Raw genomic sequence first — 72,089 nt, forward strand, 5'->3', positions numbered from 1 at the left:
TTGGATATATTGCAGAAAATAAAATATAATATGAAGCTTTATTTTCTATGCCTTTTTATTTTTTTAATGTGACTACTAGAAAATTTAAAATATGTGACTTGCATTATATCTCTGTTGGAGGGCTCTATAATAAATAATAAAAAGAAATGTCTCCAAGGCATCAGTAGATTCTAATTACTATCTGTGGAAGTCAAAAAATAAAAGGAAAAATGTCCTTAAATGACTCTGAAAAACCATCCTTCCAACTAAGGCAAAATGAATGGGGCATAAGTGCATGGCCCACCCCACCACTCCTCCACTCCTCCCCACTCCCCGCCTCTCCCCCTCCTCCCACTCCCCAACCCCAGGTTCAAAGGAAGGAACCTGGAATGTGGGGCAAATGCAAACATCGCAGAAATTAGCCCAGAGGCCTTGGGGACCACAGCTTACCACTTAATGCCTCTGCAGAGCTGGCCACAAAAGGGAATAAGAGATATAGGACTTCCAGGGGAATGGTCTCTATACTTTAAAAAATATATGTAAAGTGATGAAAAACTCAGAATTCATGAAAGTAAGGCATCAATGGAAGAATGCAATGCCCTGAGAAGCCAGTTAAGAAATGAAGATTCGTCAGCCTGTTGGATCAGAAAGCCTTCCTAGTCCTTCCCACTGCCTCCCAGTTTCCAGTTGCATCCGAGAGCACCCACTCCCCACTTCCCATTTGGGGTGAGTCACCGACTTCCCCCTAAGGTCTATGGGGAGTCACCTGATAACTTTGTTGAAGGGTTCGGGGGTGTCATTTTTCTCCGGTTCTTTGGCATCTCTTATCTCTTTCAGTGTCTGAAATTCCCTCTCAGCTCAACCGTAGGGACTGGCCTGGGGCACCCTCCCCACTCCTACCGTTTTCCAGCCTTTCATGACGTTCACCTCTGCTTTCAGACCCCTTTCTTCACCACAAAGATCATATTCTAAGTGGTTTAATCAACTCAAAAGAAAAAAAGAATTGAGAAATTTATCTAGTCATTTGATTACGTAAGAAGACAGAGTTGCAGGCAGATTTATTACCATACTTTATCAAGGGACAGAACTGCCTCTCTCCACACTCAAGGAAATTAAATATTATAGCAAGAAAATTATTTTTAAACGACATCCATTATTTAATAGTAATTAACAATACAAAACTAGTCCAACAAATAGGAATGATTAAATAAGTTGTGATAAATTCATATAGAGGAATTACTCTATAACTATCAAAAATCATGCTTTTGAAGACTAATGACAAAGGAAATGCACACACTGAAAATTAATAAAGACACAACTATTTACAGCATGATCTGATTCTAACTATGTAATATAAAACACATACACTATGTTAACAGTGGTTACCTCAAGATCAAATTACAGGTAATTATTTTTTCTTTACATACAATGTCTCTGTTTTTAAATTTTTTACAATGAACATATATTAATATTATAACCAGAAAAATATATACATAAAATAAACTATTATTCTCTCATTTGTGATTTTAACAAGTCCAATTTTTAAGAGTATCACCAAAAGCTTATCTTTCATGAAAAAAAATCATACTGCTTCTGAAGATGATATATGATACAGTACAGTTTTTTTTGTTTTTTTGTTTTTTATTCACTAGAACCCAGTGTCAGCAAGATTCGTTATGCCAGATAGGATATTGGTTCATCTCGCCCGATACGATTTGGCTTATCTATAAAACAAACATGGGGACCATCCCCAGCTCCAGTGCAATAGATTTCCCTGTCTGAAAATCAGCAGGATTCACTGAAGGGGCATTAAAGGATAAGACCTAATTAGCCCTTTCTAAAACTCAGTAGCATGTTTCAGTATAAAAGTTCAAAGCAAAACTCAGTCAAAGCTGGCTCCACAGAAGTAGCAGCAAAAATATAAAATGGACTTCAGCAACTACAGAAACAAATCTTCCAGTGTTATTAGACCAAATGCTTTTGAACCTATTAAGTATTTTTAAAACTCAATTCAAAGAAATTATGGCACATTCTAAAGAACAGAAAGTGGAGTCACTCCTCATAAAATGAGTTATTATTTCGTTATTCTCTCAGAAAAGGTCACCTCATTCATTCCAAGGTCTGTTCTAAATAAAAGAGTTTATAATCAAATTAATCACAATGTTTCTCATAACAAGGCCTGTTTCTCCTTTCTACCCCCTCCAGACACTGCAATATAATACATTTCACAGTCGGTTTATGCTTCCTTAAGGGCCCAATATTGCATAATTCATGCTTATTTTTCTGCACACACTTAGTGGAAGTCCACTATGTGCAGATCCTTAACAGTGACACAAAGCCCTCAAGGACTTGGGGTTTAGAGAGTGCCTTGAAACGTAAAGAAATAAATTTTATACTGATATAAAATATAGAGTTTTGTAATTTGTCCTGCTAAGCATATAATTAACCAGACAGGTAAATTAATATTAACAGTATTTGATAGAAACACTGCTTTTAAAAGGAATGTTCCAGCATAGAGCTCTTTGCCATCTGTTCTGTATTCTGCCATCTTCTTTTTCAATGGAAACTTGGTTCAACACAGACCATTGGGCATATTGTGGCAGTTGAGAGACGGTTTCTTAGGACTTAACTTTTGATTCCAATGCTTGCAATTATGACTTCAAGATAAACATCACATATAGGAATGGGCAGAGATAAAAATATTCTTAATCTTGTCATTCAATTTCTGTAAAAATGTTACAGAATGGTTCTCATTTTTCATGCTTTTATTGTAGACTGTATTGCAGAAATGATGGCCCTGCCAGTTTGTTTTAACACTACTCCCCTACCACCAAAAAGAACAAATCCAGGCACTATTCACATTATTCAGTATTTTACAATCACTTATGCTCATTTCAAAACCTCTGTCATATGCCACAAAAAGGTTTTCTAGAAGTCAGATATGTAAAATCTAGTTTCACAACACTGAGAAGTGCAAATGGTTAACAGCGATGTGCGTGTATAATTATTTCAAATATAATGAATAAGAAAAATATCAAGACTATTTGTAACTTCTTCTGCCTTTCTTGGAGTAGTAAAAAATAAGAGAAAGAGAAATAATAAAAGCAAAAAATAGAAAAGCTATGAAAGCCAGTAAAGACTTCCGAGTATGAAAAAAGCTGCACTCTGTACACAGGGTGAATTCTTCTGGACAAAATCTTCCCAGGGTTTCAGGAGCTGGGAAGCCATTGTCGTCAATAATTTTCCTGTAATGTTTCATGGACGGTTTGGGCTCATACTGATTTGCAGCATAACGATAGAGGCCAAACTTCGGAGCTGTGCGATCATTAAATGAATAGGCAAAGTATCCACAAAGATTGATACCATCCAATATATAGGCTAGAAAAACAAAAGGACAAGAGAAAAGTTATTAAAATATTTTACACACAACCCTGGTTTGGTGCATCAGAGAAATTGTCAATACCATTTCATAGAACTTCCGATTAAGTTAGATTTAAGCGGAAAAGCCTTCCGAAGACAAAGAGGTAAATACCAAGACAAATATGAGCTGCTTTTAACATAGTAGATTTTACATAATTTAAACCTACTATGATGTACTTGGGTTAAGTCTTTAAGTAGATGAATCAGGCAAGACTGCTGTGAAGCCATCTGATACATAGGACTAGATAGTCCAGGCTTTTATCCACCCAGAGCAGGTGCAAGGGATTTTCTGTCTTTCACTTTTAGCCAAACTCCTTTATCCCTGGGGAAAATACTAGCTAGCACTTGGACTTTTTCAGTGTGTCAAGGAATGGATAGCACTTGCCTTGCGGGTGACAGTGTGTGTATCTGTTTGAGAGTTTCTATCAAGTATCAGGCTCTCTCTCAGGTGACATCGCCTTCAAGAGACAAGTCTGGGGGCCTCCTTACCTTTCAGGGCTTCGTTTATATAATTCTGCATGTAATACACCCTCAGGTTGTCTTGGGCTGCCTGTGGATCATCATCGATACCATTGGATATTATATACATGGGGAGGTCTCCGTACTTGGATTTCAGCCAGTTCAGTACCTTGCGTAATCCCCAGGGCACCACGGCCACCTGACTGGGGGAGTTGAGCCAGGTGATGTCAGTCATTTCTTGCACTGCCAGGTAATCGTTATATTTCACTGGATCTTCTTTCTCCCAGTCTACAAGGATGGTGGTGTAATGGCTTAAAGCCAAAAAGTCAAAGGAACCCCGGATTAGCTTTTTTTCCTCGTCAGTGAAATAAGGGAGGAGGAAATTGTTTCTCTGGTTCAGCCAGTCCCTCATCACGCGTGGGTAATCCCCGGAGCCAAAAATGGGCTCGGCCAGCCAGCCGATGTCAAATTCCAAAACTCGCTCGGCCACTTCTTGGTCCTTTGGGGAGAAAGGGCAGGCTGGTTCTATCCAATCCGCCTGCAGGGCGATGGATATCTTACCTTTCTGAGCGCGCCTGAACTTCTCATGGTACGCACGCCAGGCCAGCGCGTGCGCCTTCAGGAGGTTGTGCGCCGCGCTGTACGTCATGTTCCGCGTGGATGGCTCGCTCATCGTGATCCAGAACTTGACATGGTGGCCGAGGTCCCGAAAGCACAGGCTGGCGTACTCTGCGAAAGCCAGGGCGGTGTGGGGGTTCTCCCAGGCGCCGTGCCGGGCCAGGGCTGGCGGCAGCCCCCGGTGCGGGGCGGCGGGGCGCCACAGGGCCACCACCGGCGTGATGTTGGCGCGCACGAGCTCGCTGGCCATGCAGCGGTAATAGTGCAGGACCGTGCGGTTGACCTGGGACTGGTTCCCGAGCGGCAGGATCAGCGCCCAGTCCAGGGAGAAGTGGAAATGCGACACATGCATTTCCCGGAGTAAGGAGATCTGGGGCTGGATGGCAGCGAAGTCCACGCAATAGGATTTCCTCATCTTGGTCACAACCCCATCCACCTTAATAAGCCTCTTACTGTGGTGGACATCCCACAGGTAAACGTTGGGGTCGGTAAACTGAGACAGAGTGGTGTCCACCTGGCAGGAGGAGAGGAACCGTTAGCTTCACCTGGACAGTCCTGGAAAGTCATTCAGTGCACTTCTTTCAACAAAACCAGCCAGCAAGATGGGCAAAAATAGAAGCCTTCCTAGCTGAATTTGTAAACTATTTTTCATAAATAGGAAGTTCCTGAGGAAGAAAATATTCCACTTTGTTCGAAGCACATTTGTTTTACCCATAGTTCTCTATAGCTCTGGAACTGTTACTTTAATGTTAAAAAAAAAAAATCTAAATTTTGGAGGTCACTTCAGAGGACAAACATTAATAATCCTCACACACCTCTGGTCTGTGTTAAGCAAGTGGAGTATTTTGAACACTTTTCTTTTAGTATTTATAAGAAATCACTAATGATATGAGACTTTCAAATAAAAAAAAAACTAGACAAAAAACGATAAAGCTGAAAACCTGAGTGAGAGTCAGAAAATGAAATGATATTTAAAATTAAACTGTGCTTCTTAAAATCACGTTCTAAGTGGAGGTTTGCTCTAGGTCAAGGAGATGGGAAATAAGCATACCAGTTGCCTTTTATTGGCATTAGTGTCCATAAGAGAATTTAGCAAATTCAGTCTGACTGATGGTAGAAAGTGATAGAGAATGTGGAGACAATACTGTCATCCACCCATAATGGGATATGTTAACATAGCTTTTTTAAAATTTCTAAATTATTTTTCTGTGACAACATGGTGATAATGGTTCTCAATCACTGCTCTATAAGCCTCCAAAATGAAAACAAGTATTTAGGAAAGTGGACAAATTGCAAAGTCAAAATCACAAAACCCTCCCTCCACATGCAAACCACAGCAGGAATGGAAATTGAAAGTTTATCCCAAAGATCCGCCACCTAAGCCAGTTTTCTCCTCAGAAATAATCCTGTTAGAATTGGTTCCTGGGTCTGACCCTCTATAGAAAAGCTGGGGTCAAACTCTGGTTTTGAATCTCTAGCAGAGGTTTCCTTGCATTTTTCAAGCCTGTTGCAAATGAGCTTCTGTTCCTCTAGAGGGGTCAGTGCTATGTTTATAAAGGAAAGTAATAAAATACAGCATGTCAGAGGGAAATTGCTTTTTCTGGAGAATTGTCCCTTGTAGATTACCCACGCATGCATTTCCTCTAATGCTGTGGGAATGCTGTCAGGAGTATTTTTCCACTGTGATGCACCCACAAATCATGTTTCCTCAGCTTTGCTAGAGAAAATATTTGCATGCTCTTTTGAAGTGAAAGCGTTCATAGCTTGAAGGAATTTTTTGGATTATTTTTATAGAGCTCTGAGTTGACAAAATTCATAACTTTTCTAACATAATTGTTCCAAAACAACAGCTTTTATTCAGTCCATCTGAAAACAAACATGAGAGACTAGGGTGTAATTTCTGAGAAAAAAAAATCTATTTCTTAAAAATACAGGACATTTATAAACAGGTGTTTAGGCAAAATTCTATATAATTTCCATTAATGTGTTGATTTATTTCTTAATTTAAAAAAAGAAATAATAAAGTTGAACCTTTCTGAAGGGTGTAATGTATGTATTCAGTATATTATGGAAGAAATGGCTCTAACAGTGGCCAATGTTAAAAAAGCTCTACGTCCCTAGTACGTAGCAGGCTCTGTATTTACTATGAGCATTAGTGGTTATGGGAAAACAAACCTCTCAGCTGGAAAATTAGGTCCAAAGACAATAGCAATCCGTGTGAATAAGCCAAAGGGCAGACTTTAGACAGGTGGTTAATGAGAATGAAAAACTTTATAAGGTTTTTCAGGTGAAATGCATGCCTCATTCACATTGGGAGTTTGAAATACTAGCCAGGACTGAAAAGATAAATTTCAGAGATTTAAAATTCACTTTTCAGGACTCAAATATAATGCATTAAAAGTATAAAGACCTGCTTGTAAATTAAAACTTACCCATACATTCATCAGAACTGCCCTAACAAAAAATTTGTTTTTACTTTGTCAACTAAGAAGTTAGCTTGGGAAGAGCACTGCTAAAATAGTACAAAGCTCAAGGTGAAAAGCAGAAAGAATAAAATAGCAATTGCAGCCTTTTCCCACTAGAGAGCTTCTGGAGGAGTTCATGTCCATGGTGGGTCTGTGTCTGGCTGGGTCAACATAGGAGAGGACTGGGTGGCCCTGCTAAGTGGAGGTAGCCGTGACTCTGAGCTGTGCAACCTGAGAGAAAAGCTCCAGGGCTGATGAATGGCTGGCACTAGATCAAAGTCTGAACAACTGCTTCTAGGGAGCAGGAAAAAGAATTCTCTCCCCATCTCCCTTCCTCTTTGCTGCCATACATGCTGCATCTGAATAGAGTTTTTCTTTTCTCTGGAGGAAATAGAATGTACTCTTAAAACGTTCTCACCACTGACCACTTCCCAAGGCAAACTCAGTCCCTGGATGGGAACAAAGCAGGAGTGAAAAGCCTGCCCACAAATGTCCTCACTGCTCCCTGAGTTCATACCATCTGCACAGAGATGCTGGTGGAGCCTCCTCTTCTCAAAGGATGAAGCTGGGAGTTACCAGCCTTGGCTGGGCTGCTGTCAGAGATCGGACAGAGCATGAGCCCTCAGTGACTAGGGGCCCAGGGCCCAGCGGGAAGCAGGGCTCAGCAGAAGGTCAAGAGAGAGAACAAGGACCAGAGACCAACCAGGATGGACTACAGGATGGCCATCCTCCCTTCCTCCTTCCTCCCTCCCTCTTCCATCACTAGCACCACTTCTACCCCCTTCAGATCCTACTTGAACCCCACTGTGCATTCCACTTGCAGGAGAGAAATTAGGATGGGAAAGTTCCAAATAGCAGTGGGCTGAGGGAGAAGGGGAGGAAAACCCCAAACTGAACAGGGTGGAGCTAGGAAGACAAGCTGCTGGGCTCAGATATCCTTGCTAACACAGCATTCCTCGGTTGCCTTTCAAATGTAAGGAAGGGATTTAAGTCAAGACTGTCCCTAAAACTAACTGAAGCTCTAAATAAGACGTAAGAGTAATACAACTCAGCAAAAAAGTATTAAGGATGATGTTGATTTATTTCCTCGTAAATCAAAGATTTCTATTTGATATTTACCAAAAAACAGCAACCCATTTCAACTAGACCTTTCCCCAGATCCAAGCATTCTTCCAAATACCTCTTTTGAACTGAAAGGTAACAGAATATGCCACCCCAAAATATGACTGTAGAAGTTAGGACGTGCCACCCCAGAAATACCCCTTCAGTATAGTGATTATTTTGAGCTGCAGGTACTTGAAAAATAGCAAATGCAAGGGAAAGGCTTTCTCAGAACTCCCTTATCGGCCTAGAGATAGATCCTCCAAAAGGAACTCAAAAAGATTGTCATAAATACCTTCGTGAGAGTTCCACCAAGCAGGGTAGATTGACTCATCACAAGAGAGGATATTCAAAGCCAACATCATATTCAGGCAAACTTGGTCGCAAATGATCATAGCTGCCATCTCTTCTTTTAAGGACCCATTCATCTTTCCTAAAATTCATTTACTTTTCCCTCCCCTTTGCCTATTAAGGCAGTATTTAAGCCTGAATTCTAAGCCATCTTGGGGAATTCCTCATTTTTCTCAGAGTATGTCCCATGTATACATGAGGTATACATATTTATAAACTTCTGTTTGTTTTTCTCATGTTAATCTATCTTTTATTACAGGGGCCTCAGTTAAGAACTCAGAAGGATAGAGGGAAAGTTATTTTTCCTCCACTGCAAAACCAACGAATTGGCTAGAAGCACCCAACATGCTAAATCTCATTGCTTGTCTGCAGATACCGAATTTTATCTCCATCTCCATCTCTATTTTCACACACGGATTCTGTTCAGCAAGACCTCCCTTCCTCCACCACCCTGCTCACTTACCACCATTCTCTGTTCACACTGTTATACTATTTGTGTATCCATCATTTTCCCTCAAAAGACTCCTTTGAAAGCAGGGGTCCTCTCTCATTCATCTCAGTGTGTACTCCCCTCAACCGAGCCCCCTCCCCCCAGCCATTACCACACGACTTTGTTACACGCTAAAGCATCCAATACGTGCTCACTAAAGTATTCAATCAAACTCTAGAAGATTCCTTTAAACCTGGAAAAATTAAAAGTAATAATGAGGGATAACTACATAGCATATGCTCAATAAGTATTGGTTGAGCATTTTGAAGAACTTCCTTACCATTTCAATTCAAAAACTGTTGCTAGAAATGGCATTCCAATCAGTGAATCATTGAGCAAGGGTTTTCATTCTGGAGGTATTTCCGCAAGCTTGGGGGTTCCACAGTTATGCCTCAGGAGGGCTCTCCCTAATGTTCCTGCTTCAATCTCAGCAGCTCCACTGAGATCTCAGATAATGTGGAGTTCTGTGTTATATCTTATTTATGGAAGAACTCAACAACTGCTTTAAAAGGGATTGAAAACCACGGTATTAAAAGAGAGTGTTTTATCTTTTACTATCTTAGATCTTAAAGATGGATATATTTTTAAGCTGTTCCCCTTTGGAGCTGATTTAAAGTGCAAGATGAAGCTAGGAAGATTTTTGGAGAGAAGAGTGCAGCATTCCAAGTGGTGCCTTTAATGTGCTCACCAAGGAACCATGTTTGGCCTGAGGAATGGACAACGTGCCATGACAGCCTAATAAGGAAGCACTACTTACTAGCGATGGGGCTTGGTGAGACTGCGGATTGGTTTTGTCAGCTGACTTACTTGAATGTAGTTGTCAACAATTCCCCAAGCAAAGTCACAGGGAAATGTCCCTTCTAGGGGTTGATTTTCAGGTAAAGGAGGGAAGCCATTTTTCTCTATCAGCTTTTGGTAGAACAAGGCTGAAGACTTTGGCAACAGCTTCTTATCCTGGCTTAGAAAGTCGACGTAGAAGAGTCCACGTCTGATGCTGTAGCCTCTGTGCCACTCGAAACCATCCATGAGGGACCACGCCGTGTACCCGATGACATCCACCCCATCCAGCCTGATGGCTGCAAAGGAAAGAGGACAAGAGCAGCATGACCCTGTGATGGGCACTTGCCTTATGATTCAAGAGCGTTTGAGGATTTTACTACTTCAGGAAATAAATTATGTATAATGCTCATTGTTTGGTAAACTGATGACCTTTCTCACTGATGAAAGGCTCTAATAGAACCTAGATAAGTCTACAAATATTAATAAATGTCTTCACAAATAGGCTTATCTCCAGTATGTTTTTATTTGGATTTTCCTTATTTCTAGTGGGTGCTTTCGGCCAAGATGTCTTGTTCTGCTTTCTATCCTAAGCACCTATCCTTGTGCCTGATGCAATAAATGAATTAAGTCTTTAAAGGCATGGACTACTTACTCTTTTCTCCAGAAAATATTGATATTCCCTTTTTTTAAAATAATGAAGTGCTTTATTCTGTACGAGCAATCTGAACCAAAAAATATGTACAGGGATCTAGATATCTTGGGATTTACTTCATCTGTAATATAATCTAAAAATCTAGAGTAGTAACTCTGAAAGTCAAGTAATTTTAAATATCATAACCCAGTTTCTCATTTATGAAACAAGTTTTAAAAATTAATTTAAGTTCCTCAAGGCCCCAAGTGAGAAAGGTGTTACATAAATGCATTCCTACTATTGCCAAAATGAATTTCTACATTCTGATTAAAAACTATAAATTCATGCAGTTTATTAAGATCATCTTAAAGATTGTTTTTCCAGTGGATTTTGGCAGGAAATTAGGATTTTATCTGCAATCCTACCTTTTAAGGTTTCCATTATGAATTTTTTGAGGTAGTACATATATTTGGCATCGTCTCTCTTGGTGGTCCCTGAAACAAACCAGCCATTTTCCACAATAAATATTTGAGGGTGGTTATACTCAAGGTCAATCCAGGAAAGGAGTTGCCGCAGGCTGGGAGATTCCAATTGGTGGAACTTCATCTGAGGATCCAACAGTTGAAAGCTCAAGGTTGGTCCAAAGGAAAGAGCGAAAAAGTCAGCTGTTCCCTTGATGAACTTTTTCTCTGATTCAGTAAAATCAGGCAGAAGAGATGTAAGGTTATTCTTCATGCTCTCCGGATAGTCCCCATCAATAAATATGGGTTTGGCAAACCAGCCTAGGACAAAGTCAAGAGATTTTTGACATTCTTTGATGCTATGGTCGGTCATTCTTCGAGGACTGATCCAGTGGGAGCTTAGGGCGATGGACACCTGGCCTCCCTGAGTGGGGCGGAAAGAAGTATTGTAGAGATGCCAGATTTTGGCATGAGCCTATAAAGAGAAAAACCACGGTGAATTTATCTCTGATTGTCAGCAGAAATACAACCCATATTTGAACCCCCAGTTCTAGTTGTATCTGTTTCTCATCAAGTCTAACCTAATGACTAACCCCACAATGTAAAATCACCTGGAACGGATAAATAATTCCAGAAGTAAGTCAGCCCGCAGTGAGCTGCTACCATATCTGGACTCATTTCCATTGCTTTTCAACAGCCTGTGGGAAAATGTGAATTTCTTGTGTTGAATGTGTAGTTATTATTCATACTTTGAAAAGTTAATGAAATAAGAATTTGTTATAATATCTTACTACTTAACTGACTTGTGGATTATGTACTTTTTAATTAATAGGATTCGTGAAAAGAGGCAATCCCACATCTGTGATTACACCAGGAATTTCTAAATAGGATTATATATATATATTTTTATACTAAGAGACCAGGAGTTTTCAAGTTGACTCAAGTTGTTGGAGTCAATTTAATATTTCGCATTCATCTCTTATAACTAAAATTCTAACACATGTTCTCACAATCTTTGTTCTTCTCTAAGAAGAATCAGCACAATAAATTAAAGAACCAACTCCAATATCTAACCCTGGCCCACCCTCCAGAACTCTAGGACACGGCTGGCTTCTTGCCGACAGGGTGCAAGATACAAGCCAAGAGCAAAATCTCCTAAACGCAGCTTCGAGAAGATCAGATGTCCACAGTTAGCACTCAGCTGGGAGTTTCCCAGAGCAATGAAATGGGCTTTGCTTCCATAAAATCAGCTTTAGACTCCTACAAAATCTTGCTGACTTCTGATATCTTATTTTCATTTGTTTCCTTTCTATTTACAAAGAATAGTGGTTTTTTCCCTCCCTTAACATGAATTAAGTTTCTCTTTATTTTTGAATTCCTGTTTTTCTCCAAATACAAGGGCTGTTTATCAGCCTTTTGCTCTCCTAATATATTCTCTTGGAAACCTCCATTCTAACTCTCTGTTTGACTCACATTCTCCCAATGATCACGCCAGTTTTCATTCCACTCCCTGGGCCTGAAGAAGCTCTTGCACTCATATGCCAAACATCCTCATCCTTGTTCCTTAATACTCTGCTTGTTTCATTTCAGTGCAAGTGTCCAAGAATGGCCTCATCACCATTCTTATGAGTTCAGCCAAACATTTCAATGGAATCAAATAATGCATGTCTTCCATTTTTAGTTTTTCAGTAAATATCTACTATGTTTCATTTCACTAAATGTATTTTTTTCATGACCTGAGGCAGTTATCTATATACTAAGAAGGAAATGGAGAATAAAATATTGATCAGAAGAATAGTGGCATTTGCCCATGTGATTCAAGAAACTGGGGCTTGATTGCGCTATGCTGCAGGTTTTGTGATGTGTCCAACCCTTCTCTATCTTCCTCACCTCCACCAGCCTATCTCTCCCTTCCCTGTTGGTAAGAAATCTCGTCAGTTAACACTTCAACAGAAAAGAAAGCAGGAAATCCAGGCTATAGTACTCAGGATGTTAGACTAGAGGACTTTCCTAATTTGGCTGATTTGAAGCCTACGGATAGTCATGACCTAAACCTAACAGACACACCTCTACAGAACAAGTGCTGTGATGGGGAGAGTCAGGGGGCTAGGGAGAAGTGGGAGTAACCAAGAACTTCCTGATCTGGGTCAGTTTTGCAGGCAGCTGAAATCAGAGCCATACACTAGAACCGTCTACAATCACAGACCACTCTTCTAACCTTAAGTACTTTGACATGGCTCGGAGGAGGTCCAGCAAGGAGACGAGTGACCTTGGCTATAGGGAAGTGCACACGTGGTATTTGATGTCAGATAAAATTCCTGCTCCATCACTTTTTGTGTGTGCCTTTGACCACATAACTTAACCAGAGCAGGTTAAGTCTCTCACAGGGCTGTAATGAGGATTAAATGAAATGCTTTGTATAAAACACCTAACAGAGTTTCCATATGGTAGGGTCTCCATGAATGTTTATTCTTTCTCTCCCTAAAGGATCAATAAAACAAAAAGAAAAACACAGCAGATAAGGAAATGCCACCTGCTAAGAAATTCAGCCAATAGCAGCAATTTGATGTAGTGATACGACCTGGAGCTTGGATTAGAAGAATCTTAAGTTTGGATCCCAAATCCTCTATCAATTACCAGTGTGAGATTTGGGTACTTCTTCTTTTTTTTTTTTAAATAAATTTATTTATTTAGCTATTTATGTATCTATTTTTATTGGCTGTTGGGTCTTCATTGCTGCAGCGGGCTTTCTCTAGTTGTGACAAGCATGCTACTCTTCATTGTGGTGTGTGGGCTCCTCATTGCGGTGGCTTCTCTTGTTGCGGAGCATGGGCTCTAGGCACATGGGCTTCAGTAGTTGCGGCACATGGGCTCAATAGTTGTGGCTCACGGGCTCTAGAGCGCAGGCTCAGTAGTTGTGGTGCATGGGCTTAGTTGCTCTATGGCCTGTGGGATCTTCCTGGGGCAGGGATTGAACCCATGTCTGCTGCATTGGCAGGTGGATTCTTAACCACTGTGCCACCTAGGAAGTCCTTGGGTACTTCTTTGTACAAATAGGAAAAGCATCTAGTCTCCTTCAGGGACATTACAAGGATTAAGTTGGTATAAGTGAAAGTGTTTTTCAAGTGGTCAATTATTTTAGAGAAGCACAGTATCAATTTGTACCATTGGAAATTGTGATGATTAGTTTTGTGTGTTGACTGACTGGGCTAAGGGACCCCACCCCAAAGATGGCTGGTAAATCGTTTGTCAAGAGTTACTTCGTGGTATTCTGCCTCAGCATCCATTTCGTTTAACTATGTGTCCTGCAGGGACCTTAAACTGACACTAGCCCCTCGCGCAAGCACATGCCCTACCTAGATAGCAGGCCATAGTCGCAAACAAATATAAGCTCCTGATATGACTTCCCCAACACCCCTGTGACCAACAGGTCTTCCCTGCCTCCCAGCGTCTACATGCTTTAGGCACCTTAAGACCCCCATGGATCTTATCAAAACCCCTCTTTGGGCTTGAATTGACCAATCCGGCCCAGAAACCCTAAAGCACTCACACATGGACCCTAATAAAGGCATATGTCTGGGGTTCTGTCTCTCTCTGTCTGTGCTCTACCTTGACCACCCCATGTGGTCCCTCAAGGCAGGCCATGTATTGATACATCCTCCAGGACCTGTGAGTGACAGGCTTCTCTATTTCAATTTCTCTTGTGATCTGTTATTGAACCAAGGCTCACTGTGGGCACCCTGTGCTCCACTTAACAAGTGTTAAGGGTATTTGTGGAAGAGATTAGCGTTTGAATTAGTCAACTGAGTAAAGAAGATTGCTCTCACCAATATGGGTAGGCATCACCCAAACCAGTGAGGGTCTAAATAGAATGAAAGGGGAAGGAAGGGTGAACTTGCTCTCTAACTGAGCTGGGACATCTATCTTCTCCTGTCTTCAGATGTTGGCGCTCCTAGTTCTCAGACCTTTGGATTCAGACCAGAACTTACATACCATTGCCTTCCCTGGTCTGTAGGCCTTCAGGTTTGTACTGGAACTACAATACTGGGCTTCCTGAGCCTCCAACTTGCACACAACAGATTGTGGGACTTCTCCATCTTCATAACCACATAAGACAATCCCTCACAATAAATCTCTGTATAACTCTATATATCCTGTTGGATTATGGGAATCACGTCAGATAGATCTGGGGAATGATAATTCCTCTTGCTTTTTGACTTTTGTTGTTGTTGTTGTTGTTGTTGTTGTTGTTTTGCCATGCTGCGAGGCACGGGGAATCTTAGCTCCCCGACCAGGGATCGAACCCGCACCCCCTGCAGTGGAAGTGCAGAGTCTTAAACACTGGACCACCAGGGAAGTCCCTTATATATCCTGTTGGTTCTGTTTCTCTGGAGAACTTTGACTAATATAGAAAGCATCCTAGATATCATTTGGCTTAACCACACACCCCACTCCAAAACCTCTCACGGGATCTGAGTTTGACTGCTCTCCATAGAAGCTTAACTTGGTGGTCATCCCACGTGTGGCATCTTCTCCAGGAAGTTCCTCCACCCCCACCTGCCACACTGAGCTGTCTTACATCACTCACTTCTCTTACATCAGTAACTGCAGGTGATGACACCTCCCTCCCCAACTACGCTCCCTGAGAAGCCCCTCAGCCCCTCCCTGGAAGACGGTGGCCCCACTGAACTGAACTTGGCTGCATCACCTCCTCATGGGTTCATTCCATTCTCTGATGGCAGATGTGAGTAATTGAATACTAGAGGCCGGGTTTACAAAAGTCACCACTTAGGATGTTGCAACAACTTAGGATGATTAATAGGGAGATGGTTATGTATGGTTTTGCATTGCCTTCTAATTATTCCAGATATGTTTGTCTTATAGGCTTGATATCTTAAGATCGAGATTTTTAAAAGCTATTGACAGGGACTTTGGGAAACAATTAAGGATATGAGCAAGAATATTCATCTAAATACTATTTATAATAGCAAAATATTGAAAACAACTGAAATGTCCAATATTCAAATACATTTACACCCATATGTGCATGTTTTAATACATTATGTTATGACTAAAGACATATTACTATTCAAACACTATAAATAACACAGAAGAATGTCTATTAACATGTGAAAAATATTTCTAAAATACTAATTGAACAAAAAAGCAGGTTACAAAGCAATAGGTAGAGTTTAGTAGCATTTTCATTAAACAAAAACATGTACATTAAGATCTGGAAGGATTTATAACTGGAAGGTTTTGTGGGTGGCATAACTGTCCCCATCTCGCTTATCTGTATTTTTTCATTTCCTATCATACACATGTATTGAGGGAAGAATAAAAACTTAAAATCAAAAAAGGAAATTAACTCAAGGAAGTTGGATGGCAGGCCCTGCTTGAACAGTTCAGGATGGTTATTTGAAAGCCTTGATCTAATTAACCCCTGCCCAGTTATTCTCTAATCTGCCCTATGGTCTCTGCCTCAAATTCCCCGTCCTAGACACATTGAGTCCTATGGGAAATGCTGAAATCCCCTAGGCTTCCCTGCTTTAATAGGTGCAGGTCTCTAATGTTTTACCTACTCCTGGCCCCTCCAGCCTCACTTCCTTTCAAAACTCAGCCCAGACATCACCACCTCCAGGAAGTCTTCCCTGACACCTTGCCTCTCCCCACCCTTAAATGTCCATTTCATATGTCTCCACAGCTGGCATCTATCAAATACCTGAACCATTTTATATTGAATTTATTTAAGTGTCTAGATCGTAGGTCTTCTGAAGGCATTGAGTAGGTCTCTTTTTTCTCTATTGTCAGATTCTAGCAAAGTGTCTGATGCAGAGTAAGTATTCAATAAACAGATATGGAGGAATGAAGGCTGGCAGTGAGAATCAGATTAAAGAGTCTGTGACAGAAGCAAACATATTTCTGAGCCAGAGCAGAAAAACTCTCTCATAACATACCCTGGTTGTATTTTACTTCTGAGACCTTGAGAGACACAGTACTTACAGCCCACACCATCAAAAAAATAAATTAGAAGGAATTTGGCATGGTAGGCCTCTAAGAATACTACTGCATTGTTTCAAAATGCACTAATTATCCAATTTGGAGCATAAGACATTCGCCTCACTTCCTTCTGGCATGTGATATCTTCCTTCCTTCCTTCCCAGCCTTCATATATATTTTGAAATCTAGTGTCTGAAAAATCTAGAAAAGATGGATCTCATATTTCTCAAATGAGCTAGTATCACCAAAATTTGGAAGTCAACTAAAATACTCTGAATTTCACAGCATATCTAAACATTTTCTCTCTGGCTAAATTGTAAGTTCCTTATCATTTACCTGTTTGTACCCTTCACAGAGTCCAACAAATATTTTCCCACAAGTGAAGTAAGAAATCACAAGGAATGTTAGAAAATATTAGAGATGAATAAAAACAAAAACACAACATACCAAAACTTATGAGTGCAGCAAAAGCAGTATTCAGAGGAAATTTTATAGCTATAAATAACTATATTAAAGAAGAAACCTCTCAAACCAATAACCTAACCTTCCACCTTAAGGAAATAGAACCAGAAGAGCAAACTAAACCCACATCTTGCAGGATATAGGAATTAACAAAGATTAGAGTAGATATAAATAAAATAGAGAACAGAAAAATAATAGAATCAACCAAATCTAAAGTTGATTCTTTGAAAAGATCAACAAAATTGACAAACCTTTAGCTAGACTGACTAAGAAACAAAGAGAGAAGACTCAAATTACTAAAATCAGAAATGAAAGTGGGGATATTACTACTAATCTGTTCTATTTCTGTAATAAAAGAATTATAAGCAAATACTATGAAAAAGTATATGCCAACAAATTAGATAACCTAGATGAAATGGACAAATTCCTAGAAATAAACAAATTACCAAAAAGTGGCTCAAGAAAAAAATAGAAAATCTGAACAGATGTATAAATAAGAGATTGAATCAGTAATCAAAAACTACTCAGCTAATAAAAACCCGGGGCCAGTGTTTGCAATGATAAATTGTGCCAAACATTTAAAGAAGAATTAACACCAATCCTTCTCAAGTTCTTCAAAAAATAGAAGAGAAAAGGAATACTTCCTAACTCACTCTATGAAGCCAGCATTGTATTACCCTAATACCAAAGCCAGATAAGGACATCATGAGAAAACAAACAAACAAACAAAAAAGCTATAGACCAATAACCTTTATGGATATAGATACCAAAAAAAAAAAAAACCTCAGCAAAATACTGACAAAACAAATACAGCAGTATACTAAAAGGAATATATATCAAGATCAAGTAGGATTTATCCCAGAAATGCAAGGATGTTTCAACACATAAAAATCAATCAATGTAATAATACATCACATTAATGGAATGAAGAAGGGGAAACCCCATATGATTATCTCAGTGAATGCAGAAAAGGAACTTGACAAAATTCAAATGTCTTTCATGACAAAAACACTAAAAAAATAGGAATAGAAGGGACATTTCTTGATATGATAAAGGCATTTTTGAAAAACCCACAGTTAACATCGTACTCAATTGGTGAAAGTCTTTCCTAAGATCAGGATCAAGACAGGAACAATGGATTGAAAGTTTTAACCAGAGTAATTAGACAAGTGGGGAAAGAAAGGAAAGATGTTGGAAGGAAGTAAAACTATCTCTATTCACAGAAGACATGATTCTACATAAGGAAAATGCTAAAGAATTCACATACAAAAAAATTATTAGAGCTAATAAGTGAATTCAGCAAAATTGGAGGATATGATACTAACATTCAAAAATCAGTTGTGTGTCTACATAATGTCAATGAATAAACCAAAGAAGAAATTAAGAAACTAGTTCCATTTATAATAAATCCAAAAAGAATAAAATACTGAGAAATAAATTTAACCACTCTCACAACTTTTATTTACACTGTACTGGAGGTCCTAGCCAGTGTAGTAAGGCAAATCAAAGAAATGAAGGCATGTTGACTGGAAAGAAAAAAAAACCTATTATTTATATAAAAAGTGATTATCTATGTAGAAACCCTAAGGAATCTGAAAAAAAAAATTAGAACTAAAAAGTGAATTTACCAAGTTACCGGAATACACTGTCAAGATACAAAACTAAACTGTATTTTAATATATGAGTAACAGCATTTGGAAAATAAATTTTAAATATAATACCACTTCCAATAGCACTGAAACCATAAAATACTTAGGAATATTTTAACAAAAGATGTGCAAACCTGCTACACAAAATGGTACTAAAAGAAATTAAAGAAGACCTAAATAAATGGAGAGAGATGCCATTGTTACGGACTGTAAGCCTCAGAGTTGCTAAGTTACCCATTCTCTCTGAGTTCATCTCTAGATTCAACACCACCCCACCCAAAGTTCCAACACCATTTTTGTGGAAATTGTTAAGCTGATTCTAAAATGTATGTGATAATTCAAAGGACCTAGAACAGTTAAAATACTTTGCAAAAGGAAGAACAAAGTTGAAGCATAACAGTCAATATAGTGTGATATTGGCATAAGGACAGACAAATATATCAAAGGAGAAGAAAAGAGAATTTTTCAAGCCCATGGCCAACAGATTTCCAACAAATGTACCAAGGCACTTATATGGCAAAAGGAAAGCCTTTCCAACAAATTCTCCTGCAACAATTGTGAAAATATATGGAGAAAAATGAACAACCTTACACTGTGCATAAAAATTCATATGAAACAACTCATAGATCGCAATGTAAAAGCTAAAACTATAAAGCTTGTAGAACAAAACATAGCCTCTTGATTCTGGAATAAGAAAAGACTTCTTGGAACACAGAAAGCACTAATCATAAAAGAAAAAAACTGATAAATTGGACATCATCAAGATTAAAGCCTGCTCATCAAAAGATAACAAAAAGAAAATAACTTTTTAACAAAAATAAAACACTAAGGGGAAATATTAAAAACATGTATATGACAAAAGTTATATCAACATAAATATAATAATCTTACCAATCAATAACAAAAAAGATACCACCCCCTCCACACCATGAACAAAAAATTTGAACAGACATTTCACTGGAGCATCCACACCAGTGCTCAATAAGCACGTGGAAAGGAGCTCAACACTAACATCGACAGGGAAACACAAACTAAACCACAACAGTCAGTCAGACTGTTCTAAATCTGTACCCTTATTAGCTGTGTGACTTTGGACACATAATCTAACTGTGCCTCTGTTTCCTCATCTGGAAAATATTGATAACAATAGCGCCTTATGTTCACATCTTTACGAGGATTGAATGTCAGTATACGGAAAGCACTTAGAATTGTGACTGGCCATTTATGTTTATTTTTCAAGTGTGGTAGTAATGTCATTTGATTTATGATTTTTAAAAGATGACTGGCCGTTGCGTGCTGAATAGACTCTAGGAGGGCAAGATAAGAGCAAGAAGACCAGTTAGGGAGCTGTTGCAATGGTCCAGGAGAAAGATGATGTGGGTTTGGACCAGAGATAGTGAGAAGGGGCCAGATTTAGGCTATCCTTGAAGGTGGAATCAGTAGAACTTGCTGATGAACTGGAGGTTATACATGAATTGGGAGGGGCAGGAAAAATCAAGGACAACAGAGAAAGCAAAAAATAAGGGACTGGGGAAGGGAAGCGGTCAAGTTCTGTTTAGGTCATGGGTTTGACATCTCAGTGAAGATGCCTGGTTGGCAGCTGGGTAACTGAGTCTGAAACTGGAAAAACATGGGTGGTATTAATCATTCAAATGTATTTCAGAGGTGATACTAAACAGGTCACTTTTTTTTTAAATCATTCTTTAGATTTTTTTAAAAATTGAAATGGAATAATTCTTAAAGGATTAATTTAATCCTACAAATAATCTTAATTAAATGGACTGAGACCAATGGTAAAATAACTGAAATGCAGCCTGTAAACAGAAAATCATTCAAATGGCTAATTTGTGTCTACTCCTTACTCAAGAAGAACCCTCAAGATGTTCTTTTAATTCTAAAATAAAGGTGCACTCTTTTGAGAAAAGTCAAAGGACTAGACAAATTTCAGAGAGCACTGGAGACGTTTTTCCCTTTGGCATCCTCTTACCACAAGTTCAAGAACAGTATCACAATTACACATCTCAGGACTTTCTTAAAAGTCACTGCTATTCTGGGCTGTTAAACAAATACACCAACTAGCCTAATGTTCATGATTGTAGACCTAACTATTCCCATTATTTCTAGCAGCACAGCCCCGTGGATTGTAAACTGAAGTTTCTTCAGATAGAATTTCAAGCAGCCTCCCCCAAAACAACCATCTAATAGAGCACATAATTTCCAAAAAATAGCCATCTATAACTTTTATCCACAAAACTAACCAGTAGTCTCTGTGTACAGTGCCTCAAAAGTTGCCAGGGACCTGCCTCTATCACCCATGCCCTAACCTGTGCCTCACAGTTCACCCTCCCTGACACCCAGTCAGAAAAATCATGGACATAGGCAGCAGCTAGGCTTACTTGACGTAATTTGTTCTTCTTAGCCAATTAAATAAGCAGAACTTCTAGCTCCATCACCAAGCCTTACAGCCTCCCACAAAGTAACAATTTCATATCAAATATATCTCCTCTCGCCGCAACCCCGCTTTTCTGCTACAGTCAGGTTGATTTCTCATTACCCCTCACCCAAGCCTGTACCTATCTTGCATGACAGCCTATCAACCCTGAAACAACATTCTACTTCTCCTCCATCATCTGTATCCCTCTCTGCCTTCTGTTTAGACTTGCCTCTGCCAAGAAGCTGTCCCCAATTAATCCTGCTTACCCTTATTGCTATCTTCCCCAGTTATTCTCTGAAACATTCTCACTTCTACCAAATTCACCTCAATTCTCATCACCCCTGTGAAGACACAGTAGACATTCCTTTCCCATCGCCCTCTGCACAAACACAGTTGAGTAGATATCATGCTTCTTCATAAATTGGCAGCTTGTCATCAAGACTGTACACTCTCCATCAACAACAGAGTTGACCTGAAACAATCTGAACATCCAACAAGACGAGATTATTCATTTACTTATTCTTTTAGTCAAACATGTATTGAGTTGCATCTATGTGCCAGTCACGGTTCTTAGACTTGAAACAAATCTAAGAGGCCAACAATAGGGATTTGTTGAAATAACTCATGGATGAGGGGTTAAATGGAAAAAAATTGCTAGCTACAAATGATTATCAATCACTTTAATAAATTATAATTAGCTGCACACAAATTATGGAATCGTATGTACATATATAAAGTATATATACATAGGACAGGATTTTGAAGAATTTGTACCAAGAGGATAATAGTTTTTGTCTCTGTTGAGTGGGACTCTGGGTATTTTTTATGTTGTTCTGCTTCTCTGATTTTCTAACTTTTATGTAATAAGCATGCATTGCTTTTCTAATAAGAAAAATAAAATAAATAATAAAAATAACTGAAATTTTCAACTTTAGGGAATTTTCTGCTTCAAATGATTTACTATGCTATTTTTCTAAACTGATGATGTCTGTCCTGCTTGTTTACCTATGTTTTCATGTTTTGCACAAGGATGGATGACATGGATTGTTCCAACTGATTCAATCCCTCACCGCTTGACAATTACTTATTGATTTACTAATCTCCTATTGTCATACATTTCAGCTGCTCCAAAATTTCACAGACATGGAAGAACAGTTTCTTACATTTTGGCCTCACAATTTCTGACGAAAAAAGTTAGGAATGCTTAAAACATTCGTAGAAAAACAAAATTATTAATACAGAAAGTCTAGTAACTGAGATTTATTTTTGACCAGATGATCTAGTTGATTACATTATTCTCCATCAAAATGTCTTTGACCAAGTTGCAGTTCATCAAATCATCTGGAATTCACCCCAAAACTCTAAGACCCATGTATTAAGCCAAACAATTGGGATTCCTTTTCTAGCCTGTGCCATATTTGGGGTAAGTGGTGTAAGGGGCAAAGAGCATTTAAAATATCCTCACAGTGGAATCTGGCCGGTGCTTGGGGAGAGCAATGAAGTATCTAAGCATGGAAATTATGATTAAAGGCACAGACATAAGAATGCATTCAATGTTGTGAAAATAATGATATTAGCCTAATTAGAGAAAAGGTTAATACTTTGCGCCTTTAGGAATATAAGTTTACAATAGAAAGTGTGTGACCAGAATACGAAAAATTTTGAATGCAAAATTATTTGGATTTGATAGAATAGATCATAACAGATAAGAAAAAATTTCTGAGACAATGTGGATCAAAGTCATACAATCAAAATCATCCATTACAGAATCAATTAAAATATGAACAGCTGGGTGCTGAAAGTTGGAACGCTACTGCCAAAATGTAGACATGATTAAGGTCCTGGACAAAGGTGACGATTACCAGAAAGTGCTCTCACATGCGCATGTGTGTAGTGAGGGAGGAAGACTGCCCTCCTTGATGGTAATGGTGATGTGCAAGTCCGATTCCCAAAGTCATTGGAGCTCTTCCCCACTTCTGTGACTCACCCGTGTCCTTCTAATACAGTCCCTTTTCCTCTTTAACCTAGTTTTAGTTGGGCTTAGTCATTTGCAAGTATAGAATTCCTTAATATACATATAACCAAATTTGAGATTCTGTAAGAACTCACTCAAAGGCATGCATTCACAACTAGGAAAGATACAGATCAAGGTAGATTTTTTAAAATCGTGGTGTAGTTTTCGAGTTTTGTTACTTATGATCGTTTTGTCTGGATTTTTCCAAAGCCGGTTACATAAAAGGCATTATTCATTTGTTTTTAAATAAAAAGTTCCTTCAAATGAAGTAAAAATTATTTCATAACTCACTGTGGGTAAATATATCAATAAATCGGAGATTAGGTTTCTTGCCTCATTAATTTATCTATAATCAACATCAGTTAAATCACTCTATTTAATACTAAATCACGCTGCTACAAAAATCCTTCCAAATCATTCCAAATCATTGATGCTATGTTTTTAACAAAATATCCAGCTTGTGACCAGAATCTGTCTGGTCCATTAATCACAACGTTATTGGAGACACAGAGGAGTTCCAATTTCTGGTTTTTTGCATCTGGTTTTCTAATAGCAACAAAACGAGAGCCGAGAGGGGAACAGGTAGGGAGACATCAGGCTAGATGAGAAAAAGCGACAAGAAGATAAAGGACTCATATAAGGGATGTATTCACAAGATCAGCTAAAGCATCCTAAGTTTCATCAGTCAACCAGGCTCTTTTCAGTAAACATCTATCACTATAATCACCAAAGCAATTCTATAATACCCTCATGAAACGGCTATTCTCTGAGTTCAACAAAATTGAGAAAAGTGTTTTTCTTCCATAACAGTTGCTTTACTTTCTAAATGTTTACCTATCCCTCCTCCCCTAATGCTTCTGCTTTGACTTATCATCAGCAGATGCCAACCGACTGACTCTCTGAGACTTTAAGATCATTTCTCAGTTCCCAGGCTCCTTTATAGCTCTTTGCTTTAGAAATAACTCAGTTCCCCTTGTAGGAGAGAACACTTTTCACGTAAAGAAAAAGTGACCTGTGGATGTGTGAGGGCTTCTACACTGTCGGACAGGATAAGATTACAGGAATAGGAATAGCCGATAATAGAAAGTAATCTGCTTGCCCCTATTCTTCCCCCTTTTCCCATTTGCCTTATGTGGGAGCAGTTTCTACATGATCTTAAGTCAAAGTTTTTCATACCACAGATTCCAGTTGTGAAATTGAGTTATGTGTAGCCACAGAAATTTTGAAAATGGAAATAAAATAGAACTAATTGGAAAATATCAGAGTGCACCACATATTGTAAGGGTAAGTATTGCTTTGTGGAACTTCTGTTATGTATGTGTCTGCTGTATATGTGTCAGTATGTAAAGTGCCTTTCTTACTGTTGGGGTCAAAAAAAGTTTGAAAGTCAGTGATCTATCTTAAGGGCTATTTTCATTCCGCAAGTATTTATTGAGCACCTGCTATGGGCTTGACCAGGTTCTGGCACTTAGGGGTCCAACAGTGAACGAGTCAGACAAAAGCCTCTGCCCTCGTGGAACTTCCATCTCAGCAGGAGGAGAGAAAAAACAAGAACAAACGTTAACTAATGCGAACTAAAAAGCATGTTAAAAGATGAAAAGTGGTGTGAAAATAAGGGAACACAATAAGGGAGGCCTGGGGGCCAAGCAGAGGAGATGCAATTGCTTTTGGTGGCACTCACAAGAGTCTTTATTTTCCTTTCATTGAATATGCTGTAGTTTTAATCTTTTATTTTCCATCTCCATAGGACAAAATCCATATGTACTCCTATTAGGCAAGAATCATTTCCATTAACACCTACCCTTACAGAACTTAAAATACCCTGATCCACAGTAAATAGCAAATCTAACAAAGGCACACTCCCCTCTGCACTCCCAGAGAGTCAGAATCAGAGAATGGGATTAACCCAGGCAGGCCTGCTCAGAAGGACATCAGTAATCCTTCTGCCCCATTTCCAAGTCTAGGAAAATTTTTCCTTACAGTCTTCCTTTGTGATCATACATAATCCCCAAAGATTATTCTTTATCACAAAAAAATAAAATAAAATAAAATAAAATAAAAAAAGCTGGTTCTCTTGGGCATTAGTTGGATTCACTTACAAACGTTCATCAAGGGTGTTAATTAACACGCATAAGCCTCTTGCCCCTGCAGTGCTGAGCAACTACTAAATCCAACCAATGACCTTCTATCTGGGAGTTGCATAAGGAATCACAGGCTGCATTTTCAATAGCCACTATGATGCCAGAGGCTGTGTGTTTGTTTTTGTTTTGTTTTTTAATTGCTCTTCTAGGGTCTTCTCTTCTGAAACTAAAAACCAAATCCTTGTTCACACTTTTCATCTGCAGTACCTATGAACTTGGTGAACTCCTCTCTCCTCTAGGCCCCCAGGAAGTGCTTCTTGAGCCAGGAATGGGTCCTCTACTCCCACTAAGCCTGGGGTGCTGGGAGAAGCATTTTGAACGGGATGTTCAGGATGTGCCCCATTTGAGAAAGTGGCTTCTGAGCACAGGCTTAAAGAAGGTGAGGGAGCTATGGAGGTGGGGTGGGGCGGGGGGAACTCCAGGCAGAGAGAAGAACCAGAAAACAGGGCCCCAAGGCACGGCCGCAAGCCCTTGCTGTGGCTGAAAGGCAGTGAGTGCGGGGAGAGGGGGTTGTGTTGAGGCCAAATGTGTTAAACAGCTGTGAGGGTGTTTCCAGAACGGGGAACTGGAATCACAGCTACTTGATCTGTCTTCCTCTATGACGAAAGGGAAAATTCAAAACTGCAGGGCTTAAACATGAAAGGAAAAGAAAAAAAAGAAGAAAAGCTTCTTAATCAAATTGTAAATGACATGGTTTTCATTCCCCATCTTCTTTATTTCTCATAGAGTAGCAATAAACATCAGGAAACAGCCACACACGGTTTCTGCTGTAACTCCTTATGAAAGATTGTTTGGTTTCTTTCATTTTTCAGAAATGAGAATTGTGAAGGAAAAAAATGAGAGCTCTGAATTGAAATGTACTTTTTCATGACTATTATTTGAGTTATCAAGGAATCATCATTTCACTAAGCAAATACTTACCCAACGGGCCAGTTATGATGCACGGAATATGCAGAGATCACAGCACAGGTACCCAAAATGATGATGACACAAGACTGAAAGTGAAAGTGTCATAAGAAGGACTTTTTTAAAGAAACAATGGTGATTCAGAGGAAAGAAAAATTCCTTCTTGCTGAGGCAAATCACAGAAGTCTTCATGGAGGAGGAAGTTTCTAAATCATATATTGAAAGATGTGTAGGCCCTGGGGACATGGAAAAAGGCATTTCCAGCTAGAAACCGTGAGATGCTGTGCTAAAACGTATTTTCCAAAGACGGTACATCCCCTATGGCCCTCAACAGTGTGACCCTGGGGGGTGTCTGTGTCCCCATCCCTCCGTCTGGGGGTTGTGACTGCTCTGGCAGAAGTGACATCACATGACCTCAAGACTAAATCAAAAGTCGGCACCACTTCCTCCTAGTTCTCTTGGGATGCTTGCTGGGGGAAGCCAGCTGCTGCGTAAGATGTCTAACTAACCTGAGAACCAGTGTGTTGGTGGGCCTCGGGGCTGTCCAGTCAACAGCCAGCACCGACTGCCAATCACGCAGGAGCCATCCTGGATGTCCAGCTCCCCGGCCAAAGCTTAAATGTCTTGCAGCCCCCGGGAAAACTGCCCAGATGAGCCCTTCCCTAACTCTGATCCAAAACATGTAAGCAAAGTACAATGTTTTCTTTAAAGCCTATAAGCTGGGCAATAGTGAGAGGAACAGGTATCTATGGATTAGTGGCTTTTTGTTTTCTTTTTAATTGGCAATGGTGAGTCTCCAGATATTAATGAAGGTTGAAGACATTGGTGACTCCTTCATTTCTGTGTGCTGATGTGAGAACAAGGAGGGAACTTACTCTTGATCTAGACATTCACCAGCACACCTGCAAATGAAATCATTGCTGTGCTAGAAGCAGCATGGAGTAAGGCAGTGAGCACTGGAAACAGGGGTTCAGAAAACCTGGGTTTCTGATCCCAGTTTGATCCCTTGGCAGTCTAGATCCCTAAAATCTGAGCCTCTCAACTAATTTACCTGCTCCCCCAAATACACAAAAACATTTCAGAAACTTTAGAGAATTATTCAGTGGTACAGGTTTTTTTCAAAATTATTTTAATTAAATAAATTTATTCACGTAGTTTAAAATCAAAGGCTTATGAAAACCAATAAGCATCTTCCACATCCCCTCTCAAACTCCCACTTCTGCTCCCTGCAGACAACTACATTTAACTTTTAGCTGTTTCTTCCAGTAATTACTATCGTATGTCTAAATAATATGCTTCTTCCAACATTTAATAATTCATCATAATAATGAAGAGTTAGCTCTCATGTCCCTCGGTTTTCTTCCCTCATTCTCACAAATGTCTGTTCTTATTCAAATCACTAATCAATAGTCACATTGAGGTTCTCATATAAATATTGTTCACTGAAGAGCCCAATAGGATACTATAGGATATAGTATCCCATGTGTTACTCTGAGCTTACTCAGAAGAACTGTATCTATATGAAATAAAATCCAGGACTACAAGCTGTATACAGTACATGACTTGTACAATAGGTAAAAGCACTCAGTGATATTTGAGTGATTGAGTCTATTTGTATAAAAGGCGTAGAAGTCTAAAATCAGTTTATTACCTCAACATAACAAAGTTGATTTGAAAGTCAGCACTGCATTCTGAGGTCACAGACTGATCATTTCCGTTCCCTGACTTCCCTAGTCCTCTACCCTTGCTGGGTCTCCGGAAGACCAGCGCTCCTGTTCTTGTCTTCCAGGTCTTTCTCAGATTACCCTTATCTGTCCTGAGGCATCCTTTTAACTACTGTCACCAGCATGTTTGATTCTGTTCACTCTTGCCCTTCTACTGTTATCTATCCTCAGACCACATTCTAGACTTAGAGTCCTAATCACTGCAGGAAGAAAGCACTCCAGGTGACTATATGCCATTCCAAATCCATCTCCAAGCGGGACCCACCAAACGGATCTGCAGTTATGATCATGCAACAGTCATCAGGTAATTTGAGGGGTCATAGAATATAAGGTGCTTTAAGAATGAAGATGGTCTTCATTTTAAAAGGGAAGAAAACATGCATTTCAGAAACGATAGACCCATTAGCAAGATTATGAAATGGCCTAATAAAAATACATCAGTGCTGAGGAAGAGAAGACAATAAGGAGGCAACATGGATTCATAAAATAACTGCCAAACTAACCCCCAAATAATTTTCTTACAGTTTTGTATAGCTTACCTGGGAACACAATAGACTCTCTACGTAATAATTTTGTCAACTGCCAGATCTTCTTAGAATATTCTTGGGGTCAAGAAGAAGAAAAGTAGCGTATATACAAGAGAGTACTGTTGCTGGATGAATAATTAATGCTTGGAGGACCATATCTTAAGGGTGTTCATTGATTAAACAAAAATTTACTGGTTTCTTATTAAGTATCAAACTCTGACAGATGTTTGAAGCATGGTCAGTGGGAAAGGTCCACTTGGGAGAAGGCGACTGACAATACCCTGCAGCGTTTACTCATGGGCCCTATTTCTTCTCAACATTTTTATCATCGAAGGGATGAAAACTCACACGGTATTAATTTGAAAACTGGGAAATGCTTCAAAGCCTGATTCAAAAAGAATTCTCCAGGCTGAAATGTTGCAAACATGTGCTATAACTAGCAAAATTAAGTTTTAAAGTGATGGTAAAAATGATTTCTTTTTTTAATTTTTATGCAACAAAACAACAATCGCAGTTTCCTACCCTGCTCGCCACCGCTACTACCCCTCTTTCCTCCCAGAGGTAACCATCTTTGACTTTTATGACTTTTTCTTTTGAAATCTACACATTTCCATACTTCCCTAAATTAAGACAGGATCCACTGACTTCCTGTTACGGTAGATGGGGGATCTAATTCCCTCACACAGGCAATTTCGTTACACAGCAGATTCTGGTTTGAGTCAGTAACATTCAGTACTGACACTGCACTGCCAACAGCACTATTACTCACAGCTGGGCATTCTCATGTGGTAATTAAGACTAAGTTTTCTTCCCCGGTTTTGTTTTCCTTGAAGTTAATAACTGCATTGTTTTTTCACTTCCTTGGGTTTTTTTTTACTCGCTGCTAATTCTTCCCACACTTTCCAATAACCTCTCAGGGCAAACTTCTGCAAGGTCACATCAGCCTCCAGTGTTTTTCTGGGAGACACACTTCTGGAGTCTTCCCCTCTTCTGGAATGGTTGCTCTTAGAACTGCTGCACAGCTGATTTCCTGGGTCTACCGTTCATCATCATGTTCCTGGGTTAGACCTACTGTTTTGAACATCCTATGTCATCTTCGTTCTTGTCTATATCACGTTGCATGGAGTGTATCCTCCAATAACTTCCCGATAAAGTGTTCATGTAAGATGCAATTTTTGAGACTTTGAATGCTCATCCATGACTGAGAGTGTAGATAAATTCTGGTTGGAAATAATTTTCGTTCCTTTCTTCTGAATGGCATAACTCACTGGTCTTTGTGGTAGCCGTGAAAATATGCCACTCAGTTCTGCTGTGGGGAGCATAATTGGCTGATGGCACTAGTTGCTACCCCTTTGACCCTCCACTACATTGGCCCTGAGGCCATGTTTCTCATAGGCTCCTCCCTTCTGACGGAACACAGGGGCACTAAGGCAGACCCGTTCCTGCAAGCCATGGCCCCGTCCAACGGAAATGTTGGCTCAAGAACTCCCCACTGGCTTGGCTGGATCTTTCTTAGACCTGCATTGCCATCTGAGACTCTTCTCACCCCATCTGCCTTCCTGCCCACTCTCTTTCTCAGCTGTCAGACATGCATCATGATCTAAAGTCTCATCTGCCTCCTCTGGCTCCTCCCCCGGCTCCTCCCCCTTTACATTTCACAGTTGTGTCCCCTCAATAAACGTCCTGCACATCTAATGCTGCCTTGACATTTGCCTCTGAGGCAAAACAAACAAGATTGAGGCTTCACTTCCTGGAAGGCAAAGAGAATGCCATTCTGAGTGACATTTAGGGGGCAGATAGTCCCCTGGCACAAGATGTTGCCCCAATTGCTAAATATTTCACCAGTAGTAATCTGGGGAAATGTCCTGGTGGAGGGAAATGCTGCTACGGATGCAATGATTCAGGCATCCCAATGTCTACAAGAAGGGAATTGACTGCTTCCTGCTATATGGTATTGGGTCCCTACAGAGAGATATGAGAGCCAGAGGGTCTCATTGGTAACCTACAGAGAGGCCTTCCCTCCTATACTTTCAAGAGGGAGTGATCCAGAAAGAAAAGTTCCAATGTGAGTGTAGTTATCAAGCTTCTGCTTGCATCACACTTGCTACGGTCCCACTGAACAAAGCAAGTCACATGTTCTAGCCCATAGTCTATGTGGGAGGCAAGTACACAGTACGGTTCAATGGGGGCCCCAGGCCTAATGCTCTACTGCACCCCTCTCTTTCTGGAACTCCTATTATTTGAATGTTGGATCTCTGGCTGGTCCACTAATTTTCTTACTTTTATTCTACTATTGTCCTCCTCTTTGCCTTCTTGCTCTATTCTTACAGAGATTTCATCACCTTTATTTTCCAACCCTTCTATTAATTTTTTCATTTCTGCTATAATGTATTTCATTTCTATGTGTTCTATCCCCTGCCTATTTTACTGTATTATCCTACTCTTATTTTCTAGATGCAACATAGTCTCTTAACTCTTTAAGAATTTACTGAGGTTTCTTAAAATTTATTTTTCTTTATTGAGATATAATTGACATGTAACATTATATTAGTTTCAGGTACACAACATAATTTGTATATATTATGAAATGATCACCACCATAAGTCTAGTTAACATTCATCACCACACATAGTTACAATTTTTGGTCTTGTGAGGAGAACTTTTAAGACCTACTCCCTTAGCAATTTTCAAATACACAATATAGTAATAATACACAATACAGTAATAATCACCATGCTGTACATTACATCCCATGACTTATTTTATAACTAGAAGTTTGTATCTTTTTCTAAAATTATTATTATTATTATTTTTGCTTATGCAATATCTCTGCTGGTAGTCCTGCTCTGTCTTTTTCCTTTTCTTTTTTTTTTTTGGCAATGTTGGGTCTTCCTTGCAGTGTGTGAGCTTCTCAGTACCCTGGCTTCTCTTGTTGCAGAGCACAGGCCCTAGAGCACACAGGCTTCAGTAGTTGTGGCTCCCAGGCTCTAGGGTGCACAGGCTCAGTAGTTGTGGCACATGGGCTTATCTCCTCGGAAGCACTCGGAAGCATGTGGGATCTTCCCCGCCTAAGGATCAAACCAGTGTCCCCTGCATTGGCAGGTGGATTCTTAACCACTGCACCACCAGGGAAGTCCTAGAAGTTTGTACCTTTTGAGTGGGTCTTCTTTTTTTTCTTTTAGCCTTTTTTTCCTTCTTGTATATTCTCAGTTTCCTCTGAGTTTTCTCCCCCCAAAAGTTGCTTTTTTTCCCCTCTTTATTTAGGTGGGTCTCAATCTGTCATGTTAGAGGCTTTCCTCAGATCCTGTAGATTCTTGATTGTCTATTCATTTTTAAGAAAGAGAAATAAAAACCCTGATTGGAAGGTCAGGGCGTGTGGGTGGGGCGGGTTGATTTTGAGCTTCACCGTGGAGTGATCTGTCTCTGCTATGTCGCTGGGTATCATACGTCTTTCTGCAAGAGCTCATCAGACTCCCCAGAGAAGACGTTTCCAGTCCCTCCCTGGAGAGTAGAGGTCACACAGCCAATATTCCCAGAGCTTGGTGGGTGAGGAAGGCTGGGGGCAGAGTGGAGGAGTTGGCCAGGGAAAGGGGTGGGGTCTCTACTTTCAGTCGCATACGTTCACTTAGTCCTTATTTTCAGTGTGGAGCTCATGCCCTCAGGTGTGCCAGATGTCCCTCAGTCCAGACACTTTCCATTTTATACTCTCCAGAAAATTCACTTCGAGTTTTCTCCTTGAGTGGAGAAGTGGCTTACACCCAGCGGTGGGGATTGGGGGAAGAGATCCAAAAATCTGGTTGTTTTTTTTACACAGCCTTCAACCAATTCTTCTCATTTTAGCACCCACTCCCTTGACCTCCAGTTCCAGAGTACCTGGTCTCGGTATTCTCGGAGACTTTGGAAGGTTCTGCAATCATAGGATTGGTTCTTGGCTTCCCCCACAGCCAATTTAGCAGTCAGCTTGCTCAGATCTGCTGAGTCAGGAATACTCTCCCATCTGCTTCTCAGCTTCCAAAAGGTTTTTACTACTCTGCTCTCTCCATCACTGTGGGTCTCTCTCCTTCTCCTTTCCCTCTTTTGCTCCTTCCCTCCCCTCGCCCATGCCCCCCTTCTTTGTTTTAACTGTTTCTTTACTAAAGTTTAATGGGATTACAAGAGAGGAAAAAAATTAGATGGGTAAATTCAATCTGCCATCTTTTCCCAGAAACACCACTTACGATTTCTCCATCACAAAAGTAATACATTTCACTTATAGAACAATTAGAAAACCCAGATAATCAGAAAGAAAGAAATTACCCATAATCCCACTATTCAGCAATAACCCACCGCTAACATTTTTTTTTTCCTTTCCCATTTGAGGGGGCGGGGCGGGGGAGCCAGTACCTTCTTTCATTCACACTCTGGATATAAATGGAAAGCAAGAGAAACATGACTCCTGGCATCTCAAAGCTGAGGTCTTTGTGGGGAAGACAAACAAACAAATCATTTCAATAAAATGCGTGAAGTATTATTAGAAGGGAAGTACAGGATTTTACGGGAGCAGAAAGCAGGAATATCAAATCTAGGCTTGAGCGTGTCAGGAAAGAAGCTGGTGGAAAGGGCAGCAGCTGGAGAGAGCTCAGCACAGCTAAAGAGCTAAAGAGTGGTCTCTATTTATTCACACTTATTCACCAGCAGAGATATGTAAGAAGCATAATATATCATATGGCATTTTTCTCTTACTAACATACGAAGTGCAACTTTTTAATCACCATACATTAACTTTTTAATGGCCAAGTACTATTTATTCCACCATACCTGTGCACTGCTCTTCCTTTAACTGATCACCGTGGTATATTTAGGTTATTTCCAATTTTTAAGAAGTATCCACCATCTGTGGTAATCTCCCTCTTACCTTTGCACCCTGAGGATGAAATTTAATAAGATTAAAAGTTCAAAAATAAGTGACAAAGGAGATGACGGGAAATCTGGCTTAACAGCAATTCACATGAGGGAAAATGAAAAAGCCTGAGAGGTTTTAGCTGACCGAAAACTAATGCGAGTCCGCAGGGAGGTGACAGCCAAAACCATCAATGCAGTCTTGGGTGGCAGGGGCAGGATTTGGTGTCCAAAACAGGAAATGTGCGCTGAACATCTGAGGCAGCTAAAACTTGGTCTGCACATCAGACCTTAAGAGAAGCCTTCAAAGAGCCTGGGCTCACTTCTCCTGCTCCATGTCCTTCTCCTCTCAGCCCCTCCACGCACTGATCCTGCAGCCTGGACTGCACGTGGCCTCACCTGGCCTGGCTGCACAGCCGGCTCCCAGAACGCAGAGCCCAGAACGCCCTTCCTCCTTTGGGTGCACTCAGTCATTTCTGCCATCGGCAGCCCCTTGGTAAGGACGATGGACACAGGCACGTCCCACAGACAACCCTGTTCTGCTCTGTTCCCCAAAGACCCCTGGGAAGATAGAAAGGTCAGTTCTTCCCTCTCCCTCTCCAGCTTTTCCTCAAGTGTCAGAAGATAAAAAGGCCTCTCAAGGGTCACATTTGCTTTCTCAGAATTCGACCACACTCCTGACTGCCCCACTGCAGTCTGCCAAGAAGAAGCCCTGACTAAATGCTAACTCCCTCTAATTCTTCTTGGAGGAGCAGCCGTGACTGTGAATAAAGGAGAAAATACTTAGGAAGAACATGGTGGCCTTTTCAGATATTTGAAAGCTGCCTCATCAAAAAGCAATTTGCTTTATTCTTTGAGATTTGGGAAGGCAGAGACAACCAGCGGTGAGTCCCGAACAGAGGCAGGTTCCCGATCAATATAGAGAATAAACTCAAGGGGGCAACTTGAGGGGAGCTGGGTTCCTCCTGCTGCAAATAGTCGAGCAGCAGCTTAGAGGACCCCGGGGCCACTGCAAGGATTTGGTCCTGAGATGAAACCTGACCTGGGATTTCCCTGGTACCTTCTAACATTCTAATTACCAAATAATAGTGCACTTACAGACATGGAAAAAATATCTGCTCAACCATTATATGTAAACAATGTATAGCACTGGTTTCAGTTTGAGTATTTTATCAAACTATGAATGATACTGGCTCATGCATGATGTTCTGATATCTATTCTTCAAACAATAAGGTAATTAATTTAAAAAAATCTATTCAGACTGGGGCCAAGCAAGTTCACTAAATATCTATCTTTAGTCAATATGTCATATTATATCAGTCATAAATTTTAGTATATTTCCTTTAAACATCAAGAAAAGGTACCTGGTAATATGTTTTATGTAAAATAGGTTATTTCAAAACTGATTTGAAAATCTTTAGTTGAATGTTGTTGAAATACTTGCAAAGACTCTATTTATTGAATGCTACAGGTTATAAATGAAGAAGTTAAGTGAGGCAAAAATTTCTAAAGCATTTGTCTAATTCCTTTCATCTAAACAGCTCAAAAGGATCACTTCTCAAGTACTTTTGCTTTTATTATTTTTATTGACAATAAAAATTCATACCTCACCTTTGTAGAGCTCTTTACATTTTTCAGAACATGTTGACATACATGATTTTATTTAAAATTCTCACAATACATCTGAGAGGTGGACAGTATGAGAGACATTACTTCTTGTCCTTAATGACCTGTTCCCACCCTATTCACCAAGCACACAGGCTCTGACAGCTGCCATAATCTCCACACTCCTTACACAACGTGACTGAGTTCTGCCAATGAGAGGTGAGTGGAAGAGATGGTGCAGCCTTCTGGTCAGGCACTCAGAAGGTCACGTTCTCCCCTCTTCCCCACTTCCTCTGTCCACTGGATGGAAATGGTGTTATTATGTGCAAAGGTCACATAGGTATCTGGGTAGACATTTTCTTCCCTGTCCTTCCTCAATTTTTAAAACTCCTTCCCAGATACTGGCTGAGAAAGCAGGCTGTAGGTATTCAACTTACAAGAAAAAAAGGACATATTGAAGTAAGTAAAGATTATTTTGCATCTATACTTATTCATTCACTAAAAATTGTATCGAATATTTCCTCTGCTCCAAGGACTGAGAAAGGTGCTAAAAATTTAGAGATAAATATGATATGCAGTCTCTGACTTCGGGGCGTCACGAATGAGTAAATGATCTGCTCTGCCTGTTATCGCAAAATGGGTGCGTTTGAGTCAAGTCTTTGAAGGATGAGAATGAGTTTATCTCAAGGTAGAAGGGAGAAGAGGCATAGTGATCCTTTAGATTATCTTTGTACCCAGAATATATCAAGATAGAGCATATAAAAGGTAGATCATGCTTATCTGCTTAAGTAGAGATTACAAGTATCACTTTGCAGTTTCCTGAGAACATGTGGATCTTGAAGGATTCAGTAACAGTATGTATTTTTATTTACCCACTCTTTATTTCTTGTCCTCCCAATTTTATTTTGTATTTTATTCTCTTCCTACACCTAAAATTTCCTTTATGCCTTAAAAAGATAACATTCATTGAAAGAAACACACTTTTTATACAAATTAATTTAAAAATTCTGGCTGGGAACAACCATATTGTTTGAAAAATTAAGATAACTCAAAAGACTTCTGTGTGCCAAATTCATGACTAACTGCCTATTCAGGTAGCACAGTTGTGCATTCATTCATTTTGCACTTAAGAAATGTACATTGGCATTATTTGAATGCTTAGTAGTCTGTATTTTCCCTCTTTTCTTCAACTCAAAATAATTGACGTAAAACATTGTTATGATTTTGAAATTATTTTATTAGTTCTTTTCCTATTCTTAAATTTTTTTCTTGGACTTGACTGTGACCTTCAAAAAAACATTGTGTTCAATCAGGTATTCAAAGAAGAGTGAGTCAAGCCCTTCAGGAGATATTTTAACCATTTCTGATTAAACACACTATTGAATTCAGTAGTCTATAAAATACATTAATGTTCAACCCAGTTGATATTTCCAGCAATGTACCAAAGACATTTTAATGAGAGGAAAATTGGTAAAGTGCTTCACAAAAGTACATAGCATGTATAATTTGAACATGTATCTAGTAGATAAATTGCCTCCACTATTGCTTGGGGTATGAAAACTCAACCAGATAACAAAGCCACTTCCAATACATGCTCTTAAAGCCAGCTAGGAGAATTTCCCCACCCCCCATTCTGAAAACTTTTTTGATAATGTTGCATAGGGACTATAGTAGTTTTCAGTTGTTTGGAAATTTCTGCAATGGAGTCATATATTTGATGATGAACCTTAAATTTTTACTGAACATGTCAGATTCTGCCCCATTATATTTACTGACCTTACTATCTGATTAGGATTTAGTATCCCCCCTCCCATAAGTAAGTGGCTGGAAAGACTGACAAAGAGAGCAGATCTGAGAAGCATCAGTTTATAAAAGCAAAGTCAGGCTGTTAAACAGCCAGAAGCCACTTACTTACTGAGCACCTACCAAGGGCAAGATGCCATTTTTGGACAGATGACGTGAACCTGGTTTCCTCACTTAAAGAATTACCCCACTAGTGAAAGGAAGCAAATGATTAAATAAAAGGAGAGGTGTGGTAGGAGGCATCAGAGTGAAGCGCTGTAGGATTCCACAGGGGGAAGAAATGGCACTCGAGTGCGGGGCCAAAGGGAGCACCTGAGCTGCTTCTTGAAGAGAACGTGGGATTTTAATAAACGAGGGACTTTATCTTGTTCACACATAACGATATCCTGGAGAATATCCACCAAGGCAAAGTGCAAGGGGCAAGGGCAGAAGCAAGCACATCACCTAGGAGGCTGTTCCAATGATCCAGGCAGGGTCTGATGGGGGCTTGGGCCTGTAGCTGTAGATAAAGAGAGAAGTGGTTGGGTTCTGTACATATGTGGAAGGTAGTAGAACTATAGGATTGGCTGATGGATTGAAAAGAAGATGTAAGAGAAAGGAAGAAGTTACGTTTGGGGGCCTGACCAACTGAAAGAGCAAAGCTGCCACAATGGAGATGGGGAAAACAGGAATTTGCTTTTGGATGTTAAAGGTGACCTGGCTATTCAGCGTCAAAGTGGAGAAGGCAGTTGTCTAAGTCTGGAGCTCAGGGCAGGATTTCCGGCTGGAGACTCAAAATTTGGAGTCATCAGGATATAGGGTATTCAAAGAGCCCACCTGGGGTGAATCTAGAGAAGAGGCCCCAGGAGGCAGCACCAGGCCCTCCAATATCTAGAGGCAGGGTGAGGAGGAATAAGCAAAGGGAACGGGGAAGGAGTCGCCAGTGAGCTGAGCGCAGAAGGGAGAGACAGTGGGGTTCTGGAAGCCAAGCTGAGGAAGTGCGTCAAGATAGAGAATAGTGGCTGGACAGATGCTGTGGACAAATCAGCTGAGACAGGAGCACTGAGGCTCGATACTAGTCAGGTCTGCACTATACGTGACGCGCAAAGAAATACATTCCGGCCCCACCTCCTTCAGTGAAAGACGTAGTCTTCTCCCACAGCTTCCCTGGGAACAAACACGTGCAAGATTCCCTGGGAGGCCCGTGTGTATCCTCAGCTTGGTCCTGGTCCTCGCAGAAACCCATGGGCAAAACAAAAACTCAGAGGCACGGCTGGAGCTGGACTCCCAACTACAGGCTAAGGCACTTATCTTCACTTAACGCTTAACACGTGTTAAGACACTTGTCTTTCAGGGGCTGTCAAGAACCATCTTTCAAGAGCTGCGAAGGCACAGCAGTCCCTCTTCAAATCATAGAGAAGAAGGTGTGTCTTCTTTCTGGCTTACACTCAGACAAACAAAGCAGTCTGGATTCCTAGGGCTCTGCAGGGAAATCCTCCTTTCAGTTCTGGCTCTGTCAGTCTCTCTGTCTCTGTCTCTCACTCACACATACACACACAAGCTATTTTTATCAAGGTTTACCTCAGTACGAAAAACCCACAAAAAAACACGAAGACCTCCATTCTGAGCAAAGCCTCCACACGTCATTATTCATCCTGCAGTTTGTCTGGCCTGCCTCCTGTCCTCCAGCCCATGGCAGGCAGGGGGTGTGAATTTCCAGTCTCCTTAGTCCACCTGTGAATTAGTGGAAGCACAGAATGGGGCAGGGGAGGGGTGCTGACCAGCTTTATCCTTCACCAGCATCAGATCCCCAAACATAAATGAATATGCTTGGGGTCCCGTGGCTCCTACCCTCAATTCCTAAGCCCTGGCTGAAATGTTCTATTGCCAAAATGTTCCATTACCAAAATCTGGGGAGTATGATTTATCTTTTCAAATAAGATCAAAACTTCCCGATCCCCCTCCCCCTAACACACACACCAAGAAAGAACATTGAAATCATTATGAAAATATCTCATATGAAATAAAGACAGCATTTTTGATCACGACAAATTACTTTTTCACAAGATATAAGAATGACTAAATTCCAAACCAACGAAATCTGAAAGCAAAATTAATATTTTACAGCAACTATAAGTATGTTTGCAGCATCAGCAAAACCAACTGTCCACCAGTTACTAATTTCTTATGAACACAAAGTCCACTGCATTTCTGGGAAGGATGGTTAGTGTTTGGCAAGTTTTTGTGTAAGGATACAAAAATATAACTGGGAAGTTAATCAAAAGGCCAAGAGTGGGCCTAAGAACCAAAAGCATGTTGACTATTTAAGATACCAGAGTACCAAAAAGCTCCTGCAGTCCCAATTCCTTATTTTATGTACGAAATGATCAAGTAAGTGGCGATAATAACAATTGATGACTTTTGTATTCATACACAATTTATTACATGCTTTCTAAAAGTAGAACTCATGTGATTTAAATCTAAAGTAGTAATTTTGCAGGCATGGTCTATTAGGTCCTTCAGTTGGTCCACAAAGCTCTTGTTCCTGGTATGAACTGAAATTTGCTTATGTTTTTGTCAAACGAGGGGCCAGCTTTTCCCATAGTTTTTCTACCACCAACCATGAACAGCTGCTGTTTAGGGTCTTCTGATTCATTAAAAGGATTGACAGACTGAAAAAGTTTCTTACCACTGCTCTAAAGTATCTTCATGAAAAATAGATATCAATATGAAATCACTAAAATCACAAATTTTTGGTCAAACAAATCCAACATTCTTTTGTGACCTGTGGTAGCAAACAGGGTTTGTGGAGCTGACATACAATCTAATTTAGCCATTACTACAACGTTACCGGCAGCTCCGAGCAGTAAGTCAACTCAATAACCCAGGACTGTTCTGCCTCAATTATCTATGGCTTCAATTAAAAGTGTGTAGAAGTGGTCTTCATCTTGACTTTGTTCAAAATATGTGGTTTAATTCTAAATTTAAAAGCAGGTCTTCCAGTAGGCCCGCATGTCACCAAAATATGGTGCCAAAGTTATGCATTTAAACACTTTTATTAAAATGTTTGCACATATACATAAAATATTCTCTCATGATACAAAATTCTGTACAAAGTGTACCAACAACTGACATTATAAATGAACCCTCAATTCAATGAGGCCTAATCTTGAACACTAAGTAAAGGAGAAAAAGGAGAAAGACTTATTTGGGAGACAACTTTATCATGGCACATTAATTCTTCCTGCTGTCAAAATGTATTAAGCTTTTCTGCACAAGGGTGTTAAAATCAGTTTTGTCAGGCTAATAATCTCCCTGAGGAATCCTTCCAATTGGAGAGAGCAGCGTGGAAATACAGTTGTTGTAGGACCCAATCTCTATCACCCTGTAGTTGTTTCTGTATATTATGGCTAGCTTGAAGATTGTCTAAGGGGTCTTCCTACCCCCGCTGATCAAGCAAGGGTGGTGGATGTAGTTCTCAATCCTGCCACAGAAAAAACTTCCAAAGACAGTTTAAACTCTGCTCTGCAGGAGATGCGATTTTAACACCCTCAATTTGCTGCGTGAACGTGTGCCACGAGCAGGACAGATCTTATTGGATTAACACTGAACTCATGGCAACTCCACGAACTCTAGCAGAGTCATACTTTCTGCGTGGCTTGCGAACAAATTTCTTTCTTTCCTCAGGCTCCGGTGGCTGTTCCTAGTCCTCCCTACTTTACCTCTAGGAATTCCTCTACCCTCAGAGAAAGGCGCTCCCTTTTCTCACAGGAGAAGCTGATTCCAATTTCTTTTTTGATGGGCTCAAAAGGGCAATCGCTGGCGCACCCACTGCGGGGGCTTCCCTCGCGTTCCCAACTCTGCGCTTTCCAGGGAAACCCCAGATGCTCAGCGCGCCCCCTCCTCCCCGGGTGTGAATCCCAGGTAACCCCACAGACGTGCTCACATGGAGCCTCGTCTGGCTAGAGGTCCGGGCACTCCTCTTGTTCCCGGCGTCTCCAGCGGCCCTCTCCCCGGCGTGGCCCTCCGCCTGGCCCCTCGAACTCACCAGGAGGAGATTGTGCGCCACCAGGTACCCGAGCCGCGGGCTGCCCCGGACGCCGGGGGCCAGGCGCCCGGTGGCGTAGCCGTGCCAGGCCACCACGTAGGGGTTGTCGATGGTGATCCAGTACTTGACCTGGCCGCCGAAGTGGCGGAAGCAGAGCTCGGCGTAATCCCTGAAGTGGTCGGCTAGGGCGCGGTTGGCCCAGCCGCCGTAGGCGTCCTGCAGGCGCTGGGGCAGGTCCCAGTGGTACAGAGTGACCACGGGCTGCACGCCCAGCTCCCGCAGCCGCTCCAGCAGACGCCGGTAGTAGCGCAGCCCCTCCCGGTTGGGGGCACCGGCGCTGCCATTGGGGAGTACCCGCGCCCACGAGATGGAGAAGCGGTAGTGGGTGACCCCGAGCTCGCGCAGTCCCTCCGTGTCGCGGAAGACGTTGTTGTAGCCGTCGCTGGCCACGTCCCCGGTGGCGGGCGGGGACGGCGCCTGGGCGCCCGACGGCAGGCCGGCTCCCAGGGGGTCGCCTGGAGGCGCCGGGGCGCGGTGGGTGAACGTGTCCCAGATGGACGCGCCCTTGCCGTGCTGCCGCCAGCCGCCCTCCGTCTGGTAGGCGGCGCTGCCCACGGCCCAGAGGAAGCCGTCGGGGAAGGTGTCGTGGAGGAGCCCCGCGGCCTCGGGGGCCGGAGGGCGCGCGAAGCGGGCCCAGGTCCGCTCGCCGTCGCCGGGCTCGGCGCGCAGGCGGCGGCCGCCCAGGGCCAGCAGCAGCAGCAGCAGCGGCGGCGGCAGCGGCGCCCGCAGCCGCAGGCGGCGCAGCTGGGCGCGGGCGGGCATGCTGCGCGGGAGCGGGGCGCCGGGGCGCCGGGGCGCCGCGCCGCGCCCCTTTATGCCGGCTCCCCGCCGCGCCGCCCGCCCCCCGCCGGCGCGCCCACCCCCGCTTCCCCGGCAGGCCCCGCCGGCAATGATTACCTGTGGCCCCGCGCCTCCCCCCGCCCCGCATTGGGAAGGGGGGGCGGGGGCGCAAAGGGCGAGCGGGAGCCTGCGCGGCGGGGCGCGACAGCGGGCAAGGTGCAGCCGGCGCCGCTCCCGGACGTCGGAGAAAGGGCACCTGTGCCTCCCCGCTCCCCGGGGCCGCTGCGGATGTTTCCGCGACAGGAGTTCCCAGCGCGCGGCCTTCTCTACCCCATCCGCGCGCCCTCCTGGAAGAAGCCGCCGAGCCCGCGATGTGTGGAGGAAGGACGGCGACCACCCAACTTTCCGGAGTTCGGCGCGGGATCTGTGCCTGCCCTCGCGGGGTCCACCCCCCCGGATGCACCTGCTTTCTCTTCTTTCCCACTCCGGAGGCCGAGAAAAGTGATTGATCTTACTAGAGCCGATTAGGAATTGGCCGAAGTTGTATTGCGGAGCAGGGTGGGGAGAGCTAGGTGGGGAGAGCTAGGTCGGGACCTGCAAAGTTCAGGGAGGACTCGTGGTGGACGTCCCTTGAGGTGCTTAAGGAAGATGCGCCCGTGAAGAGCCATCCCACGGACTCAGCCTGAACGGCGGGTCCCGCAGGCCCCGGTCTAGGAAGCCTTCGAGTAAGACAAAGGAGATGCATGGGTTGCGCTGGAGCTTTGCTTTCCTCTCCCTCTTACTGTTATCTTTGAACCATTTCAAGCCAGTACGTGCTCTTTAATTCGATCGTGCAGAATTACTTGGCGAACGTCAAATGACAGTTGTGATTGCTCTTTCAGAAGAGAGGGAGACACCAAGGTTTCTACTTTGAGTAGCTGTCATTCACCTCTATTATCCTTTTGCATCTGTTTTTTGAATAATCACGTTTTAGCTTTCAGCTCTGACTTGGCAAGTCATTTATCTGTGCAAACCGTGCACGCAGCTGCAGTGGAGTGGGAGGACCCTGGGTCCCTGATCAGAGGAGGGAAAAGGGAGGAGGCATTTAGCCTGAGCACCCTCTACGACAAAATAGAGCCATGACGTCCTTCAGATTACCAGAGAGCCCTTTTGACAGAAATTGTGGAAACACAGTGTCCGTTGGAGTGTGTGTATATTTGATCTGTGACTAACTGGGGAGTAGACGGTGTGGGCTCCACCTTTGTGATCTTGGGTGGGAAAATCTCTCCAAGCCTTAGGATCCTTATCTATCGTATACATTGGATATGGCCGTGTCTGCGCTGCCGCCTTCGAGGCTTGTGCCGCTCAAATGAAAAAATGTCCACGCAGAGGACTCACACACGAAAAGCCCAGACAAATGTCAGGTCCTGCTTATACCTTCGCCTTGCTCTCCAGTACCATGTGCCTCAATCCCCGCACACCTTCTCCTGTGATCAACGACTAAGGTCCTCTTAGAGATACATCCATTCTCATCCAGGGATCATCCCTGCACTTCTGTCTCATACAAACTTAAAATCAATAAAGTTTTAAATTTTGCAGGTGAAGTTACTTTGATTAATTTCCTTAAAATGGAAGCACAGCAAATTTATTCCTGTGTTTTATTAAATATTTCCAACTCCAGCTAGCATATAGTATTGTGGTTAGTAAGATTAAGCCATCAGGTTGGAACAAGACATTGCTATTCTGTTACATGTGGTATCTACATTTTTCAATAAAGGTGAAATAACAATGACACTCCCGCAATTAAAAAAAATTATGCCACACAACCACACAGTCACACTCTCTTCCAGCTAAATTAAAAAGCTTCTATGTCTGCATACAAGATCACATTTCGCATCTAGAGCTGAAAATTAGAGGTCTGTTTCTTGTAGCTTGTTAAGTTTCAATTAGAAATGTTTCATGGGTCTCATGGAAAATAGCTTAGGCTAAGTGTTCACTTATTGATGTATGGTCTGTTTGCTCAGGGCAGGTTGTATTTATTGCTACTTTTATTCAACCAACAGTTAGAGGGGAGAGGGAGAGAGAGAGGAAGAGAGAGAGGGAGAGGAGGAGGGAGAGGGAGGTTGATTTAGAGATTTTTAGAGCAGTGATTAAAAAGAAGGACCAAGGTGACTAAATGCTTCACATTTGAAGTTCTTCTCTCTCTGAGGGGGACATAAAGCACATGTATCTCCAGTTGGACGTCATAGCTTTCAACATGTGCAGGGATGTTCCCAGATGATAGGTAATTTAACCCAATGATAAAGATTATATGGCAATTAAACTTTATTCCCAGAACTTGTTGTCTATCAAGGTTCTGTTCATGATTATTAAATTCTGGATTCCTGAAGTGTGAACAATTGCTACTGCTGCCTTGCAGTTGTTCAGTTTTATTTTGGTTCTTTCACAAGCCCCTTCCAACATCTAAAATGCGGGATTTCATTCAATACTTTGTTCTCCGGCAAATAAGAGATTAAATTACTTGCTGAGCTTTGACTATGAAGGTGAAGTTATTGATGCATCAAAGGAAAGGAGATTTTTTTTTTGAGGCACAGAGGACAGGTTAGTGGAGATTTTTAACTTACTTACTGACTTTTGTCGTGATGATGATTTTCAACAACCTAAGGGTAGTCATCAAGGTAACCGTTATCCTTCATCCAGTCCCTTCTCCCGGGACCAGTGGAACCCTCCCCTGCCAAGGGAGCAGAAGGGGGTTCACTGACTTACATGGGCTCAAACAGAGCACCAACCCCACAAGCTCTCAGCTCCCCAGTCACAGACATTAGCTTCTCTGAGGCAGCACTGGTATCATCAACACAATCTCTCTCAGCAGCCACGACGGACAAAGCAGCCGAGAGGAGCTCAAGGCTTTGAAAAAAGGCAGCAATCCCTATCCTCAAAGACAGTAGTCGTTGGGAGAAACAGGACAAAGAAAGTTGATAATAAATACGTTGTTTCGTTGATTAAGTTAAGCATTAACAAATGATGCCTGTGAGAGTGTTAGAGGAATTCAGAGGAAGGAGAAATTACCCTCTTTTCAGTTGATTGGAAAAGTTTCACAGAAAAGAGTTTAAAGAGTAAAACTTGCAAGGAGCCTGGAAGGCGAGGATATGCGGAAGCAAAATATGGAAGAAAAAAGTGTTCACGGTGTATTTGTGGTTAAAAAAGAAAAAGTCCCTTTGACTGTGCAAGGAAATAGTGACTGAAAACGGAGGTAAGGATCAGACCATAAAGGGTCTTTAATAGGTTTTATCGTTATATCGGAGCTTCTGCTTTCATTTACTCATTACACAAATATTTGTTTTGTGTCGAGCACTATTCTAGGCACTGGGATGCAGCAGCTAACGGAATAGACCAACCGCCCTTACCTCCCTCTCATACCACTCTCCCACTCTTTACTCTGTTCCAGCCACACTCACCTCCTGGTTGTCCTGAAAACTAGCCAAACTGGCTCCCAGCCTCGAGGCCGTTCCTTCTCTCTGGAATGATCTTTACAGAACCACCTGCTTCTCCTCAGTCAGGTCTCAGAGCAAATGCCACATTCTGAGAGTAGCCTTCTTTGACCTCTCCCTCCAAAATAGTTACCCCCAGTCACTCTCAATTACAGTGTCCTGTTTTATTTTTCTCATAGAGCTTATGACTATCTCAAATTATCTTCTTTGGTTACTTATTTCCTTTATCCTCAACTAGAATGTAAGCCCCATGAGAATAGGAATCTGGCTTTTTTCTTTTCAGTATCTGGAACACCTAGAATAATGCCTACACATTGTAGTTGCTACACACACATTTGTGGGATGAATAGATGAAACCATTAGTAAGAGATGGCTGAAGCACATTATTGAGAATTCTGGAGCCACATCCTGGCTTACAAAAGGGACTGTGATTGATTAGTGATGTCTGCCCTGAGCACAGGAAGGAGAAGTGGTCACAACAATACCATATTTGACATTCTCATATGTAGATGTACTTTGGTGGGCAGTGGACCAAGCCTATGCTACTAAAACCTCAGTTAGGTCTGATGCTACAACAAGAAATAGAACACAAAACTGTGTCATTGTGGAATAGTTTAACTGCTAACATACCCACTTTCACTGGTGCACCTCTGACAAGCCCCAAAGGACTGAAAAGGCAGTGACACTAGGGCTCTGAGCTTCTCTGACCTGGCAAGTTCCTCATTCCACAGAGGTTTTAAGAGCCCCTAAATATCACGGGCACCTTCATGAAGAACTAGGAAGGCAACAAGGCACCGTTTCCTCCTGCTAGTATCCTTGTTCTGCTTATTTGCCAGCAAAACAAAAGTAAAATCGATTTACAATCCAAGAGCTGAACTTCAAAACTGTAAGGGCCTTTGTGGTCAGGCCAACTCAGGAGCCACTGAAAGTTTTTGAGTTGTAGAGCTACAAAGGCAAGTGGCAAGATTCCTCAGCTTATTTTAAGAAAGGGGCAATAATTAATCAGTCAATTGATTTGTCAGTAAATTGAGGGGGATGTACTAGAATCTGGAAGATCACTTTGAAAGCAACTATAGTAAAATGGATAATGAGCTAAGGAAGTCTTCTGCCTAGCATGGTGAAAAATGCAAAGAAAAAAAAGCAAAAGATGGGAGGCAATACAAAAGAGGACTGATTTCATATGGGAGGTAAGTGAGAGGGAAAAGTAAACCATAGTTTAAATGTTCTGAGCTGAGTTGAAAATAACAACGCCACCACCATTGATATTCCTGAGTACATCAGGAGGTGTAATTAATTTTTGGTAAAAGATGAATTCAGTGCTAAATATGTTAAATTTAAAGTGTCAGTCAAATTTTTAAGTGAGGTTACTAAGCAAATAATTGGAGTTATAGCTTCGAAGCTCAGATGGCAGTTACAGACTGGAGGTTTGGATCTGAAATTTTGATGCCAGGATAGTGGATAAAATGAGGGCATTCAAAAAGAAACAACTAAAAGCCAAGGGCTGAGCCTCATCTCCATCTGTGGGGAGTAGATCGGGTGGAATAAAAAGAGAAGAGAAAAGAAACTCACAGGGAGGGCCAGAAGCCCCTAGGGTAATGTGTTTTTCAAGCTAAGGAGATGAGCATTTCACAAAGGAAAGATGATCAAACTTGGTAAGAAAAGACAGCCGATCTGGAAATTAGATCATATGGTGACTTTGGAGACAGATGTTTTAAATTGTAACAGGGCTTAAGCCATTTACATTTAATGTAAAGCATTATGAGAGCCTGGGCAAGGTGAAAAAATAAGGGCCACAAGTACATACTCTTCTGACAAGTTGGCCAGGGGAAGGAATGGGAAAGGATGGTCACTTGAGGGGTTCACAGAGTTCAGAGAAAATATTTTCACGATGAGGAACTCAGCACACATTTGTCCACAGAGGAGGAAAGGTGAGGGAAAAGGAGAACTGGAAGTTTCAGGAGAAAGGTGAGGTGAGCGTACAGCACCAGCTGTGATCTAAGGCAGCTGATTGTGGGCTTTTAAGGTCCCAAAACATTAAACATGGAGACAGCAAGAAGAGCAGAGGAATAAGAGCGTGCAGCTGGAATGACGTAATAGTGCAGAAGGAGCAAAAGTAAGGGGAGGTGAACAACAAGCCACTAAAAAGGCAACAAAAGGGAGCTCCGTAAAGTCTTTTTCTTTTTTCAACAAATACACATATATATTTTTAATTTTATTGAAGTATAGTTATTTACAATGTTGTGTTCATTTCTGCTGTACTTCAGAGTGACTCAGTTATACATATATATATATATTCTTTTTCATACTCTTTTTCCATTATGGTTTATCACAGGATATCGACTATAGTTCCCTGTGCTCTACAGTAGGACCTTGTTGTCATAAAGTCTTCAAGACAACAGCAAATGTGTCCCTGGGAAGCTGCAGCTCTGCTGAACTCTCTGGAGCTAAAGTAGACCTTGGAGACGCTAGACTGGGCTCTGTGTGCTTCTGAGGTTCCTGGATGGTTTCATCTCTTCTGAGTGGAGCAGGGAGCCTGAGGGCTCAGATCCTGCATTTCCCATTCCACCCCTTATCCTCCTGAGTGATACCACTGCTTCCTTAGCCTGGAACTGACTTGCACACCAACTAAACCTGTCCTGACACAAAGCTCATGTCTAGCTGCAGGGAGCATGGCCATCGGGGACTTAGGGCAGTCAGCTGCTGCAGTCAAGATGTTTCTACTCCCTTTCTTCCCTCACAACTCCCTCCAGCACAGCAAGAAGAGACATATCCATTTCAGTGACTTGAGAGAGGTTAGTGTACGTAAAGGAAACGAAGATGAAGGACTGGTGGGTGAGTTAGCTGAGGGAGAGATGCATGAGAGAGGCCTGCATGTTAGATGTTACCTAACATGGCTCTAGAAAGGCTCAAGAGCTGAGATACTGTGAAAGGAGAGGGGAGCTGGAGGCCTGAAAACGGAGCAGTTAGATCCCAGTTTTCCACCCTAAGCACAGTCTAGCTCTACTCATCCCCTAGCTCCACGGAGAACTTATTCTCTCTGGAGAAATGGATCCAAAGAAGCTACAGCCTAAGGAACAGCATATATGGAGAACAGCATGGGTGAGGCATGGGACTAAAAATTAAGAGAGTAAATCAAACTGCATAACCAGCAGCAGGACCCCCAACTGTCTTTCCCAGGCTACTTCCAGGACTCCATCAGAGCACCTGGCAGTAACGCTCCATCTGTCACAAGCCCTGCCTATGCACATAAAGGTTCCAGACAGTTTCTTAGTGACTCATTCTTAAATATAAAGGAACACAGCCAAGAAGCACCAGATAGATGAAGGGAACCTCTTCATAAAGAGTTCCCCAAAACCATCATTAATATCTTCAATTAAGAGAAAATATTTCATGTATGATACAAGTACAGCATAAGGATAAAAATAGGAATAATACAGAGCCAAAAATGAACTCTTGAAAATTAAGGATATGATGACAAATAAAAATTTTTAATTGGCAAAAGTATTGGAAAAATAAGAAAATCTCTTAGAAACTAGTACAAAAAATAAAGCATTGGAAAATAGGAAAGAAAATTTAAAGAAAATTTAGGAGATCAAACACCCGACTTACAGGAGCTCAAGAGAAAGAATGGAGAAAACAGAAAATGTCTCAGAACTGAAGGACATGAGTTTCTAGTTAAATAGGTCTAAGTAGCACAATAATGATCAAAGACCCAAAGTAAGGCCCATCATTATAGAACTTCAGAATCCCAAAAGTAACGATAAGGTCTTTCCAAAATCCCAAAGGTAAAGATAAGGTCTTTCCAGAAGGAAAACAAAACAAAACAAAACAAAAACCAAGAATCAAAATAGCCTTGGACTTCTCAAAAGAAACATTGAAAATCAGAGAACAGTGGAGCCATGTCTTCAATATTCTTTTTTTTTTTTTTTTAAGAAAGAAATAGAAAATTTTATCCAAGCCAATCTGAGGGTTATAACCTGGGAGACAGTCTTTCAGAAAGCTTTGCCCATTAGAGGGCAAAGCACAGTTATATATAAGTTTTTGAGACAAAGGATTATAGTATACATCAAATGACATATTGTTGACAGTTTACACAATACAGCTCTACATGCACAAAGTGAGTAGTGGGTCATGGATTGTCACAACATGTCTTCAATATTCTGAGGGAAAATTACTTTCAACCTAGAATTATGTACCCCACCAAACTAATAATCATGTGTGACAGCAGAATAGACAATTCAGACATTAAAAATCTTTTAAAAAGCGCTTTCCATGCACCTGAAACTATAAAAGTAAGTGCTCCACTAAAACAAGGAAGTAAACCAAAAAAAGAGAAAACATGGATTTCATGAAGCCAGGAAAAATACAAAGGGAATTTGTAGGATTGTAGCAAAAGGAAGCCCAATTTAGGGCAAAGCATTCCAGACGGGAGCAGGAGAATAGAGGGCTTCAGGAGGGATGTCTCTGGGAAACAAACAACACACACACAAAAGGAACAGGCAGGTATCTGATAAACTTTGTTGAGAGATTTTACAGGGTTTTAGGAATGAATAAGAAACAATCAGAGATTTGAAGTAAAGGGTTTGAGTTTTCTGGTCGACATGTAAAGAGCTTGGGAAGTCATCACTTCCATCCTCACAAGAAAAAACTGAACAAACTGAAAATCAATGGCTCGTCTTAGATGCATCAAAGAAGTGAGGTCACAGGGCAAACTGCTGCCCTGAAAACTGGAAAGACAGACAGTACAGTACAGAGGAGCACAGCACAACCAGGTGCAGAAGCCCACAGCTGGAGCCAGTACTGGTAGGAAAACTTTAAACGGTAATTGACAGACTGCTGGAGATTCAGTGTGGAGAAGCTTAAGAGTTAAAAAATCTGAGGGGGCCCAAATTTAAGGACTCCCCACACTTTTATCAATTTTATCTCCGTGAGCCCTACCAGATTCTCACTGTAAAGTAGAGAAAAATCCCTCTTATGCTCCTGGCAGGAGAAGAGGAAAGTAACCATTCTAAAATGCACCCATAGCTCTCTGTTCTTCTTAAAAAGGCCTGCCCTCAAGGGAAACTGTTGTATGAGAGCCTAATCAACCTGTGGGGCTTTTTTAAATTTTTATTATTATTTTATTTATTCCTTTATTTTTTTATTGAAGTATAGTTGATTTACAAAGTTTCAGGCATACAGCAAAGTGATTCAGTTTTATGTATATATATATAGTATATATAATGTATATACAAATGTATTATGTACATATATTGTATATATTCTGTTTCAAGTTTTTGTTTGTTTGTTTGTTTGTTTGTTTTTGGCTGCATCTGTTGTGGGATCTTTGTTCCCTGACAAGGGATTGAACCTGGGCCACCGTAGGGAAAGCCCAGAATCCTAACCTCAAGGCCACAAGGGAACTCCCTAGATTCTTTTCCAATATAGGTTATTACAAAATATTGAATATAGTTCCCTGTACTCTACAGTAGGTCCTGTTGTTTACCTATTTTACATATAGCAATATGTATCTGTTAATCCTAAATTCCCAATTTTTCCCTCCCCCCTTACCCCTCTGGTAACCATAAATCTGTTTTTTATGTCTGTGAGTCTATTTCTGTTTGGTGAGTAAGTTCATTTGTATCAACCTATGGTTTTACCAAAGCCTACCTGGAGGACAGGAAATACCCAAATCCTTCTAGACTTTGACATGGAGAAAGAGAAATACCCAACCTAGGTTCACTAATAGACTTGAGGCTCGATCATAGGGCCACACAATGATTCCTTTCCACCACACCTCACCGCCACATCGCTAGGGCTCTTGTACAATAATGGGGGATTACAACTAACAGAATTGCATACCTCAGACCCTGTTTAAGAAGATGTCTCTAGGGAAACCCCCAAACAATAGGAGACACAAAAAACAAGAACACTAGAGGAAATTTTAGCCTCTGATACCACAGCTACAACAAATAACCATGGCTTAACTCCTAGCCAAATAAACATAAAATATCACAATAAAGATCTATTTACCCCAGTTCTTCTGACCCAATGCATCATGTCCAGCTTTCAACAAAAAATTAAAGGGCACGCTAAAGGGAAAAGAAGCACAGCCTGAAAAGACACAGCAAGCATCAGAACCAGACTCAGAGAAAGAACAGAAAAAAAAAAAAAAAAGAAAATTGCTTCCCTGGGGGAAAAAGAAATTGTATGATAAAAGAAATGTTGGGACTTCCCTGGTGGCGCAGTGGTTAAGAATCCGCCTGCCAATGCAGGGGACACAGGTTCAAGCCCTGATCCTGGAAGATGCCACACACCTCTGAGCAACCAGGCCCATGTGCCATAATTACTGAGTCTGCACTCTAGAGCCCACGAGCCACAACTATTGAGCCCACGTGCCACAACTACTAAAGCCCAAGCACTTAGAGCCTGTGCTCCGCAACGAGAAGCCCACTCATCACAACAAATATTAGCCCCCATCTTGCCACAACTAGAAAAAAGCCTGTGCTCAGCAACAAAGATCCAAACACAGCCAAAAATAAAAATAAATTTAAAAAAAAATAGCCAAGGAAAGGTGTTAGCCTTATTAAAAAAAAAAGAAATGTTATCATAGTACACTGCTTGGCTCAGTCATGAATGAACTTTACATATTTACCTTTAATATAAATGTTATAGAGAATTATGATCATAACATATTAGGCAATTGTATGAATAATTCAAGAGAAAGTGGTAAGTGCATATTATTTTAAAATGTGGAGGTAAAATGCCAAGAAAATACACCTAAGAGCTGAAAGGGGCAAAACCAGGAGATTGATGATTTTTGAATAAAACCTTTCAACATTATTTGACTTTTTTACTTGCATGCAAATTAAAGGACATACATGTCACTAAGTTTTGGTCCAAAGTGAGGAAGGATTGTATCTTTTTAAGACGAGAAAGGATGAGAGGTGGGTAGAGCTACAGAGAGATTCGGAGGCACTGATGAAGGTATAGACAAATAAATTTTGAGGTGAGAGGCTGATGGGGGTGGGGAGGGGTCAGGGGAATGACATGAAACTAAAAAGAATGATTTATTATCTTTTAGTAAAATAGAAGGTTAAGTCAACTGCTGAGAGTGAACAAGCTGGGTAAGTATGAAAAATAGGAAAAGAACTACAACAGTGAATTTCCTGGAGTCAACAGACGATGATGGAAACATCACTGAGCAGCAGGACTGAAGCTATACAGCGTGCATTTCAAAAAGTAACTATCCGTATAAACCAAATTTATCTCAAATACCTGATGCAGTATTTCAGGTTGTCTATATGCTTGTGTCTAAAATATACAATTTTTGTGACCTGTTTCTCACTGAGATAACACTAGAGCTATACTCTTCCTATAGTACAAAACCAAGCTCACTGTATCTTTGAATATGGCCAGTCTCTTTTGTTGACTGGGACTAAGGTCAGCAGTTCAGAGCTTTGGATGGCCCAGTGGCATCCATGTGGCCCCCTCTCACAGATTGCCACCCTGCCCCTGGCCACAGGCTTGAAACTGGCTAAGTCATCAGGGCATTGGTTGAAGCAGAAAGTGAATTAATTAGTTGGAATGTATCACCATCACAGAAAAATGACTCCAAATGTGTCACTCTCTGAGACTGACTAATGAAATTTGGGTGTAGGATCTGAGCTCTTGACCAAATGACAGCAGAGTTGCTTACAAATCCTCGTCCCAGTGGTATTGATGTTGTACCTGTACTATTTTGTCCATCTTTCTCTAAACAGAAAGTCTGAAGGTCTTATTTTTGCAGCAAGGGCCTCCTATGTGGCACAAGCTTTCTGACCTCCACAGCTTGCCTTCCACAGTGTGAATTCTGTGATTGCAGCCTGGCCCCTCTTCCTCTTGTTCACCACCCCCAACTCCTAGCCCTTGGCCAGCCACTCATCTCCCTCCTGACACCCTTCTTCTGAGAGCTCAGCTAATCCCTGGCTTCAGTTGTGAGAGTGATTCACAAATTTGGGTCTCTCCACTGTGACTTTGTCCCTACCCTTTCACTTCACAGCTCCAGCGCCTGCCCAGCATTTCAATCAGGAAATTTCAAGCCTCCATCTCAAAGTCAATATGCTGATACTGGTGGTGCATGCAGGGAATTCATAGGAGAAAAATCATATACAGTATAAACGAGAAAAAATTCAACACCATTTGTAATCAAAGAAATGTCAATTGTGCAAAAATAGTCAAGAAAATTGTGGAAAGAAGAATAAGGGAAGAATTTACACTAATATAATCAAAGCAATATATTGCTGGAATAGGAATGGTGAAGAAGCAATAAAACATACTAGAATGTACAAAGTAGCTCTGGAGATATATAGATATATATATATATATATATATATATATATACACAGAGAGAGACAGAGACAGATGTCTATATATATCTATATATGTGTAGTGGTTTAACAAAAGCTAAAACTTAAGTAGAGAATGATTTTTTTTTAAAGATTGAAGAAAATGACCACTCATTTGGAAGAAAAAATAAAATTAGATTTCAAATTCATGCCATATTAACAAAACTGTCCCAGTGGATTAAATAGCAAAATGAAATATATATATATTAAAATACTAGAAAATATTTAGAAGAAATATATAAAATTTTTATAATTTTGTGATGAAGAAAGCCTTTCCCAGCATGAAGCAAAACCCAGATAACATAAAGGAAAAGGCCAACAAATTTAACTATATGAGTAAAGCCACTCTTTAGAATTAATGTCTTGTCAGAAACCATCTAGAAGAAAGTAATCACAAAGAGTTAATAGCTGTGATCTATAACGAGTTCCTACAAATAAACTTTTTTTGAAAAGTTTAGTCCATTCAGTGTGAAAATCACCAACGGAAATGACAAAGGAAAAAATATAAATGTCCAATAAACATAAGCAAACAAGAACCACTAAACTGAGAGCAAAAGAAAGTTTTTAAAAGGGAGAGACACCATCTTTCATCTAAAAATTGGGGGAAAACATTCAGCATTAGAGCACAGGAAAGTGTGCATGTATATACTGCTGATGAAAATGTAAATCTTACAGCTTTAGAGGAGGGTAATTTGTCATCATCTATTAAAAACAAAAACAAACAAACACATACCCATGCCGTACATCCAGAAATTCCATTTCAAGGACTCTTACAGCAATAGTAGCAACAAATGCATGAAGATATAGGTGCACACATGCCCAGTGCAGTGGTGTTTGTAACAGCAGGCAATAGGGAAATCTCCGATGTCCATTAACAGGGGAAAGTTACATAAACTGTGTTACAAATTTAGACTTTTCTTAAAACATCTCCTGGTTGAAGATATTTACCTCTTACCTCTGAGGCGTGGAATCAGAGGAGGGAATTTTCTTTCTTTTGTCTTTGCTTTATAGATACTAACTCTCCATCCCTTACCCCAGAGAAGAAAGCAAAAGGAAAGGAAGAGAGAAAAAAGGAAACACGTGGGCTAAATAATCACACTGGCATTAAGTCAGTTTTGAAGTGCCTGCGGGTACAGTGGCCAACAAAGGCTGATGCTACATAAGTGGAAATGACCCCCAATCTCCCTAAGTCTTCTCTTCTCCCTAACTCTTTTCTTTTCCACCTTTATCTCCCCTATTCCAAAATATGATGTAATGTAAAGGGAAATTCCAAACATGAAACCCATATTCTGATGAAGGCAACATCAAAAAAGAAAGAACAGTTTTGAGGAGTGGATGCTAATCACAGAGAAGGGGCAAGTGACAGAAGGAAGGAAGGAAGGAAGGAAGGAAGGAAGGAAGGAAGGAAGGAAGGAAGGAAGGGAAGCCAGATCTCAGCAGTCATTTCCAGTGGGCATCTCGTCCCTCCTGGTGACGCCGGCTCCCAGCATCTGGCAGCAACAAGGGTGGGAGTGGTTTCCTGTTCCTGGAAGCACAGCCTCCACGGTGTCTTGAAAAGTATCCCAACCATTGTGTGAGTGACTTAATATCCTTTAATAAATAAATCCCTTTTCTGCTTAAACCAGCCAAAGTGGGTTCTGTCATTTGCAGCTGACAGTGACCAATATACCTAATCGTGTGGCTTTATCCAGCCCGGGACTCCACCCTAATCAAAGAAAAGAATCTTGGACTTGGAAGGAAGCTTCGGGGTCATATGACCTAAACTCCCACTGGTGTAGGAGTCTCCTCTAATCCTCTCAGTGCTCTGCCTAAACATTCCTTGTGACAGGGAAATTGCTACCTCGTGAAGACACTTACGACAAATCAAATATGATCCCTTCCATAAAACCTGCCTTGTTGTACCTTCTACTAAAGTGTCTCAGTTCTGTCCCCAGGAGCCACACAGCCTCTGGCTTAGAGCAGCAGCATTCTTTGCAGTTGGAGGAAGCACATGTCTCTTCCTCTCTGATCTGTGTTCCTGTGGCATTTTATCTAGTGAACTTCTCAAGGGCAGAGCTGGTGCCCTCATGCCTTGCAAAGTGCTCAGTAAACATTGGTTAGAATGAATAAACAAATGAATAGCAGTTTATATCTCCTCTTAGGTGCTGTAGCAACTGTTGTATGATTGAGCTTGTGATCTATCATTCTTTATAAAACTCCAGCTTACAGTCACGGAAGTACCGGTACCCAGCCCTGCATCCCATGGCAGGAGGAAGGGAGAGGCTCCCAGCACCCTTGCAGGAAGCATGACCTGGGGATGGCATTAGAGGAGATTAATGATAAGTGCTGAGAGGGCAATATTGTGGCACAGGCTACAAGGTATTTTGAGACTTAGGAATGAAGTGGGAGCTGTTATATACAGCTCACACTATACAATGAGCTGACTGAAGGGGAGGGGACCCAACCAGGGGCTGTATCACCAGATTGGCGGCAGGGAGCTTCCATCACCAAGATCTTCTGGGAACAAGTCACCACTAGAATGCCAGAGGTGAGGTCAGTCTGGCCTGAATCAGAATGAAATGTACAGCAACCAGTCCAAAACCTGAAATTTATTTAATATTGCAAAGGGTTTATTCACTCATTCAACAAATATTTACTGATCACCTAAAGTGACAGGCAGTTGCAAGGCACCCACAAAGATGTGTACCTTCTAATCCCTGGATCCTACACATATGGTGAAGGGACTTACAAAGCAAAAGGGACTTGCAGATGTAAGGATCTTGAGATAAAGAGATTATCTAGGGTTATCCGCATGCTATGAACAGAACTGTGTCCCCAAAATTCATATGTTGAAGCTGTAACCCCTAATGTGATAGTATTTGGAGATGGGGACTTTGGGAGGTAAAGAGGTTTAGATGAGATCTTGAGGGTGGGGCCTTCATGATGGGATTAGTACACTTATAAAAGACACATTTCTGTTGTTTAAGCCACCCAGTCTAGGTATTTGGTTATCAGGCAGCCCAAGCTGATGCACCAGGTGGGCCCAATGTAATCACAAGTGTCCTTATAAGGGAAACAGGGAGGAAGAGAGTCAGAATCAGAGAGGATGTGATGATGGAAGCAAGGGTCAAGGAATGTCAACCGCCTTTAGAAGTGGAAAAAGCAAGGAAACGTATTTTTCCCTAGAACCTCCAGAGGAAACACAACTCTGCCAGCAGTGTATATTAGAGCCGTAAGATAATTAGTTTCTGTTGTTTTAAGCCACTAAATTTGGGGTACTTTGTTACAACAGTGATAGGAAACAAAACACCTACTATGTGCCAGGCATTGTACTATGCGTTTCACATAGAGAACAAATGAACAAAATCCTTTCTCGTGTCACGTACATTCTAGCGAAAGGAGACAGAAAATAAACAAAAAGCATATTAGGTAAATTGTTTAGTATATACTTTGTTAGGAGGAGATACACGCTATCGGGAAATAAATAGTCAGGAAAGAGAAGGGGACTGCCAAGCTGATGGGACTGGTTGCAGTTTTAAACAGGGTGGTTAGGGTGAGCTTCCTTGAGGAGGTGGCATTTCCGCAGAGATCTGGAGGAGGTGAAAGTGAGCCATGGATATATCTGGACAAAGGATAAATGACACAGAGGAAACAGCCAATGTAAAGGGCCTCAGTTCAGGGTGTGCCTGACCCACTCAGGGTCAGCAAGGAGGCCACCGGGGCCACAGCAGAGAACGCCAGCTCTTTCTCTGGGTGCGATAGGAAGTCACTAGAGGGTTTGAGCAGAGGAGCGACATCAACTCATGCCACTTCTAAAGGTCACTTTGCCTGCTCTTTCTGGAAAAGATGGGAGATAAGGAGGCTGGGAATAGGGGAGCTGGCAGCAGTGGAAGGAGGAGGAATCAAATTCTGGATCTATTTGGAAAGCAGAGGTAAAACATTTCCTCACAGGTTAGATGTGGGTTTGAGAAAGAGGAGTAAAGGGTGACTCCAAAGTTAAATTAGGTTAAATTGGGTTAAGTCAGAAGCAAAAGGTCAAACTGCTTGTTGAAATTCCAATTAAGGAGTTCAAAGTAATTCCATAACCATTAAACATGTGAAAAAAAGAAGATAGAATTTGGAGGCCATTAAAGAAACATAAATTAAAAGAGAGAACAGTTTTGGCCTTAAATTGCCAAGTGTCAGTGAGGGTTTAGGGAAAGAGATTCTCTCCGATGCTGCTTATATGACCTGAGTGCAGGTAAGCTGCGGTAAGAACAGCAATAACAAAAATACAAGGGTCAAAACAATATAGACGTTTATTTCTCACTCCCATGGCAGTCTAGGAGAAGACAGCCCAGCTTTTGTGCTGGTCCTGCCATCCCAAGCATGTGTTTCCCAGGCTGCTCCTGTTATCACGACTTCTCAGTCCTCAACAAGGGAATCAACCGGAGGTCGTCCAGAGTACATGTCTATAAGGGAAGGACTCAGAGCTGCAAACACATCATTTCCTGCACATCCCACTTGCCAGAACAAGTCGCATGGCCATGTCTAGCAGCAAGGGAAGCTAGGAAATTAATCTGCAGCTGGAAAGCTGGGTGCCCAGCTACCACTTGGGGATATCTATCATCCTGAGAGAAAGGGAAGAACAGGCATCAGAGGAGAGTGGGCGGCATCTGCTGCCCCATCACCAGGAGTACAACTGGTGCAGCCTTTCTCAAGAGCAACTGGGCAATAGGGATTGAAAAACTTTAAAATGTGGAATCACAACTTCACTTCTAAAACTTAACCTAAAGAAATCATCATGGTATTTTACCAAGGGTTGAGGATATACACTTTAAATTAAAATCTAAACAATACAATATTCTAGGGAATCAGAGAGTTAGCGTCTACCACTCGTCTTGTAAGTGTAGGCTTATTTACTTGTCTGTTCCCTGCCCTAAACTGTGTGAACCTTGAGGATCAGGATGGTTTCTTATTCATTTTAGATTCCATAGACTCAGTGCTCAATATGTATTTGGAAAATAAATGAATAAAAGAAAGAAAGAATCATGCGTATGAACAAATATTTAGCTACAAGAATAGCTTTTGCAAAAGAATTGAATGTAACAAAAGAACTGAAATAACCTTAATATCCTACAAGAGAGGGTTGGTACCTTAAATTATACATATGGTAGACTACTACATGGTTTTTCAAAATGGTACTGTAGTAGAGTATGCAATGGCCTATAAGGTTTACAACATGTTGTTAAGTGTTAAGAGAGTAGGTTATGCAATTTTAGGTAAATTATGGTCCAATTTATACTTTAAAATACAAACACGTATATCCAGACATAGTTGGGAAAATATATACCAAAATTTTACCTCTAATTATTTTTTCTTTTCATTTCCTTATATTTTATAACACAAGGACACAATGACTGTGTTGCTTTTGTAAATAAAAATATATTTTCAAAAATGAAAAAATTATCTTGCTTCCAAATTGAACCCTCCTGCTCATCTCACTGTTTCTTTCAATGGTGATGATATTCGATACTCTCTTATTTCCAGGCTTAAAACCCTGCAGTCATCTTTCATTCCTCTTCTCCTTTGCCTCCTATATGCAGCGATCAGATACACTGAGTTGGTTCTTCTTTAGCATATCTCTTGCTTTTGTCCCTTCCATCCTTCCTTCCACACCTCCGTTCTCCCAGTTCAGGCATTTAGTCACTTCTCCAATGGGCAAAAGCTGAGTTCCAAAAAATGAGCATATCTCAAATCATAATTGCAATATGTGAAAGCAGGTACTCAAGAAGTGAAAAGGAAAACAGACAAGGAACACGATGGAAAAGCAGAGGTCAGGACGGAGCCTCCCTGACCCTCACTGTTTCCTCTGGACAATGGTTTCTCCATCCTCCCTGCAGAGCCCAGGACTTTAAAAGGTGTGCCATAAGACTACAGTTTCTCCATCACAACCATGTAAATTCCTTTCACTCGCTGAAGACTTCAGCACCTGGCTCATGATCCTTCTCTCTGCTACTACTTTTATCACCCTTATGATGATTTCAGTATTCCTGTAGACTTCCTCGCCAACTCTCTGGCCTCAAAGTCTATTGATCTCCTCAGCTCCAAGGATCCTGGTCTCCAACCTATGTTCACCACAGACTCCCAGGTCATACCCTAGACTTTGTCATAACCAATAATTGCATCACCTCTGAAATCTCAGTTTCAATCATCCTACTCTCTGCCACCTGCCACCTTGCATCTTATTCCCACGAGCACTTTGCTGGCAACAATTCTCTGACTCCACTAAGACTGATAACCCTTTGACTGACCCCGCCCATCACCTCACTTCCCTCTGTACAAAGCTTGGATTCCTTTGTCTTCCATTATAATCACTCCCTTGCACTCTTGCTCAGTGTCCTACCCATCTCCATTCTGATTAAATCCAATTCTCTGCCTACTTCTTTTCTACCTCTTGTGTTCTTTACCACAAGCCACAAGTGAGCCTGGAGCCCAGCCCAGTCATCCTGTACATTTCCAGGGTCCTTTCTCTCTCACTCTCTAACCCATACCTTCTCCTCTTTCTTCAAACTCCAACACCGCCTCCCCCATTCCCGCTCTCAGTGCAGACTTTGCTTCTTATTTCATTGAGAAGATAAAAGCAATTGCAAAATAAATTCCACAATCTCTCGCAACAAATCTACTAACCTACAACTTATGTGTATCTGTGCTTGTATATTCTGCCTTCCATCTTATAACAATGAAGAAATGCCTGCCGCTATAAAGCGTCAACCCTCTTCTTGTTGCTGGATTCTCCACCCCATCCCCTCTTATAATGAAGAACTCCATTTTTGAGTTCCCTCTCTCCCTCCATCATCATTTCCCCCCTCTTTACTGGAAGATCATTTCCTTCAGCCTATGAACATATAAAGTTGAGGGTGCTCAATGGGAGGGACATTACATCCCCCTAACACGCTCTCCCATAACACTGTCTTTGCAGCAATTCTTGAAAGTATGACCTACATTAACTATCTCCAATTCTTTTCTTTCCATTCTCTTTCTATATTAAATTTAACCCCCCCTCAGAAAACTCGGCCAATGGACCACAGTAGGCTTCTCCTTCCTCTCCATCTACTGCTGGGAGGGCCGGGCTGGGGGCACCTTTCCATGTTCATCCAATGAGGGGGCCCCCTCACTGTGCTCCACGTGTCCTCTGAGGACTGGAGAAGGAGTTCAAAAATGAGGGAAAGCACAGGTAGCTTATCATCTGATTGAGGAAGCACAATATGCCCTTAACAGGACACTTAGAAAACACAAAACGTGCACTTTGAGAGAGGAGAGAGGAAGGAAAAGTAAGGGGGCCATGAACGACCAGGATGGGTTTGTGTAGGACACGTTGCTTGTTAGAAGCCAGTTCTTTGCTACCACAGCCCTAATACAGGTGCAAGTCATGAGCTTCCTCCAAAACTAGTTTATCCTCTGGCATCCATTATTATGACCTCTATTCTCATGGTCACCCAAGCTCAAAACATCTTCAAAGTCACAAATTGAATTGATAAACAATGACATAAACCAAGCAATAAAAGAAAATGTAGTGTTTTTAAATGGGTCTAGGAGTAAAGCTAGAAATATATACCAGCTAGATGTATACAGTGACTAGAAAGACCCAGAAGCATTCACTAATTTTCCTAAGAAAATGCAATTGATACGTGATGGATGTTGATTTGAACACGACAGCTTGCGCTCTTCCCTCTTTCCCACGGCACCCATCATCGTTTGTTTGGTCTTCATTCACCGATCACACATTATTGGAAAGCAGTGTGGGGTACAAAGATGTACATGACATGTTCAATTCATTTTATTGCCACAAACTTTACTAAGTGCTTTAAAAAATGAGTTTTTCCCTCTGTGAGGAAGCACTGACCTGTGGCAATGGCCCAGGCCAAGCCCTTATCCCCAAGGGCCTGGGAGGGTGAGTGGGTCATAGATAAGGGAGGAGACAGACAGACAAATAACTACCAAACATCTTGTGTGTGCCTGCTTAGAAGCACAAGGAGAAGTTTGGGTGACATGATGGCAAAGGTTCTTTCCAGAAACGATTATAGCATGACTTGCTATTGTCTGCACCAAGTATTAGCACGTGAGTTCCTGTGAAATATTTCATGCTACTATTAAATATTAGTTAACTCCTGTATTACTTAATTTTTCTTAAGTTTGAATGTTATATCCCGAAGTAGATTTGAAGTTTCTTAAGACAAAGTTCGTTCTTACCTTTTTTTCACTTCCTTTACACCAGTGCCTATGTGTTCATTGATATTGAATGTCAATTACTTTCAGATAAACAGATATCCATGCTCTATCCTTTTCCTATTTTACCTTCCCTATATACTAAATATTGGAGATGCAGCATATTTATATCTGGAGAGGTTGCTGACAGGGATGGTTTCCCTTTTTCTGATACCTACTTTATAAGCTTAAGCCTTTCTTTAACAAGGATTTAATGGCATGAGAAATTATACTATTAAGGGGAAAAGAGCAGGATACAAAATAGTATACACAGAATACATCCCAATTTTAATAGAGAACATGAGAGGCAAACATGTAATTGGAAGTCCCAGCCGACAAATGCAAATGCTGTCACACTACTATTTAGATGCCAAAGTTTCTGTTCTTACTCCCACCTACATAGGCAGAACCTGGGACCCCCCCCTTTAAAAGTCTCTCCAGATCTAAAAAAAAAAATGGTACTGATGAACCCAGTGACAGGACAAGAACAAGGATGCAGATGCAGAGAATGGACTGGAGGACACGGGGTTGCGGGGGCGGGGGGGCGATGGGGAAGCTGGGACGAAGTGAGAGAGTAGCATAGACATATATAGACTACCAACTGTAAAATAGATAGCTAGTGGGAAGTTGCTGTATAACAAAGTGAGATCAACTCGAGGATGGGTGATGCCTTAGAGGGCCGGGATGGGGAGGGTGGGGGGGGAGTCCCGGGAGGGAGGGGATATAGAGATATGTGTATAAATACAGCTGATTCACTTTGGTGTACCTCACAAGCTGGTACAAGAGTGTAAAGCAATTATATTCCAATAAAGAGCTTAAAAAAAAAAAGTCTCTCCAGAAGGGATCTTCACATGTGCTCATATCTCAGATACAGTTACTACCTGACATCAGCATGTTCCCCAGACATTGTCCACAGCTGGTGGAGCCACATGAAGGGCTAATAACGCCCAGCAGGAAATGCCAGTGTCTGCCCAAGGTGGGCTCCATCCCTGGAACCATCACATTGTGGTGCCAGGAAATACAGCAATGGCCTTTTCTCCAGCTCCAGCATGCTGTTGCCCAGGCCCCAAAGCCACACTCTTTGTGTAACTCAGAAGTCCATAAAAGCAAACCATTTTCTTGCTGTTCTAATTCCTCTCTCCCTAAAGGCTGCAACTTCATCTGGAGGCCCAAGTGGGAAAGAGGTATCACCCCTTTGTCCCTGCTGCCTTTGTCCTCATCTCTATCTTCACTTGGGCCCTCAGAGACACAACAAAAATCCAGCACACCCCTCTCCCAAAACACACCCTCCAGAGAACTGTGCCCCCAAGCACATCAAACACGTATTCATGCCTGGAGGGGTCAGTAGCCCAATCAATTTCCAAATAGTCAGGGTCATGAGGACTCAATATGGGTTCAACTAGGACACGCTGTTACATACAGGGATATGTGTGTGTGTGTGTGTGTGTGTGTGCGTGCGCACGCGCGTGTGTGTGTTTCAACAAAAAGGGTGGAAGGAAATGCCCCAGAATGTTAACACTTGTTCCCTCTATGGAGTGAGATTCAAGTAATTTTAATTCTTGCGTGTGTTCTTTTCATAATTTCCAAATTTTCTAGATTATTAGTTTATAATCAGGAAAAATTGTTGATTAAAAACATCAACATCAAGCCTGCAAGATAGTCAGAGAGCTGCTCTTGTGCACAGCCCCTGCAGAAGTCAGCAAGCTGAATAAGGAAACCATGGAGTGAATGCAGAGGTGTTAGCACGGCAGGGTTGATCCGCATAAAATCCAGCTGGATAGCTCATGTTCTGGGAAGCCAGAATCTGCTGGGGTCCCTCCATTATCTTAGTTCATTAAGAGTAAAGAGCACACAGCAAAACTGATTCCTGGTTGGCATGTTGCCTGATGAGTCTCAAGATTCACAAAGGCAAGGAAGTTCATTTTAGGGGAAAAAAATTGTAAGCCATTCATGTGTACCAATAGCTTTGGAATGAACAGAAACCACACAGGGAAAGCTATAGGAGTTGTCAGAGGCAGCCTAATGAAGACATCTGCCGAACAGAGAAAGTTGGCCAGAAGCTTAACGACATTCAGACCATGTTACAAAGAGAATACAGAGTATTGCTATGAAAAACTTAATAGTGTTGTGTGCACTAATGAGCAGGAACTGACTGAAGCATCAGAGGCATAGGAGGCAAATTGGCTTTTAGAATTATAATTGTGTTCATGCAAAACACTGGCAAAACAAACTTTACAGTTACTTTTAAATTAAAGATGGTCCATATGCACTCAAATAAAGAGAATAGAGGTCGTATATTTTTTTGTCCCCCTAGAAAATAAGCACTGAGAAATCAAGGTTGCGATGTACATATTAAATAAAAATTCAGCAAGGACATGATGAGTTTGCTTAAAAAGGTATAGAATGACAGTCTGTAAAGAGGCATGCACATAACATTATGTGCATTAGAGAAAAAATTTTCCCCTAGTACAAGAACACAATAGCATCTAATGAGACAATAGGAATATTTCTTTATGTCTGATAAGGAATGAATTTTTTACAGTCTACAATTTGTTAAATTCACTGTTTGGGCTATTGTTATGGAAAGCCAAGCCACTTGCAGAAATAAAAATATAAAGAAATTTAAAATTCATTATAGTAAGAATAGAGTTCTGTGAGTACAGAAGGAAGAATAAAAATCATGACTACTACAATTCAATATACACAAAATTGTCAGCAACTTAGATCTCAAGTAAATTTCCTTAAATTTGTGTTATACTGCAAACCAAAAAGGGATTAGAGTAAGGCAGAACATTTCCAAAAGAGAGAATAACCTGCAGAAATTGGTACAGTTTATTGACCTGTGTTTTAAACAGCCATCTAAAGTAAACAGATAATCTCATCCTTTAATTTTCTTTTTTGCTCATCAGACCCAAGATAAATACCATCTCTGTATGCAGTAGTCTCATGTCTGTAGAATATGCCTCTAGCAACATTGAAGGGGAGTCAAGAATTAAATGTGAGTGAGAATCTAGCTTGGAACTTTCATTCTGTTCTCGAGTATCTAACAGCTGATGATAAAAACAGTATTTTCAGAAACACTTAAAATCTAACCTGCTTTCCCAAGGCAGAAACACGTGAGTTAGCTGACTAATGCAAAGTATATTCCGAATCAGGGCCATCCTGCCCCAGGAGAAGGGACACGTTGCTGTCCTCAGCTCAACTGTGCAGCCACCTCCAGCCTCAGGCCTCCTGCAAGCCTATCCCGTAAGCCTCTTCAATTTTCACTTACAGGACTTAGGGCAACGGCTTTCAAACTTGATTTTACCTGCAGATTCCCATCCCTTGAAAGGAGACTTACAGGTTCAAAATTCCTGAACCACTCGGAACACACCTGAGAGGTGGGAGGGGCATAGACCCATCCCCAGCTCCTTCTCACACGTGAGGTACCTGGAGGATTTGGGAGCCAGGCTGGGGGCGCTCGGCCCAGGGCAATGAGCCAGGCTCAGAGTTGGTTATTATTGGTTCCTGGTGGACTTGAAGCTTAGAGGATGGTTTGTAGCATAAGAAAAATACTTTTTTCCTCTGCCTTTATCCTGTAACTGTTGTCAAGTTCTGTAAATTCAGCCAGAACCCTCAGCTTTCTGTCTACCTTGTTTGCAGCCCTTTTGTGTGTATCTGGCTATTCACAGGCACTAGAGGGGCCTTGGAAAGTTTCAAGGAAGGTGCTCTATGACGCTTTTCTGATGCTTTCTCTTAATAGATGATCTAGGGATTTCCCTGGTGGTCCAGTGGCTAAGACTCCGCGCTCCCAATGCAGGGGGCCCGGCCATCCCGGGTCAGGCAACTAGCTCCCACATGCCACAACTAAGACCCAGTGCAGCCAAATAAATAAATAATTTTTTTTTAAAAAGGTGATCTAGCCCAGTGCTGTCCAGTAGAAATGTAATGTGAGCTGCATATGTAACTTCAAGTTTCCTAGCAGCCATATTAAAAAAGTAAAAAGAAACAGATGAAATTAATTTTAATAATATTTTTTATTTAATCCAATATACCCAAGATAACTTGGACCCTCGTTATCCACTGATTCTTTTTTAAAAATATTTTCATTGAGCTATAATTGACATACAACATTATGTTTGTTTCAGGTATACAACGTAATGATTCAACACTTGTATATATTGCAAAATGATTATTACACTAAGTCTAGTTAACATCTGTCACCACACTTAAACAGAATTTTTTTTCTTGTGATGAGAACTTTTAAGATTTACTTCCTTAGCAGCTTTCAAAAATGCAGTGTAGTATTATTAACTGTAGTCCCCATGCTGTACATTACATTCCAGGACTTATTTTATACCTGGAAGTTTTTACCTTTTGACTCCCTTTACCATTTCACCCACTACCCAATCCTGCCTCTGGCAACTACCAATCTGTTTTCTGTATCTATGAGCTTGTTTGGGGGTGATCCGTTTGTTTTCAGAGTCCACATATAAGTGACATCATATGTTATTTGTCTTTTTCTCTGACATTTCACTTAGTATAATGCCCTCAGGGTCCATCCATGTTGTTGTGAACGACTTTATTCATTTCTATGGCTGAATAATATTCCATATATATGTACTTGTATATATTTATATACATATCACATTTTCCTTGTCCATTCACTCCTAGACACTTAGGTTCTTTGCATATTTTGGCTATTGTAAATAATGTTGCAATGAACATGGGGATGCATATATCTTTTCAAATTAGTGTTTTCACTTTTTTAAGATAAATACCCAGGAATGAATTTGCTGGATCACATGGTAGTTCTGTTTTTAATTTTTTAAGGCATCTTCATACTGTTTTCCATGGTAGCTGCACCAATTTACATTCCCACCAACAGTGTGCCAAGGTTCCCTTTTCTTCACATCCTTACCATCACTTGTTATTTCTTGTCTTTTTGATGAAGCCATTCTGACAGAAGTGAAGCAATATCTCATTGTGGTTTTGATTTGAATTTCTCTGATGATTAGTGGTGTTGAGCATCTTTTCATGAATATGTTGGACATCTGTCTTCTTCGGAAAAATGTCTATTCAAAGACTGCCCATTTTTTAATTGGATTATTTTTCTGCTATTGATTTGTATGAATTCTTTATGAATTTAGATGTTAACCCCTTATCAAATATATGATTCACAAGTATTTAACCCATTCAATAGGTTGCTTTTTTATTTTGTTGATGATTTCCTTTGCTGTGCAGAAGCTTTTAAGTTTGATGTGATCCCACTTGTTTATTTTCCTTTTTTGTCTTTGCTTTTGGTGTCAAATTCAAAAAGCCATTACCAGGACTGATGTCAAGGAGCTTACCACGTATGGTTTCTTCTAGGATTTTTATGGTTTCAGGTTTTACATTCAAGTCTTTAATGTATTTTGAGTTGGCTTTTGTCTATGGTGTTACACAGTGGTCCAATTTCATTCTTTTGCATATGACTGTTCAGTTTTCCCAACACAATTTCTTGGAGACTGTTCTTTCCCAACTGTACATTCTTGGCTCCTTTGTTGCAAATTAATTGACTACATATGTGTGGGTTTGTTTCTGGGCTTTCTATTCTGTTCCATTGATCTATGTGTCTGTTTTTATGCCAATACCATACTGTTTTGATTTCTATAGTTTTGTAATATCATTTGAAATTAGGAAGTGTGATGACTTCAGCTTTATCCATCTTTCTCAAGATTGCATTGGTATTTGGGGTTTTTTGAGGTTTCACACAAATTTTAGGATTGTTTGTTGTATTTCTGTGAAAATACCATTGGAATTTTGATAGAGATTGCATTGAATCTATAGATTGCTTTGGGTAGCATGAATATTTAACAATATTAATTCTTCCAACCCATGAGCATGGGATACCTTCCATTTATTTGTGTCTTCTTCAATTTCTTTTATCAATGTTTTATAGTTTTCAATGTAGGGGGTCTTTCATTTCCTTGGTTAGATTTATTCCTAGGTATTTTATTCTATTGATACAATTATAAATGGATAGTTTTCTTAATTTCTCTTTCTGATAGCTTGTTATTAGTGTATAGAAATGCAACAGATTCTGTATATTGATATCCTACTACTTCATGTATTAGTTCTAATGGTCTTTTGGTGGAACACTGATTCTATATTTGCAAATTTGCCTACTCATTAAAATTTATTTGTAACTCAAACTCACTACTGGAGCACTTTTGTGGTCATTTGTGGACATGTGAAGAGTGGCGAAAAGTTTGAGTTGCCTGGCCCACATGCCAGCTGAGGTCAAACAAGGCAATGCTCTGCCTTCTGTTTCAGCTCTCATCCTATATAAACAGTGTCCTTTTTGCAGTCTACTTATTGCCACATTTTTTATATTTTTGTGGGGTTTTTTTACCGGTGATTTTATTGTCTAAACTGGCTCCCAAGTATAGTACTGAAGTATTGTCTACTGTTGCTGAGCACAAGAAGGCTGTGATGTGCCTTATGGAGAAAATATGTGTTAGATAAGCTTCATTCAGTTGTTATAGTGCTATTGGCCATGAGTTCTACGTTAATGAGATAGGAGATATTAAATGTCTTTATTTTTTAAGCTTTTTATTGGAATATAATTGCTTTACACTGTTGTTCCAGTTTTTGCTGTACAAAAAAGTGAATCAGCTATATTTATACATATATCCCCATATCCCCTCCCTCCCACGACTCTCTCCCACCCTCCCTATCCCATCCCTCTAAGTCATTGCCCATCATCTAGTTGATCTCCCTGTTTTATGCAGCAGTTTCCTACTAGCTATCTGTTTTACATTTGGTAGTGTATATATGTCAATACTATTATCTTGCTTCTTCCCAGCTTCCCCTTCACCCCCCCACCCCGTGTCCTCAAGTCTGTTCTCTACAACTGCATCTTTACTCTTGCCCTGTTACTGGGTTCATCGGTACCATTTTTTGAGATTCCATATATATGAGTTAGCAAACGGTATTTGTTTTTCTCTTTCTGGCTTACTTCACTATGTATCTGTTGATGGGCATTCAGGTTGCTTTCATGTCCTGACTATTGTAAATAGTGCTGCAATGAACATTGTGGGACATGTTTCTAATAAGGGGTCTTTAAATAGAAACATATATAAATCAATATTCTGTATTTATCAGTTGGTGAAAATGTTGTAACCAGAGGTTCTCAGGAACCCAACCCTGTATCTCCCCTAGGAGCAATGGTTCAGTATTCACTAATTCAGCATTCACAGCAACTTTATAGAACAGAACAGCTGTGAATAATGAGATTTGAATATATATTATCATTTCAATAGGTAATTAATGCAAAAATTATTAATGAGATATATTACATTACTTTCTGTTCTGTCTTCACAATCTGATGTGTATTTTGCATTTATAACACATCTCCTTCATTCTGGCTACATTCAAAGGGCTCAGTAGTCACATGTGGTGGGAGGCTACCGTTCTGGACAGAGCAGGTCCAGCCTTGACTCACAAAGAAGTTGAAACCATCAGGGAGAGCTCCCCAGCCATTACCACCACACACCTCTGCCCCTCCACGGAACTCTGGACCCCGTCCTCTCCTCTGTCCAGGGAAGTTGCCCCTCCGTCAGTGCCTCTCTTTCTTGTATCTTTTTTCTCTCTCCACTGACTGTTAACTTTCAGCATATAAATGAGCTTATCTTCCTATTTTAAAAAACAAAAAATGAAACGAGAGACTCATGTGTCCCTCCAGCTTTTGTATATACTTCTGCATATTATCCCTCTGATGCACCATTTGTTCAGTCTTCTGCCTTCTCTGGACTATCTTTAGGGTAGTGGCCATTTTTCATTTGCATTTTATTCCATCAGTAAATATTTCCTAGATCAAGGACCCTCTGTGCACCTGGCACTGTGACAAGCTCCAAGGATACTGAAATGAGTGAAAATGACATGTCCCTGCCCTAAAGAATCTTTACAGACTAACAGTGAGTCAGATGCTATTCAAAAAACCCTCAAATAAATGCATAATTACAAGCTTTGATAAGTACCAGCAAAGAGTACGCGGGGTTTTGAGAACTTGTGACAAAGAGACCTGATCAACTTTGATCAGACTTCTTTGAAGAAGGAATGCTGAGCCAAGTCAGAGTTAATCCACCAGAGTCTAAATTCAACTCACTAAAATGAAACCTTCTAGAGGGCAGCGAGTTTATCACTGAACCCAGAGCACCTGTATTAGTACCTGCAAGTAGTAAGTCTTCAATAAGCATTTGTGAGTGAATGGATGAACTATGCAAGAAAAAGGAAAAGGGGAGAAAGAGGGAGTGGGGGAATATTCTAATTCTATGAGAATAGTATGTGCAAAGATACCATGGCAGGAGGGAGCAAGGTGCACAGGAGGGACTTGAAGGCCAATGTGGAAGGGCAAAAAAATGAAAGAGAGGGTGGGATGAGAGGACAGAGAGAGGGTAGGAGCACACCATGAATGTATCTCTGGCCTCCTTAAAGGTTTTTTTCTCCTACTTAAGAGACATAGATTTTTAAGAGGTGAGGAGGGACAGGAAATGACGTGACCAGGTTTGGCTTCAGTGTGGAGAGTGAATTGGAAGGCTGGGCATATTTTAGGCAGAGAGCCCCATCAAGAAATAAGAGATAATAAAGTAACTTGGACTGTGATGGCAGCTGAAGATGGAGGGAAGTGAATGGATTTGGGAAATATTTAAAGGATAAAATCAACTGGACTTGATAATTAACTGGATAAGATGAGGCAGAGAGTGTGATCAAGGATTATCACTTAGAGTCTGGCCTGTGACAATGAGATGGATAGTGGAGCCATTCTCTTAAAGAAAAATAACTGAAAGAACATTTCTTAGGGATGAATCACAAGGGTTTTTTGGACACATTGGGTTTAAAGTAATTTTGATACAGGCAAGCAGTCATGTAAAGAAGGCTGTGCTGTGGATTTGAAATTCATAGAAGCCTGGGGTAGAGGTATAAATTTGAGAGTTATGATGTAGAATGATAATTGAGCCCCAGTGTCTGGCACATGGTAGGAATTTAATAAATATTTTTTGATTTAATGAATTATTGGGAGTTATTAAGGATTAGTTTTATTAGGACATGTTGAATTTGTAGTAACTTGGGACTTAAAAATATATAAACATACTTCTAAGGCTTTATTTTTCATAAAAGGCTAATATACAAAGAATCCAAATAACATTTCATCTTCTCCAAATCTATCATATTTTTTATGCTATAGCTTATTTTTAATTATATTTCTTGGCTTTTTATGGTTTAATATCATGGCTTGAGATAAAAGCTACAATGAAGATAGAATCTCATTTATTATATGTCAGTTTATCTTTCCATATAAGCAAGATAGAGGATCTTAGAAGATACTTTTCTCCAGTAATAAATTTTAATTTTTCTTTCTGTTCTTGTGGCACATGAAATTCCCTAACTAAAATTAATAAACAGTCTCATTATCCCTTGTTCATAAATCATATTTAGGCTTAGATACCATCAGAAAGAGCAAATAAAGTGTCTGGAAAAAGTAGAGGCTTAATAAGTATTTATTAAACTGAATTGAGTTGAGAGATTACAGTATTTTTCCCTTCTCCTTTTTCATTTACTTGTTTATTCCCTTTTATCTTTGTAGCCAACCCAGCTCCCCTCCCCACATCAAACATTCTAATGTGTTTTACAAATACCTTGAAATGTCTATTTGCTGTTTGTGTAAATATATTTTTTCTCTCAAAAATATTCTTGAACTAAAGAATTAATTTTAAAATTTGCATAACATAAACCATTTAATTATTACATGTTGTTTTGACTGCTCCACATCAGTAAAGACATAAGCATCATCTCCCATCTCCTTTAAAAAAAAAGTATTGCATTCCTACTCTGAAACTATCAAAACTACATATTTTTTCCTTTTGTCTTTTTAAATTTATTTTTCATTTTTTAAACTGTGGTAAAATATACATAACATAAAATTTATCATTTTAACCACTTTTAAGTGTACAGTTTAGTTGCATTAAGTGCATTTACAATATTGTTCAAGTATCACAACCATCCAGCTCCAGAATCTTTTCATCTTCCCAAACTGAAACTCTGTCCCCATTAAACAATAACTCCCCATTCCCCCTCCTCCAAACCCTGGCGACCATCATTCTACTTTCTCTCTTTATGAATTTGACTACTCTAGGTACTGCATATAAGTGGATTCAGACAACATTTGTTCTTTTGAGGCTGACATTTCACTTAACATAACATCTTCAAGGTTCATCCATGTTGTCGCATGTGTCAGAAT

General features: G+C 40.8%; 1 protein-coding gene across 1 annotated transcript; it reads right to left on the minus strand.

Annotated features, from left to right (window-relative positions):
• Positions 1-3,011: 3,011 nt before the first annotated feature.
• Positions 3,012-41,748, minus strand: KL (klotho). Its single transcript, XM_057707598.1, has 5 exons — positions 40,927-41,748; positions 10,720-11,230; positions 9,691-9,959; positions 3,889-4,990; positions 3,012-3,357 (listed from the first exon to the last, which is right to left on the minus strand). Exons 1-5 carry the CDS (start codon positions 41,746-41,748, stop codon positions 3,020-3,022), a joined length of 3,042 nt encoding a protein of 1,013 aa, XP_057563581.1. The 3' UTR covers positions 3,012-3,019.
• Between the last annotated feature and the right edge of the window lie 30,341 nt (positions 41,749-72,089).

The sequence above is a fragment of the Hippopotamus amphibius genome, chromosome 14 (assembly GCF_030028045.1).
Source record: "Hippopotamus amphibius kiboko isolate mHipAmp2 chromosome 14, mHipAmp2.hap2, whole genome shotgun sequence".
NCBI lineage: Eukaryota > Metazoa > Chordata > Mammalia > Artiodactyla > Hippopotamidae > Hippopotamus > Hippopotamus amphibius.

Excerpts from the sequence above, each read along its gene's own strand:
- KL (XM_057707598.1), bottom strand. The coding sequence starts at position 41,748 with ATGCCCGCCCGCGCCCAGCTGCGCCGCCTGCGGCTGCGGGCGCCGCTG. Across the intron at positions 4,991-9,690 it reads TTGTTGACAACTACATTCAA|GTGGACACCACTCTGTCTCA; the intron begins GTAAGTCAGCTG and ends TCCTCCTGCCAG. Across the intron at positions 3,358-3,888 it reads TATAAACGAAGCCCTGAAAG|CCTATATATTGGATGGTATC; the intron begins GTAAGGAGGCCC and ends TTGTTTTTCTAG.